General features: G+C 36.8%; 7 protein-coding genes across 12 annotated transcripts in view; 4 read left to right on the top strand and 3 right to left on the bottom strand.

Annotated features, from left to right (window-relative positions):
• Window positions 1-841, bottom strand: part of LOC104236316 (4-coumarate--CoA ligase 2-like) — an 18,326-nt gene extending 17,485 nt beyond the window's left edge. Inside the window, exon 1 of the mRNA XM_009790217.2 lies at window positions 1-841. This exon is cut by the window's left edge and continues 310 nt beyond it. Within this exon, the coding sequence (XP_009788519.1) occupies window positions 1-695 (695 nt within the window). The 5' untranslated portion in view covers window positions 696-841.
• A 31,453-nt stretch (window positions 842-32,294) lies between these two features.
• On the bottom strand, window positions 32,295-33,122 carry LOC138879092 (uncharacterized). Its single transcript, XM_070158668.1, has one exon. The coding sequence runs from the start codon at window positions 33,120-33,122 to the stop codon at window positions 32,295-32,297; it is 828 nt and encodes a 275-aa protein (XP_070014769.1).
• Window positions 33,123-34,938: 1,816 nt separating this feature from the next.
• Window positions 34,939-44,602, top strand: LOC104247145 (protein FRIGIDA-like). Of its 2 annotated transcripts, none has more exons than XM_009803104.2 (3): window positions 34,939-35,660; window positions 43,346-43,521; window positions 43,630-44,602. In XM_009803104.2, the coding sequence occupies exons 1-3, from the start codon at window positions 35,000-35,002 to the stop codon at window positions 44,443-44,445; spliced, it is 1,653 nt and encodes a 550-aa protein (XP_009801406.1). In that variant the 5' UTR covers window positions 34,939-34,999; the 3' UTR covers window positions 44,446-44,602. The 2 variants fall into 2 exon arrangements, with proteins under 2 accessions (XP_009801406.1, XP_009801404.1); XM_009803102.2 differs by having other exon boundaries at window positions 34,958-35,693.
• A 129-nt stretch (window positions 44,603-44,731) lies between these two features.
• On the bottom strand, window positions 44,732-48,539 carry LOC104247144 (inositol polyphosphate multikinase alpha-like). Of its 2 annotated transcripts, none has more exons than XM_009803100.1 (2): window positions 48,466-48,539; window positions 44,732-45,968 (listed from the first exon to the last, which is right to left on the bottom strand). In XM_009803100.1, exon 2 carries the CDS (start codon window positions 45,886-45,888, stop codon window positions 44,890-44,892), a length of 999 nt encoding a protein of 332 aa, XP_009801402.1. In that variant the 5' UTR covers window positions 45,889-45,968; window positions 48,466-48,539; the 3' UTR covers window positions 44,732-44,889. The 2 variants fall into 2 exon arrangements, with proteins under 2 accessions (XP_009801402.1, XP_009801403.1); XM_009803101.2 differs by having other exon boundaries at window positions 44,732-45,888; window positions 48,466-48,522.
• A 7,766-nt stretch (window positions 48,540-56,305) lies between these two features.
• LOC104247142 (ribonuclease TUDOR 1-like) lies at window positions 56,306-66,574 on the top strand. Of its 3 annotated transcripts, none has more exons than XM_070160091.1 (17): window positions 56,306-56,538; window positions 58,885-59,050; window positions 59,156-59,230; window positions 59,313-59,426; window positions 59,515-59,616; window positions 60,409-60,615; window positions 60,702-60,914; window positions 60,993-61,100; window positions 62,099-62,269; window positions 62,353-62,550; window positions 62,638-62,988; window positions 63,074-63,304; window positions 63,757-63,945; window positions 64,019-64,096; window positions 64,223-64,417; window positions 64,993-65,370; window positions 66,067-66,574. In XM_070160091.1, the coding sequence occupies exons 2-17, from the start codon at window positions 58,901-58,903 to the stop codon at window positions 66,253-66,255; spliced, it is 2,949 nt and encodes a 982-aa protein (XP_070016192.1). In that variant the 5' UTR covers window positions 56,306-56,538; window positions 58,885-58,900; the 3' UTR covers window positions 66,256-66,574. The 3 variants fall into 3 exon arrangements, with proteins under 3 accessions (XP_070016192.1, XP_009801399.1, XP_070016191.1); XM_009803097.2 differs by lacking the exon at window positions 56,306-56,538 and adding an exon at window positions 57,702-58,133; XM_070160090.1 differs by lacking the exon at window positions 56,306-56,538 and adding an exon at window positions 58,165-58,239.
• Window positions 66,575-66,673: 99 nt separating this feature from the next.
• On the top strand, window positions 66,674-70,100 carry LOC104247143 (uncharacterized). Of its 2 annotated transcripts, none has more exons than XM_070160092.1 (3): window positions 66,674-66,757; window positions 68,633-69,021; window positions 69,148-70,100. In XM_070160092.1, exons 2-3 carry the CDS (start codon window positions 68,647-68,649, stop codon window positions 69,895-69,897), a joined length of 1,125 nt encoding a protein of 374 aa, XP_070016193.1. In that variant the 5' UTR covers window positions 66,674-66,757; window positions 68,633-68,646; the 3' UTR covers window positions 69,898-70,100. The 2 variants fall into 2 exon arrangements, with proteins under 2 accessions (XP_070016193.1, XP_070016194.1); XM_070160093.1 differs by having other exon boundaries at window positions 66,675-66,757; window positions 68,642-69,021.
• LOC104247147 (protein ALP1-like) lies at window positions 66,880-68,348 on the top strand. The gene is made up of 4 exons (XM_070158667.1): window positions 66,880-66,886; window positions 67,449-67,489; window positions 67,599-67,824; window positions 67,912-68,348. Exons 1-4 carry the CDS (start codon window positions 66,880-66,882, stop codon window positions 68,346-68,348), a joined length of 711 nt encoding a protein of 236 aa, XP_070014768.1.
• Window positions 70,101-71,350: the final 1,250 nt, after the last annotated feature.

Here is a 71,350-nt window from a genome sequence, read left to right as displayed (position 1 = left end):
ACATCCTCACTATGAATATACAAAGTTGGATTTTCACCATCAACTTGTTGTGCCACACTAGTGACTAGTCCTTTGTGTGTCAACATGACCCCTTTTGGTAGCCCCGTGGTCCCGGACGAGTACGGCAATGCCAGTACATCGTCCGGTTGGATTTCCACCTCGGGCAAGTCATGTTCTATACCATAAGCGAATCCAGGATTTAAAATTAAGTCAGAGAAGTGCAAGCAGCGCTCTGACGACGAGTCAATGCAAATGACCTTCACATCATGCTCAGAAGCATAGCTTTTCACTTTGTCCAAATTGCACTCTTGTGTAACAATAAGCTTGGCATTTGAGGCCTTGGCTTGTTTTACTACCTCTACTTGGGTAAACAAAGGATTTGCCATAGTTGAAATAGCTCCAAGATATGATGCACCTAAAAAGGTGAATACAAATTCAGGAGAATTAGGCAAGAGGATCATTATAGTGTCCTTTTGTTTGATTCCTAGCTTGTTAAATCCAGCTGCAACTTTTCTTGAAATGAGCTCAACGTCAGCATACGTATAAATTTGGTCATTTGCTCCATTGATCAAACAAGGACGAGAACTGAATTCTGAGATTTTTTCAAAGCAATAAGAATGTAAAGGAGGATGATTAGGGATGTATATATCAGGGAGCTTTGATTTGAAAATTATGTCTCCTTGCTTTGTATCCATTTCTATTGGCGTCTTGGGTACTTAATTAATTCTTAAGATAGTGAAGAAGAAAAATTAGATACCGAAGAAATATTTCTGAAATGGATTGAGTTAAAAGGGTATAGACTTTTAGGTGTCTGAAGATGAATTCTTCATAGATTGAGTATATGTATGAGCATTTGATGTTGAAACCAGATCACGAGAGTTGGTGAACAAAGTTGATGGGCCGGAATTTTTTTTGTATGGGGAGCTTTGGAACAATGGTAAAGTTGTCTCTGTATGACATATAGGTCACGAGTTCGAGCCGTGGAAGCAACCATAATGCTTGCATTAGGGTTGGCAGTTTACATCACGCCCCGTGGGGTGCCGCCCTCCTCAGAGCCTACATGAACGCGGAATGCCTTGTGCACCAGACTGCCTTTCTTTAAACCTTTTTTGCACGGACGTTTAACTTTTATACACTGATAGTATAATAATATTTTATAATTAAGTACTTATTTATTATATGAAGACTAACTAGATATGAATAACTATCTATGATATAAATTGATAGTAAAAGATGATAACTTAATAGTAATTATTATAACCAGTTAAACTACATTATCTGTGTAAACTTACTTTGCATTGTGTGTACAAATATTTTAAATATCAGACTTTTTAACGTGGTATTTTCAAACTTCACCTACCTTGACTTGTGAATGATATGGATCGATCATACTCTATAGCACGAACACGTACAATATGAGATATCTTGAACAATTAACTTTATACTATATTTTATTTGACTCAATCAGTTACTACAAATTTCAGTACCGCAGGAACTGGCCAAAAAATTAAGAAAAACCTTGAGCATGAGCGCATGCATCGGAATTTGGAAACTTTCGCAGAAGATTGTAATTCATTACCAAAAACGTAAACGCATTTGTTCATTATTAGAAGGTTTACTTTGATTTTTCAACTGTTTGAATGGTAATTATAGAAAAGTGTAAACACATGATATGAGTAAACTTTTAACGGAATGGTACGTAATATCTTGTCAATTAAAGTTAAATACTGCAATTGTATTATCTTTATATTATTTTTATGTATAATATATTTTTTTTAGTCCGCACCAAAAAAATTCTATTAATAAAAATATGATAGTAATTGTTTCTTTCAACTCTTTTCTTTTAAATGATTTTGTGTTAGTGGAAACATCTTTATTGGATGACAGGCTCACTTCCATCAACATATATCACATATACATAATACATGCACGATTGACTAGCTAGCTTATTTTACTACTAATAATAGGCTAGATTCATGTAATTTGGCGACTGGTTATACCTCAACTTGACTATGTTATTGGAATTTGGACTTACGTCAATTGGTTATAGTTTGAAAGGTTAGTAACGTGGTCCAAGTGGTGGATAAATAAAAAGCCTAATATTAAATATTGTGTGTGGATAAGTGAGGTCCAATAACTATTAGCCTGTGATGGGTAGGTACTCTTTATAAATAGAGGCCAACCCCCCTTTACATAGCTATAAGAAAAGCCCTAGCGTATTCTGCCTCTTGAATATGTGGTAACGGTAGACGTCCCATTAGTCAAGTTCTCCAGGCTGTGAGAGCGCGTAGCTAGCGCGTAGCTAGTGGATCGTGGAAGTTGGTCTCAGGCTTAATCGCCGGTTGTTGTCCCTGCTGAATCCATGGAGTTTAACGGTACGCTTCCTTGAACTCTAACTCTAGATTAATTACATAATTGTATCTTAATCTCTGATATAGTTGCGATTTAATAATCTTACAGTTGGTATCAGAGCCACCATAGTTAGAGATTAAGATCAAATATTAATCTTGTGTTTCAAAAGGAAAAACCAGAATAATCGTCGTTTTTCCTATGTCGACGACGATGAAGCGATGAAACTTCGAACTTGTCTGATGTGTTGCGTTTCGTAGATTTCAAAACTTAATATTTAAATACTGTTTGCAATTGAATCAAACAAATAAAGATATTGATTTGCTTGCCATTAAATGCTCCCTGTGGTGACGACGCAGATTGTGTCAAAGTGGGTGTGAATTCTTTCTCTTAGTTATGGCAAGTAAGAATTAAAATAATAAATAAATATATTGAAGCACGTAATTGGGAAGGACTCCTGTCATTGTTGGATTATTAATGGTCTAGATTTGTGTATCTTATGGTAGTTAGTCATGCCTAAAGCAAAACCAGCATCTTTAAAGAAGAAGAGCAAGCGGAGTAGAAACTTTAGGTTTCTGCCGTTGATGTTTAGGGCTTTGGGGCCTAATTTACCAACAATTATTATTCTTTTCTTTAAAGATTTACTTAGCATGTAGTCCAACAGAGATATTAATTATATGTGTTTCCTTTACTACGCCTTTATATGGGGCATACCGAAATACTTATACTATCATAAATTTAGAATAATCATCATGCCTGTTAAATACTTTATCATTTTAGTCAGAGAATGAAATTAAAACAATTAACACACTACTAAAAGGATTGAAATTAAATGGGCTTTACTTTTATCACATGTATATTATATGTTTAAATAAGAATTTATGATTAATAAATATTTTCTACCAAAGTGGTCTATTTATTTGGAATCATTGGAAATTCTTAAAACTTTATACATGTGAAATAATATTATACATGGATTGAGGGTTATGATTAATGAATAGTTTCCATCAAAGTGGTCTATTTATTTGAGTCATTGTAATATTCTCAATGTACCATGTCTAAATTATCCTTGATAGAGTGTACGCTGGTGTCGGAGGTTTACCTTTTGATACTAGTGACACAAAATTAATTATGAGATGAGATATTATACTTCAACCCAAAGGATGAAGCTCAATATCTTGGATTCTCATGTTGTAAGAGGAGGTTTTGTATCTCTTACCTAAAGGAAGGATAAAATGTATGCCTTGTACTTTTGGATAATAGGGGGAGGCTTTGTATCTCTTGCCTAAAGGTGAGGATACAATGAATGCCTTGGACTCCTTGATTTTTTTAAAAAAGAAAGGGGAAACGGTTGCATCTTCTACCCAAAGGAGGGGTATAATGGATGTCTTTGACTCTTTTGATTTAATATATTCCTGCCCATAATCCTATCTAATTTTTTTGTGTATTGTTTGCTTATACATCTGTTAACAACATGACTACTCAATTGAATTTCATTGAAACTCTCACTAGTAGCAACTACAAGAAGTGGAAACAGGATGTTGAAATAGTATTAGGTCTGATGGACCAGGACTTTGCATTGATTGAACAGAAACTCGTTGACCCCACAGCCACTAGCACTGCTGATGAAAAAGCTAAGTATGAAAAATGAATGAAGGCTAACAAATTGAGTCTTATGATCATGAAGAGATCCATTTCTGATCACATAAAAGGTGCAATTAAGGATAATGAAAATGTAAAAGATTTCCTGAGTGCCATTGGACAGAAATTCCTAGAATCTAATAAAGCTGAGATAGGTAGCCTGATTGATTCCTTGTCCACCATAAAGTATGACCTTGTAGGTAGTGTCCGTGATCATATTATGAAATTGGTTAACATTGCTACCAAACTGAACAACTTAGGTGTAACCATTACCGATGATTTCTTGTTCACCAATCTCTAAGGTCCCTTCCTGAGCAGTTTAACCAACTTAAGATAACCTATAATGCACAAAAGGATAAGTGGAGTGTTGATGAGCTTATTACTGTTTGTGTGGTAGAGGAAGGGAGGATCCAAAAGGAGAAAGTTGAGGGTGTAGTGAACTTTGTTAGTTCGTCTAGAACAGCTGACTATCCCTCTTATAAAAGAAAAAGGTGGACCCAAATTTCACAAAAAGAAACATGGTCATTCTCATCATCCAGGTGGTAATAGTGGTCTTGCTAATAAGCCTGGTATTAACCAAGGTCAGTCTCATAATTCTCTTGGTCCTCAAGCTGTAATTAAGAAAGAAATCAAGTGCTGGGATTGCAAACAAGTAGGTCATAAGAAAGATGACTGTCCTCTGAAAAAGAAATCAGGTAATCTTTTGGCTTTTGTCTACTTTGAAACTAGTCTTGTTCATGTTCCTTTAAATTCATGGTGGTTGGATAGTGGTGCAACTGTTCATGTAACCAATGACTTGTAGGACCTAGTAAGCAGACGAAAGCCAAAAGAGGATGAAGCCAGTGTTGTTGTGGCCAATGGACTCAAAGCAAAAGTAGAGTTTATAGGAATATATATTTTACCTTTTAAGAATAATTCTAGTATTCATTTAGAAAATATTATTTTTGTACCGTCTATGAGATGGAAATTAGTTTCGGTTTCCCTTTTGGACAAAGCTGATTATTCATTTCAACAAAATAATGGTATTATTAAAATTTCCTATGATTCACATGTTGTTGCTGCTGCTTTTTAAAGTGATGGTCTATATCACTTGAATATAATGAATGAAACTTTTTCTGCAATGCATGTTGAAAATATTGCCCACAAAAAGTCTGCTATGAGTAAAACGTCTTACCTATTATGGCATAGGCGTCTTGGTCATATTTCTAAAGAAAGAATTGAACAATTGATAAAGGAAAATATTTTACCTGTTCTTGATCCAAAAGATTTTGAAACTTGTGTGGATTGTGTTAAGGTTAAGAGAAAGGGTTCCACTAGGAGCTCCAAACTCTTAGAAATAATTCATACTGATATTAGTGGACATTATGTACCTACTTTGACCAATCATAAGTATTTTATTACCTTTATTGATGAGTTTTCAAGGTACTGTTATATATATCTTTTAAAAGAAAAATCTGAAGCACTTGATAAGTTTAAAATTTACAAGACTGAAGTTGAAAAACAGCTTGGGAAGTCTATTAAGATAGTGAGGTCTGACTGTGGTGGTGAGTACTATGGAAAATATGATGAGTTTGGTTAATGTATGAGGCCTTTTGCTTTATTTTTACAAGAATGTGGGATAGTAGCACAATATACCATGCCAGGTACTCGTGAGCAGAATTGTGTGGCCGAAAGACGAAATCGTACTCTCATGGAAGTGGTGAGAAGTATTATGTCAAGAACTAGCCTACCTGAGTCTCTTTGGGGTGAAGCCTTAAAAACAGCTAGCTATATCCTGAATAGTGTTCCTACAAAATCTGTCTTGAAAACTCCCTTTGAACTATGGACAACCCGAAAACCTAGCTTGAACCATTTTCACATTTGGGGATGTCCAGTTGAAGTTCATATTTATTCACCCACAGAAAAGAAAATTGATCCTAAAACTACTAGTTGTTTCTTTATAGGCTATCCAGATCACTCTAAAGGTTTTAGGTTTTTCTGTCCTAGGCATGACACTAGAATCGTTGAGTCTATTAATGCAAAATTTCTTGAGCATGATGTTTGTGATTGTGATTGTTCATGTGGTAAGGAAATTGTATTGAAAGAGAAGGAAGTCATTGTCCTTGTACCTGTTATACATGAAAAGGTGGTAAACCAACCTATTCATGAGGGGGAGAATCAAGGGAACAATGACGTAGATCCCATAGTTCCTGAACAAAATGTATACAATGAACCACTCCGCAGGTCACAAAGAGAAAGAAGGTCTGCCATATCTGATGATTTTATCGTGTATGTGACTGAAAATCTTAGTGATACTGGAGAGCTGACTGATCCTTTATCATATGCTCAAGCTATTTCCTCTCCATTTGTTGATAAATGGCGTGCGGCAATGAAAGATGAAATGCTCTCCATGGAACACAATGGAGTGTGGGAGTTAGTTGAATTGCCTGAAGGTTTTAGACCTCTTAGTTGCAAATGGGTGTTTAAAACTAAAAGAGACTCTAAGGGAAACATAGACCGTTATAAAGCAAGGTTGGTTGCTAAGGGTTACACTCAGAAAGAAGGTATTGATTATAAAGAAACATTTTCTCCTGTTTCATCCAAAGATGCATTTACAATTGTGATGGCTCTTGTGGCTCATTTTGATTTAGAATTGCACCAGATTGATATTAAAACTGCTTTCCTGAATGGGAGTCTACTTGAAGAAGTTTATATGGTTCAACCTGAAAGATTTAAAGAAGCTGGTAAAGAACATCTAGTGTGCAAGCTTAACAAATCCATATATGGGCTTAAACAAGCCTCCAGGTAGTGGTACTTGAAATTTGATAAAATTATTACAAAATTTGGATTTGTGAAAAATAAGCTTGATGAATGTGTTTATCTCAAAATAGCTAATGGCAATTTTATTATTATGGTTCTCTATGTTGATGACATTTTGCTTGCCACAAATGATTTGGGGTTGATGAATGAGACCAAACAATTTTTGTCTAGGTCTTTTGATATGAAAGATCTTGGTGAAGCCTCTTATCACAACATTCCTACATTGAGAGTGTTCTTAAAACTTTCAATATGCAAGACTGTAGACCTGGAGTTGCACCTGTTGTAAAAGGAGACAAACTTAGCAAGGATAAATGTCCGAAAAATGAAGTTGAAATGAGAAATATGAAAGATGTGCCATATGCAAGTGTTGTTGGTTGTTTGATGTACATACAGGTTTGTACAAGGCCTGATATTGCATTTGTTGTTAACATGTTGGGAAGATTTTCTTCTAATCCTGGGTGGGCACATTGGGTGGCTGCAAAGAAAGTGATGAGATATCTACAACGCACCAAAGACTTCATGCTTGTATATAAAAAAGTTGATGATCTGGATCTTCTAGTATATTCAGATTCTGATTTTGCAGGTTGTCAAGACACTATGAAATCAACTTCTGGGTATATATTTTTGTTGGGTGGAGGTGCTATTTCTTGGAAAGTGAGAAGCAAAGTATCACTGCTACATCTACAATGGAAGCTGAGTTTATTGCTTATTTTGAGACTGCTTCACATGATGTTTGGATGAAGAATTTTCTTACTAAATTGCAAATTGTAGATTTTATATCTAAGCCGGTGACTATTTCCTGTGACAATACTGTAGTTGTGTTCTTCTCCAAGAATAACAAGAGAACAAGAAGCTCTAAGCATGTTAGCCTTAAGTTTCTTAAGGTTAGAGATATGATAAAAGAAGGTGATATATGTATTGAGCATATTAGCACAGATTCTATGTTGGCTGATCCTTTGACTAAAGGTCTTAGGCCTGTAGTGTTTAATGAACATGCTAAAAATATGGGTATTTTAGAGTCTTTTGATGTGCTTTAGTCAGTGGGAGTTACTTTATAATTGCTGACTGAGATATTGCTTTTGATAAATTCTATTTTTATGCAAGCTTGTGTTATTTGATACCTGTTATGCTTATGACTAACATGATAATTTATTTATTTTTATTTCCAATTGGACATTGCATAAACTCATGATATCTTTGAGTCTTGTGGCTTGTTGCCTTGATTATCCCGGGTAAGGCACAAGGGAATCCTCCTGAGGTGATATGATTTTGTATTACTTGGAGGCTCCTAAGGTGATATGGTTATAATATCACTTGAAGGATTATTTCTTTCTAACATAAACTGAAATAACATTGATATTTACTAACTTTAAATTAAATTACTCTGAACAACTTACAATTCCCAAAACCAGTAGTACAATCCACAAGCCTTTCTCAGAGTAGTTATACAAAATAAATACATCACTGCTCCGAAATAAAAGGAACTAATAGAAATAAGTACAAATGAAGGTGACTCCGAGGCCTGCGAATGCTGTAGCAGGTTTACCTTGAGTCTCCACCGCAACGACCCGCACAGCTACTACCGATCAAATACCTGGATCTGTACACAAAAATGTACAGAAGTGTAGTATGAGCACGCCACGGCGGTGCCCAGTAAGTATCAAGACTAACCTCGGTAGGGTAGTGACGAGGAACAGTCCAGACACCTACTGGTCAAATAAATTGAACAGGATTTGATAATAAACTATCAACCTAGAAATGACATAGTAATATCAACAACAGGGAAAGAACAAACTACAATCCGTAGGAACAATAAAGAGAAACACGGGTGGAAACGAAGATAACCAAATAATTTAACACCAACATAGCTGGGACACAGACGAGTAAAAATGTACTCAAACAAGGAAGGCTATGTCAGCTCAATAAATCATATCATTTCTGATGCACAATTCCCAGCCATCTCAAACTCGATGTCTCATATCATAACCTCAATTACCAAACTTTTAGCACACCTGGCACCTTGTGCCCACATATTTCCATCTCTCTTTACACAACAACATTCTCATGTTACTCAGTACATAGGGTCTATAATTAATGCAGTTAAGATGTTCAAGGAGCCTCTTTTACATAACATAAAGTAGAGTACAACTTCTAAGCTAGTTAGGAACTCAGCAAGAAAAGATAAAATAATTTTTAGAAATCATTTGAATAAAGAAAGTACTATTTTCAATTAAAATACAACATCGAAAGAATTATTACTTTTGTCATGAGAGTTAATAATTCAAAACTTAGTAGAAATTCCTTTTTAAGTAAAATACAACCTCAGACGGTTTAAGGGGATATAATTTAGAAACTATTTGAATTAAAAATGTAACAATTATTGAAGTTTGAAGTATTGGAATATGTGTATATATATATAAATACGGTGAGGTATTGAAAACACTATAGGTTCTAACACAAAGGATCACACCAATAAAGGAATTAAAACAGTTGAAACACTTGAATTGATAACAACAAATAAACACAGCAGCAGAAAGTGTACGGCCTCACCCTTCGTGCTTTTACTCTCGTTCTCACCATAAGAATCAACATTCACTTTTATTCTTTCTTGTTGTGGCGTGCAACGCGATCCCAATCATATAATACCGTTGTGGCGTGCAACCCGATCCAAATTATATAATGATGTTGCGGCGTGCAACCCGATCCAAATCATATAAGATTATTGCGGCGTGCAACCCGATCCAATATGATATTGTTGCGGCGTGCAACCCGATCCAATATGATATTGTTGCGGTGTGCAACCCGATCCAATATGATATTGTTGCGGCATGCAACCCGATCCCATATGATATTATTGCGGCGTGCAACCCGATCTCAATATACAAATTAACACCAATCATAAAAGAATCCCAGGCAATAATATCCCGTCAAGTGAACAATAGTATAACAATAATATCCCGGTAAGGGAAATAATATCGTAAGCAATAACATCCCGGAAAGGGAATCAACAAGTACATAATAAGGATCACGGAAAAACCAAGAAGCACGATAACTTCAACAAAATAACATGACATAATAAGCACGTGATAACTACACCGGTAACCACAACAATTGGACATGTAACCTATTTGCACGAAGTCATAGAGGAACTCACAATCAAGAAGTATCAAAATAATAAGGAAGACAATCACTTCAATTAAGGCAATTAAGGGTCAATGTAACCCGTAAGATTTAGAGGAAAGCTAACAACATCATATGGAGCATATAGAGGCAATTTAAGCAATTATTAAACCCAATCATAACGGGATACTTTCCACATAATGAATATAAGGACCTAAGAACCCTAGAGCAAATTTCCCACAAATAAGTTTGAGCACACACTCGTCACCTCGCATGCACAGACTACAATGAGCATAGAAGACTCAAATCCTAAAGGGAAGTCCCCCCCTCTCCCCCCCACAAGGTTAGGCAAGATACTTACCTCAATCCGGCCAATTCAATACTCAATTTAGCTTTTTCTTTACCAATTCATCAATGCTCGACTCAATCTAGCCAAAAACGACTTGAATACATCTAACAATGCAAGAGAAAATAATTCTAATTAACAAAACTATGATTCTTATATAATTTACAAAAAGTCAACTCCCCAGGCCCGCACCTCGAAAACCGACAAATTTACAAAAACCGAATACACATTCCGATACGAGTTCACCCATACAAAAATTATCCAATTTCGATACCATTTGGTCCTTCAAATCATCACTTTACATTTTTGAAAGATTTCACAATTTTCCCAAATTCCATCCCAAATAACGAATCAAATGATAAATTCAATGATAGATTCATGTATTCTAGCCAAATCCCAGTTAGAATCACTTACCCCGATGAATTTCTTGAAAACCCTTCGAAAAATCGCCAAGATCCGAGCTATCTAGGTAAAAATATAAAATAAAACCCTAAACCTCGTATTTATAGTGCACCTCCTAGATTTTCATCACTGCTGGCCGCGAAAAAACCCACTACTGACCGCGGTAAATCCACCGCTACCTTCGGAGAATGTTGACTGCAGTGACATGCTTTAGTATTTTGGCCATAACTTTCTTTGCAGATGTCCAAATTGTAATTTCTTTACCTTTCTGGAAACTAGACACGAAGGCCTACAACTTTTCTTTTTTGAATCATCTCAAAATTCCTTGTAGATCAAAATATATAGGCTTTCGAAGTCAGACCAGTGCACCTGCGGATTCTTCCTCACCGCGAACCATTTTCTGCTACCGCAAAAATTCCACTGCTGCAGCAAAATATCACTTCTAACCGCGGTCCTCCCACGATCCGTAACAAATTGAGTGCCGAAATATCCGAACTCGCTCAAAACTCACCCCGAAACTCATCCGAGGCCCCCGGAACCTCAACTAAATGTACCAACACATCTCGTAACATCATACGAACTTAGACCCCACTTTCAAATCACTTCAAACATCGCTAAGACCATGAATTAGATGCCCAAATGCATGAAAATCACTATGAACTTCAAGAACCTTTAGAATTGCAACCAAGCATCTGACCCATATCAAATCAACTCCAAACGACACCAAATTTTGCAGGCAAGTCCCAAATGATATAACGGAGTTGTTCCAACTTTTGGAATTGCATTTCGACCTCGATAATATAAAAGTTAACTATGGGTCAAACCTCTCCATTTTCCAAACTTCAACTTTTCCAACTTTCACCAAAATGCCTCAAATTACCCTACGGGCCTCCAAACCAAAATCCGAATACACGTCCAAGTCTAAAATCACCATACAAAGCTACTGACATCATTCAAAACTCATTCCGGAGCCGTTTACTCAAAAGTCAAATTCTCTTCGCTTAAGCTTCCAGGACTATATTCCTTCTTTCCAATTCGACTCTGATTCATCCAAAAACTGAATCCAACCTTGCACACAAGTCGATATACATAATGTGAAGCTGCCCTTGAACTCAAATTGCCGAACCGGATGCAATTGTTCAAAACGACCAGTCGGGTCGTTACAATTGGTAAGCTGATATATGCTGATGAGTGTACTACTAAGAAGATAAGGGTGTCCTTTGCTAGAATGCTCATTGAGTTTAATGTTACAAAACCTCTACCTAATGAGATTAGTGTTATGAATCCAAATGGGTAAGTAGTTGCACATGGTGTGTATTGTGATTAGAGGCTTGGTTTCTGTGAGTAGTGTCAAGTAGTTGGGCACAACTGCAAGGCTACCAAGAGGCCAAATAATCAAGTGGATAACCAGCAGGTGAAACAACTTATGCAGAAAAAAAAAGTCTAAGAAGGTGACTATGGAATGGAGAACTAAGGGACCTATACAACAAGAGATGCAGCAGACTATAGTAATGAAGCCAGCTGATCAGCAGACTACAACAATGAAGCCAGCTGATCAATAAACTATATATGTAGCCTCTACCAGCAATATTCCTAAGCCTATCTAAAGAAAAAATATGACTCCATCTCCTACTATTGCTAATGTGTCAAATGAGAATCATAGAAGGAAACAAGTGACAGGGAGTCATGAATTCAATATGATAAACTTCCTTCTATTGTCTGCTGTTACAGTGAAAACACTTTTGATGTGCTACCTTGTGGACCTTGTGATATATACAACTTGCCTCTGGATAGAGATGGAGGCCATTTTACATGCTAATTAACTGGTTGTTTCGGAATGTAAGGAGAGTCAATAAGAGATATAGGCAAAAAGAGCTGCACCAATATATTAAGGCTAAGAATATCAAATTAGCAGGACTGATTGAAACAAGAGTCAAGGAGCATAATTCATGCAGAATAAGCAAAGTTATTGCACTTGGATGGGATGTTAGGACTAACTACCCAACATGCTCAAAATGGTAAAATTTGGCTTATATGGGATCCAAGATGGTACACTATAAATGTATTAACAGGTGCACAATTCCTACACTGTCACATAAGAGATTACACTAGGAAGCTGAACTCCTGTTTGAAAGTGATTTATGGATACAATACTGCGGAACAGAAGAAAACTTATGGGCTGACATGCAAGGGCTAGCCACAACTATAACTACAACATGGCTAATCTATGGAGATTTCAATGTTGTTATATATCCTCAAGACAAGTTGTTGGGCAACCCAATCACATATGCTGAAACTCAGGATTTCACTAACTGTATTCAAGCTCTACAGATCAGTGAATTATCATGGAAATGTGATTATTATACCTGGTCCAATAAGCAACATGGATCAGATAGGGTAAGTAGCAGAGTTGATAGGGTCTTTGGTAATTTTAAATGGATGATGCAATGGGGACATGTACAGACTGAATATGACTTGCCACTTATCTCTGATCGTTCACCTATGATGATATCTATAATTGTTGCTGCTAAGGATGGCAAAATTCCATTAAGATTTCTCAATGTATGGGCAGAATATGCCAGTTTCTTCCAATAAGTGCAAGATGTACGGAGACTGCCACAAAAAGATTGGAAGATGAAGAGTATCTGGTTGAAACTTAAAACATTAAATCTTAAGCTTAAGGCATTGAATAATTAAGAGTTTAAATCTATTACTATGAATATTGAACAAGCCAGAAGTGAACTGCAAAATATACAGGAATAAATTGCTTCTTAATACTCTGAATTTTTATTGGGTCAAGAGAAAACTATGCTGAATCAGTTAGAGAAATAGTCCCTCACTGAGGAGAGTGTAATGAAGCAGAAGTCCAGGGTCAGGTGGATTAAACTTGGTGATTTAAACACCAATCTTTTTTTTGCTATAGTCAAAGAAAGAACTCAGAAGAAACAACTTAGGGAGCTTACTTCCCTTGATGGACAGGTATTAAAAGACCCTGAGGAGATAAAGCAAGAGATCATCAACTTTTATAAATCTCTAATGGGAGCTGCTGCACAGTTCCTTCCTGCCATTAACAGAGAATCCATGAAGCAAGGACATACCCTTACACAGCAACAAAAACTCCAGTTGTGTGTAGATGTTACAGACTAGGAAATTATTGAGGACTACATGTTATAGGTGATGACAAGGCCCCATGTGTAGATGGTTATAATTCATAATTCTTCGAAAAAAACTTGGCACATTATTAAGAAGGAGGTTTGTGGAATTGTGAAAGATTTTTTTACCTATGGTATGGTAGGATGTACAAAGATATTAATTGTACTACCATAATCTTAGTTCCTAAGGTTGACAAGCCTACTACAGTAAAAGAATTTAGGCCTATAACATGTTACATTTTACTGTATAAACTCATATTTAAAGTTTTAGCAGCAATATTACAGAAAATCATTGCAATAGTGATTAGTGAGAATCAGGTTGGATTTATACCTGGCAGAAGGATGGCTAGCTGATAATATTATTCTAGCTCATGAGTTAGTCAAGTCATACACAAGGAATCATATCTCTGATAGATGTATGATCAAGATTTATTTGTAGAAGGTTTATAATTTAGTAGAATGGATCTTTCTGGAGCAGGTAATAGAGACACTGAGATTCCCTACAAAATTCACAGGTCGGGTACTTGAATGTGTCAAAACTATCAATTATACCATCCTGGTGAATGGATAAACTACTATTCATTTTGATGCTGCTAAGGGACTTAGGAAAGGGGATCCAATCTCCCCATTTCTATTTGCAATTGTCATGGAATACCTCATTATAAGCTTAAATAGATTAAAAGGAGACAAAGCTTTCAAATATCATCCAAAGTGTGCTAAACTAGGCATCACTCATCTGAGTATTGCTGATGATCTACTTTTGTTTGCCAGAGGTGATTTACAATCAGTTATTGCCTTGTATAGATATTTCAATTATTTCTCTCAAACTTCAGGGCTTCAAGCTAATTTAGGCAAAAGTTCTGTTCACTCTGGAGGAGTTTCTCAGGCTGAGAGAACAAGGATCTTGCAACACTTGGGATATAGACAAGGAGAATTGCCTTTCAAGTACTTAGGCATACCACTATCGACAAAGAAGATTTCACTAATTCAATGGTAACCTCTTATTCAGAAAATAGTGACAAGAGTGTCTTTTTGGACAGCTAAGAATTTCTCAAATCCAGGGAGAGTGCAATTGGTGCAAAGTGTACACTTTGGCATCCAGGCTTACTCGGCTCAACTACTCTCTCTTCCTATTAAGGTCCTGAGACTTATTGATGCCTATTGTAAAAGCTATACTTTTTCTGTTGATAGTAATGTCACTAAGAAGTCACTGGTAGTATGAGAAAAGATATGCACTCGAAAGTCTGTAGGTGGTTTGAACTTAGTCAACCTCCAATTGTGGAACAAAGCTACAATTGCAAAAGTTTGTTGGGATCCTGCAAATAAACAAGACAGACTTTGGATCAAATGGATTCATACCTACTACATCAAAGGCCAACAACTTACACATATTGTTACATCTTGTGTTTTGTACGTTAAAGCTTCGTCTTCAGTTAATCGACGTAGACTTGGAGATGAGATTACCTTGAGGTTAATGTATTTATGCTATTTATAACAAACGATAAGTAAGCGCCATGAAGGATAAAGAGTACACGAATTAAAGAAAATGAGTTTCGTTGAAGGTGGCCGATTTGGGATAAAATACGGGTCGAACGATAATACCCGATAATTATGGACTAGTACCATGCAAGGTACCATATGACCACTGTAGTATGATGTATAAAGTATATTAAAAATAATTATAATCTTAAGTAATTTGAGATAATTATTAATTATGCGGGTAATTGGTTAATTATCGGATAACGGGACATTACCTAGTTAATTATTAAAATATAAGATAAGACTAACACACCTCCCCCCCCCCAAAAAAAACATGGTAGCAAATAAGCTAACCAAACATATGACTAAGGGCCATATTAGCTTAGGTGGTAAGACTTTAACGTATAAAAGAGTTACTTAGTCTCTTAGTCGTAAGATATAAATCTCTTAGTAATAGAAATCATATACTTTCTTTCAAATTCAAAAGCACTTCAAGAACAGAAGCTAAAACCCAAATCATGTATCACTTTAGCATTCTAATGAGTTGCCAAATACAAGGCCTTTCGTTAGCCACTATTATGATTTTCAACAATAACGTGAATTGTTGCAACTAAAGGAAATCCAACGAGAATTGTTAGCAACATAAAATTTTGCGGTTCTAAAGCAGTACGGTGTAACCTTTACGGATTTTTCCCTACCCATATATGTTAAGGTTGTCCCTTCTTTCTTTTTGGCATGATCCAAGTCATACAGAAGAAACGAACAACCGCACAGTTTTCATAAATGCCTCTATTTATAGAAATACTAGGGGGTCTATGTGTTCTTGATTCCTCATGTGACATATTATTATATCTTCTGTTCATGGGTCTCAAAATAATACGCAGTTGATAAAGTTTATCCGAAGGGAATGTTGAGATTATTAACATATTTTCATGCATCTCATTCATTTATACGTGTACATTGACCCATGACCAAATGACGTTATATACACGTATTTATATGTATATGTATATGGAATATGGGAAAATATTACGGCGTTATATACGCACCACCACCTGATCAGTTGGTATATGTTGTCCACAGTGGCTGAGATAATATGCTACGATGCCCTCAAAGGCTTGATGATATTATGTACACGTATACTTATACATGACACGACATTTATATGCACGTGCATGACATTATAAATATTTTAGAATTTACAAAGTTATTCAGATTTACAGATGAATTTCTTTATTCCATGTTTCATCTATGTCTTACATACTGATTTTCATGGCTTACATACTCAGTACATTTTTCGTACTAACGCCCTATTTCACGGCTGCGTTTCATGCCCGCAGGTACAGGTAGGCAAGCTGACAGTCCCCCTTCTTAGGATCCTTGATCAGCGAGAGTTGGCGTGCTCTACTTGATCCGGAGCTGCTTTTGATTTTGGTACGATATGCTTGTATGTATATATATGGGTATGACGTGGCTCAGTCCCGTCTTTGTATAGTTGTATTTCCATTAAAGGTCTATAGACAGTTATGTATAATTGGATAGTATATGGACTCATCGACTTTGAGTTTTGGGTATATAGTTGTCTATAGCGGCCTTGTCGGCTTGCCCACTGTAATCCTCACGTATATGTATTTATGTCTTTTGGACAGGTTTTCCTCACGCATGTTATTCTCGTAATTCAGCATATATTATTCATGTTTATATCTTAGTCACATGCTTAAGGGTGTTGGACAGGTAGGACTCGGGCACTCGTCGCAGCCCATCGGTTTGGGTCGTGACAAAAGTGGTATCAGAGCAATTCTATCCTACGATTGTCTACAGACCGTGTCTAGTAGAGTCATGTTTATGGGTGTGTTGTGCACCACACTTATAGACAGGAGGCTACAGGACATATAGGATGTTACCTTCTCTTTTTATCTTAGATTGTGCGATATAAGAATTCATGTTCCTAACAATATGTTATATTTTCAGCGATGCCTCCAATGACTACAGCCGCCCAAAAAGGAAAGTCCATGGCTGGTGAGACTACTAGTCGAGCGCCATGAGTTACCAGGGCTCGGGGAGAGTCTCATAGTGAGATTCCATCTCAGACTTCACATACCCCGCCCTTTCCAGAAGAGCTCCGAGGGGCACCAGCTCCAGCGCCCGCCCCTGTACGTTCACACCTCAGCCAGATGCACCGGGTCAGGAGATGAGAGATGCTATTCAGCTATTAACTCGATTAGTAGCCGCACAAGCTCGGCGTCAGGAAGTAGGTATTGGTCATGTAGATAGGTTTGTCAGTGCGATGGTTTGTGACTTCATTAGTTTAGACCCTCTGGTATTCACTAGGGCAGATCCAAACGAGGACCCTCAGGTATTTATTAATAGAATGCAGAGGACGTTAAGGGTAATGAAGGCCACTACGACTGAGTCAGTTGAGCTAGTTTCTTATAGACTCCGAGATGTTGCAGTTAATTGGTACGAGTCTTGGGAATTGTCCAAAGGTGAGATGCCCCTCCAGTAGTATGGCATGAGATTACAAAAGCTTTTTTTCGTCATTATCTGCCACCAGAGCTTAGACGGGCCAGAGTTGATAGGTTCTTGACCCTTCAGCAGGGTAACAGAGTGTTTGGGAGTACAGTCTTCAGATTGATTCGTTGGCTAGGTATCCTCACACTATTATATCTAAGATAGAGGATCGGGTTCACCAGTTCATGATGGGATTAGAGTCACACTTGCTTAACGATTGTATGTCGGTCTCGCTTCAGCCAAACATGGATATTTCTCATATTCAGGCATACGCTCAAGGTATAGAGGAGAGTAAGCAAAAATAGAGGGCCGATCGTGAGCATGATAGGGCCCAGAATAAGAGAGCGTGGTCTTTGAGTCCTTCTGGTGAGTTTCAAGGTGGTCAAAGGCAATAGTACCCGAGGTATCCAGCCCAACCATCGGCTAGCGCATCCCCTCAATTTGGCGGTAAGAGATTTGATCGTTCCATATATTTAGGGTCTAGTCAGAATTCCAGGGCCTCACGTTCTCAGTATAGGGGTAAGTCAATTCAGAAGAGGTTGCCCTTTCCATGATGTACTTAGTGTGGTAAGCAGCATGCCGAGCAGTGTCGCATAGGATTGGGTATTTGTTATACTTCTGGTTATTCGGGCCATGTTATGAGGGATTATCTAACGAGAGGCAATGCAAGCACAGCTCAGCTAACGGGATCTGTAGCTGGTTCGTCATCATCAAGGTTCACAAGCATAAATGAGTCATGGTAGAGGTAGAGCATCTAGCTCGAGCGGTCCTTAGAACTGCATTTATGCATTGGCAGGAGGATAAGATCAGGAGTCATCGCTTGATGTTGTTACAGGTATATTATCAGTCTCCTCATATGATGTATATGCACTGATTGACCCGGGCTCCACCTTATCATATGTTACTCCGTTGGTTGATAGTAAGTTTGGAATAAAACCTGAATCGGCTAAACCTTTTGAGGTGTCTACACTTGTTGGGGACTCAGTGATAGCTAAGCGAGTTTATAGGGGTTATATAATAGTAGTTCATAGTCGATCTACCGTAGTGGACCTAATCGAGTTATATATGGTAGAATTTGATGTTATAATGGGTATGGATTGGTTGGCTTCTTGTCATGCCAACGTTGATTGTAGATCAAAGATAGTCCGATTTCAATTTCCGGGGGAGCTTGTTTTGGAGTGGAAAGGTAATACGGCGTCGCCAAAAGGAACATTTATTTCCTATCTCAAGGCAAGGAAGATGAACAGAAAGGGCTCAGGATGTGGAAGTAGAGTCACCAACCATTCAGTCCATCCCTGTGGTTAATAAGTTTCCCGTGACCTACTACCAGATACACATCCAATATCTGTTCATCCCTATAGAATGGCCCCCGCAGAGCTGAAAGAGTTGAAGGAACAACTAAATGATTTTCTTGAAAAGGGATTTATCAGACCTAGCACATCACCATGGGGAGCACCTGTGTTATTTGTGAGGAAGAAAGATGATTCCTTACGGATGTGTATTGATTATAAACAGTTGAATAAGGTGATGATCAAGAATAAGAACCTGCTCCCAAGGATTGATGATTTATTTGATTAGTTGCAAGGTGCCAAGTATTTTTCAAAGATATACTTGAGGTCCGGGTATCATCAGGTAAGGGTTAAGGAGGAAGATATTCCGAAGACAGCATTTAGGACCAGATACGGGCACTTTGAGTTTTGTGTTATGTCGTTCGGTTTGACCAATGCCCTAGCAGTATTCATGGATTTGATGAACCAAGTGTTCAGGCCCTTTTTAGATCTCTTCGTAATTGTATTTATTGATGATATATTGGTATATTCTCGTTCAGAGGCTGAGCATGCAGATCACTTGCGTACTGTGCTCAGAGTTCTATAAAAAGGGAAGTTGTATGCAAAATTCTCTAAATGTGAATTCTGGTTGAACTCTGTAGCTTTCCTTGGGTATATCATTTCGGGTGAAGGCATCCGGGTGGATACACAAAAGATTGAGGTAGTGAAAACTTGGCCTAGACCCACAACACCGACGGAGGTTCGTAGCTTTCTCGGTTTGGAAGGTTATTACAGGAGATTTGTAGAGGGATTTTCTTCCCTTTCAGCACCTTTGACAAAGTTGACTCAAAAGGGAGCAAAATTTCAATAGACCGATGCTTGCGAATGGAGTTTCCAGACATTAAAGGACAGATTAACTTCAACACCGGTTCTAATGCTCCCAAAAGGGACCGATGGTTATGTGATCTATTGTAACACTTCAGGCGTTGGATTGGGTTGTGTGCTGATGCAACATGGTAAGGTTTTAGCTTATGCTTCTAGACAACTAAGAAAGCACGAGAAAAACTACCCGACCCACCATTTAGAGTTAGTCGTGGTGATTCATGCACTAAAAATGTGGAGGCACTTCTTGTATGGCATTCATGTTGATATTTATACGGATCATAAAATCCTCCAGTATATCTTCAAGCAAAAGGAATTGAATTTACATCAAATGAGATGGTTGGAGCTACTTAAAAACTATGAAATTGATATTTTATACCATCTGGGGAAGGCGAACATAGTAGACGACACCCTCAGCCATAGATCTATGGTAGCCTATCATATTTACAGCCAGAAAAGAAGGGAATAGCCCACGAAGTTCATCAGCTAGCTAGTCTTGGAGTTCGGTTACTAGACTCAGGTGATATTGGAATTACTATTCAGGATACGACAACATCCTCTTTAGTAACTGAAGTAAAAGAATGCTAGTACGAGGATCCTGTGTTAGTTCATTATAGGGTACCACCCCTCAGAAGGAGAAGACACCGTTTGAAATTACAGAAGATGGGATCCTCAGATATCGAGGGCGATTATGTGTCCTTAATGTTGCAGGGTTGCGTCGGCAGGTTATGGGAGAAACTCACTATTCTCGTTGTTTTATTCATCTAGGAGCAACCAAGATGTATCATGATATCAGGGATATATATTGGTAGGACAGAATGAAAAGGGATATAGCAGAGTTTGTTGCTTAGTGCCCTAACTGTCAGCAGGTCAAGATTGAGCACCAAAAACCTAGAGATTATTGCAGGCTATGGAGATTCCGACTTGGAAATGGGAAGTAATCAATATGGATTTCATCGTAGGCTTACTTTGTACCGAGCATAAGTTCGATTCAATATGGGTGATTGTTGATAGGCTTACAAAGTCAACTCATTTTCTATCTGTTAGGACTACATATTCCTCAGAGGATTATGCAAGGCTTTATATTAAAGAGATAGTACGACTGCATGGTGTCCCTGTATCTATTATCTCGAATAGAGGATCTCAATTTACAACTAACTTCTGGAGGTCCTTCCAAAAAGGATTGGGGACTCAAGTAAGTCTTAGTACAACATTTCATCCCATACAGACGGACAGGCTAAGTGTACTATTCAGACACTTGAGGATATGTTATGATCTGGTCTGATAGACTTCAAAGGTAGCTGGGATGATCATCTGCCGCTTATTGAGTTCGCATATAATAATAGCTACCATTCTAGCATTCAGATGGCTCTATACGAAGCTCTTTACGGATGGAAGTATAGGTCGCCTATAGGGTGGTTCGATGTTGGGGAAACTACGTTAGTAGGACCAGAATTGGTACAACAAGCAATCGGGAAAATTAAGCTTATACAAGAAAGGTTATTAGCAGCTCAAAGCCGTCAGAAGTTTTATGCAGATAATCGATGGCGAGACTTGGAATTTTAGGTTGAAGATTGGGTATTCCTAAAGGTATCACCGATGAAAAGCGTTATGATGTTTGGAAGAAGGTGAAAACTTATTCCTCGGTACATTGGACCATATAAGATCATACGCAAGGTAGGCCAGGTAGCATATGAGTTAGACTTGCCTTCTGATTTGGAATCTGTACATCCAGTTTTTCATGTGTTTATGCTCCGTAAATGTATCGGAGATCCTTCCAGAGTTGTGTCAGTTGACGACGTTCAGGTCACAGAGCAGCTATCATATGAAGAAACTCCCATTGCTATATTAGACAGATAGATTCAAAGATTGAGAACTAAAGACGCAGCTTAGGTGAAAGTACTTTGGAGAAACAACAATGTGGAAGAAATGACTTGGGAGGCCAAGGAGGACATGAAGTCTAGATATACCTACTTATTTCCTCCTCCAGAGAAGGGTCCGACTGAGACGTCATAACCTTAAGGTATGTGTATGGATTCTTGTGTTAGTTATTATCATTGGTCGTGTAAGGCCATTGTTGTTATTGATGACCATGATACTATGTGGCGTTGAATTATTGGGTTTCTACAGGAAGAGTTAGTGGTAGTGTTGTTACAAAAGTGACTCTGCCAAATTTATATAGATCCCGGGGAGTTGAACATTCGAGGATGAATGTTTCTAAGGGGGAAGGATGTTACATCTCGTGTTTCGTATGTTAAAGTTTTGTCTTCAGTTAATCGACGTAGACTCGGGGATGAGATTACCTTGAGGTTAACGTATTTATGATATTTATAACAAGCGATAAGTAAGTGTCATGAAGGATAAAGAGTACACGAATTAAAGAAAATGAGTTTTGTTGAAGGTGGCCGATTTGGGATAAAATACGGGTCGAGCGATAATACCCAATAATTATGGACTAATACCATGCAAGGTACCATATCACCACGGTAATATGATGTATAAATTATATTAAAAATAAGTAAAATCTTAAATAATTTGAGATAATTATTAATTATGCGGGTAATTGATTAATTATCGGATAATGGGACATTACCTAATTAATTATTAAAATATAAGATAAGACTAACAACCCCCAAACGTGGCAGCAAATAAGCTAACCAAACATATGAGGGTCATATTAGCTTAGGTGGTAAGACTTTAACGTGTAAAAGAGTCTACTTAGTCTCTTAGTCATAAGACATAAGTCTCTTAATAATAGAAATCATATACTTTCTTTCAAATTCAAAAGCATTTCAAGAACAAAAGCTAAAACCCAAACCATATATCACTTTAGCATTCTGATGAGTTGCCAAATACAAGGCCTTTCGGTAGCCACTCTTATGATTTTCAACAATAACGTGAATTATTGCATCTAAAGGAAATCCAACGACAATTGTTAGCAACGTAAAATTTTGCGGTTCTAAAGGAGTAGGTGCAACCTTTACGGATTTTCCCTACCCCAGGTATGTTAAGCCTATCCCTTCTTTTTTTTGGCTTGATCCAACTCATACAAAAGAAACGAGCAAGTGCACAATTTTCATAAACGACTCTATTCATAGAAATACTAGGGGGTCTCTGTGTTCTTGATTCCTCATGTACATATTATTATATCTTCTGTTCATGGGTCTCAGAATAATACACAGTTGATAAAGTTTATCCGAAGGGAATGTTGAGATTATTAACATATTTTCATGCATTTCATTCATTTATACATGTACATTGACCCATGAACAGATGGCGTTATATACGCGTATTTATATGTATATGGGATATGGGAAAAGGTTACGACGTCATATACGCACCACCTGATCAGTTGGTATATGTTGGTGATATTGCCCTCAGTGGCTGAGACAATATGATGGGATGCCCTCAGAGGCTTGATGATATTATGTACACTTATACCTATGCATGACATGACATTTATATGCACGTGCATGACATTTTAAATGTTTCAGAATTTACAAAGTTATTCAGATTTACAGATGGATTTCTTTATTCCATGTTTCATCTACGTCTTTTACGTACTGATTTTCATGACTTACATACTCAGTACATTTTTCGTACTGAAGCCCTATTTCACGGGGCCTGCGTTTCATGTCCGCAGGTGCAGGTAGGCAAGCTGACGGTCCCCCTTCTTAGCATCCTTGATCAGCGAGAGTTGGCGTGCTCCACTTGATCCAGAGCTGCTTTTGATTTTGGTACGATATGCTTGTATGTATATATGGGTATGAGATGGCCCAGTCCCGTCTTTGTACAGTTGTATTTTCATTAGAGGTCCGTAGACAGTTATGTATAGTTGGATAGTATGTGGCCTCGTCAATTTTGAGTTTTGGGTATATAGGTGTCTATAGCGGCCTTGCCGGCTCGCCCACCGTAATCCGCACGTATATGTATATATGTCTTTTGGACAGGTTTTCCTCGCACATATTATTCTCGTAATTCAGCAGATATTATTCATGTTTATATCTTAGTCACATGCTTAAGGGTGTTCCACATGTAGGATTCGGGCTCTTGTTGCGGCCCATCGGTTTGGGTCGTGACATATATGATAGTGCTTCAGCAAGCTTGTTGGATGATTTGACAAATATTCGATGCTAGAAGCACTTTGAGTCAAATACAAGGATTTAATGTTAGGAAGAGCATGATTAGGCACATATATCTACAACTCATGGGAGATAGACCTCGAGTTCCTCAGAAATGCTTAGTGTTTCAGAACACTGCTAGGCCTAAAGCTCCGTTTACTATGTGAATGCTGCTACAAGGTAGGCTCCTCACTATAGATAGGCTACAAAATGGGGAATGACTGTGAATTCACAATGCATATTATGCCATGGTCACGAGAAAAACAGGGAGCATTTGTTTGTCAAGTGTGCTTTTGCTCAAAATATCTAGAACAAGATTGGATACTGGATGCAACAGGACTATAGAATGGCAGCAACTTGGGAACAACATCTACAATGGACATTGCAGAATGCCAAAGGGAGATCTCAAATAGCAAAAGTCTTTCGGATGGTCTATGTAGAAATCTCACATGCCATCTGGATAGAAAGGAACTTGAGGATTTTTTAAAAGAAGAGTAGGGATTGGACTACCATTGCACGAGAGATAGTCTACACTTGCACCATTAGAGCCAGAGGCGAAGCCAGAAATTTAAGTGTATGGGTTCTGTCGTTTTGAATTTTAAGACAGGTCCGCGACCTCAAGCTAATATACATAATTACAATACTAAGAAACGAGTACTAATATTTAATTTTTATTTAAAAAGTAACGACCACTTAATATTATCGTTATAATTATACTTGACGACTTGTCAGATTTTGTAAAAAAAAATGATCACATCATTAGGCAGGTCTTTAAGTTTCAACATTTTATTCTCTATATAACAAACTAAACAATCATTCAAAAAGTTATCACCAGTGCAAACTTCATAAAACTAAAAGTTCTTTCTACAATTGCAGTAGCCAAAGAAAATATCAAATTTCAAGTAAATAATCAAGTCTTCATATCTCGTGAATATTTGGAATCAAAATTTTTAAAACCAAGTTAATATTTACTTAAAAAATCAAAAGATATCACCGGTGCAAAACTTCATAAAACTAAAAGTTCTTTCTACAATTGTAGTAGCCAAGGAAAATATCAAATTTAAGCAAATAAACAAATCTTCATATCTCGTGAATATTTGGAAACAAAATTTTTAAAACCAAGTTAATATTTACCTAAAAAAATCAAATGATAAAAGGAAGGCAAACAAATAAAAGTAGAAAAGAAGATGGAATAGCAGGGATGGACCTTGAAGAAAAATATGACAATTTGGTATTTTTGATTTTGATTTTAAACAATGACAAAACTTTCTAAAACCTTAACTCTTCTGTGGAGAATCGACCCCGTATGGTGCGCGCTCATAAACTGTTTCCGAACCAAGAACACTTACCACGGAACCCAGAGCCCTTTTGTTATTGGGTTTGCCGTTCTATAGTTATATCTTTTCGATAAATTTTTCAATGCAAATACAAGGTTCGAGAAAAAGTCACTCGGTTCGCCCGAACCTACACTCACTACACTCACTACTGTAGCTCCGCCCCTGATTCTATGTACATAGATTAGTGCAAAGTTTGTTTTTTGGGTAATTTGTATGCATGCATACGTAGGCTAAGTTTGGAGGCTGTAACAAAGCTACGGTTTTACTACTGGTGATCAATATAAAGAATGGTTAATTACCCCAAAAAAAAAGATATTATTTTTTTATTTGTCTTTCAAAAAGAGAATAATATCTTTTTTAATTTAATAATTTTAACTTAAACTTCTTATTTTACTCTTAATGACAAACTTTTAACCATACAAAAGGTTTTGCTGGTACTTGGCAATAGTGATATCATTATGTTTTATAGCTAGCTAGCCTATTGGAATATGTAAACTGTATAGCAAAATATTATTACTTTCTTATTAACTTTCTGAAAATTGAATTGTGATATATAATAAAGCAACAATACTAGTTATGTAGCATGTCAAATCACTTAACCAAATTATTACTGAAATTGCTTGATAAAGGCCTTAGTGCAATAAGGGTATTCATATTAACCAGTATTGTTCCTACATGTATTTAGTACCTTTTAAGTCATGCGAATTAAGTTATATAATTTAATAATGTATACCATGCACTAACTGGACATACGGTTTAGACATATTTTGGTATTATCTAATTTACGATTTTTGTCAAATTATTATGATATTTTTATATCATATTTATGCACCACTTAATTCATTTTATTCAAATTAGCGGACGTGATATTTGCTTTGGGTTATTGAGATGTCGATGTCCAATTTTTAATCAATACCACAATAATTAGTTATTTAGTGTAGAATAAATATTTTTATAGTGTTAGTTCATATGAACTTACAAATATGATATCACTAGAGCACTAATTGGTTTTATGCATGTAATCATTATAAATTGGCATTATTTTTAAAGCTTGGGGTAAGACATGGATTTGAATCCTGATAGAGTTTCAAGTCATTATCGTCAAACATGCCTTTACATGGGTAATACATTGGATTCGAGTCCCAATGCACCATATTGATGGTATAATGATGACTAAAGAAAAATAATATATTTTTCATTAAAGGCATGAAGATTGTCCCACTTGATTTGCTTCATTCTTGAAGTGAATGTGGTAGCAGTACATAATAAGTTTAAATGAAGACATGTGGTTGAACAATGAACGTGGGCTTTCCAAAGATCAAAATAATAATAATCATCACTATGATTTTAAAAGAAAACAATAAGGGCTCTCAAAATAGTCCTTCAAAATGTGAAGGCAATGCTTACCATAAAATTGGTATGAAAATAATAAAGCATGTCGCTGATTATGATCCATTCCTTGAAGAGAATGTGACTTGTGATAAGCATTGAGAATGCAAACTCATTCCTAAAAATGTGGCAATATGTGATAAAAGCAATGAATAAAGACATGCAGTTCATGATTATATGAATACCACACAACTCACCTCTAAGGGAGGTTTGAGTGAAATAAAGAGAATAAATATTATTGTGTGGTTACATAAATATGTCATTGGTCGCGTACATGTGATACGCCAAATATTATTTTGTCATGCCTTACAAAAGTTATTAAAGTCAAAATTAAAGCAATAAATGATTTTGCTTATGATGATTTTGACCATGACAATTTATTATAATATAAGTTTCTCCGTGAAGGAGACATTCATATGAATGGTTTGATAAAAGATCGTGTAGTACAAAATTTGTTAAGAGCTCCGGATGAATAAAATTATTCATGACATTGATATTGTAAAGTCTCAGAAGAAACTTTTTGAGTTTCAAATGTACAAGTCAAAATGATTATCATATTGAGACAATAAATGAAAGGAAGATTGAATATATTCATATTTCTATAATCATATCGGGTAAATATGAAAGGTTACCTTGTTTTATTTTTATTTGTACTACACAAATATAAGCATGATGCTTTAATCATATGCCACAAGTAAACTAGAGGTTTACTAAAACAAATATTAGTTGGCATAACCGGTTGACCATCCCGGTTCAATTATGATGCGAAAAAAAATTAATTGAGAATTACATTGGCATATATTGAAGAATAGAAGATTCTTCAAGAATTCTCTTATGCTGCTTATTCTCATGATATACCAGTTAAGGTAGGGATTGCATCCCTTGATTTATGGAACAAATAAAAGGTGATAAATATATGGGCTCAGTCACCTGACATGTGGACCGTTTACTATTATATGGTTTTAATAGATGCATCTATTATATGGTCACATGTGCATTTGTTATCAACTTGCAGTTTGGCTTTTGCAAGATTGCTTGCTCAAATTATTATAGCACAATTCCAGAATATAAATTATGATAATTTATCTTAATAATACTGGTTTAAATCCAAGTTGGTTTAGCAGAAATTGTATGCCTCCAGTTATAGCTAAATCATTGGTTATGAGAACAAAACTCTCAAAAAACGAAATTTTGTATGAGATGTATTATTTAATATACAACAGCACTTGTACGCATCTAGCCAAGTTATGAAAATTTCTTCCTATCACAATCGGTTCAGGGTCAGGAACCAAATAATTTCTATATAGAAATATGAATGTGTTATATGATTTAATTATTCCACCACAATGCACAAAGATGTGTTCCCAAAGAAAGTTGGGAAATGTGTTGGTGATCCCAACATTAGGGGGAGAAAATGGGCAGCTAAGAAAGTGATACGTGAAATGAATTATTATGAATACATATAGATCCCCGTACAAGAAAATATGAACTTGAAGTTCAAGTGATAATTCATTTACAAATTATTGCCAGACGTATTTGCTGACCCAAAGCTAAATGTCATATTTCAGCTGCTAATGCTCCAAATAGAATAAAGTCCATGGGGGACAGAGTGTATGCCACGCATAAAGCGTAACAGACCAATCGGTTCCAAAGATAAAACTCCTTGAAGAAGGAGAGGGACAAATATTCAAAATGGTCATAAAAAGGAGGCAAATGCTCTAGAAGAGCACCACGACATAATATTTCATAAGACCTCATGGGAGAGGCTCAGGTACCTGAAATAATGAGATAAAGAGATCTCAATAAGTTATGTCTTTATTAGATAATAATTGAACCGATATAAAATGATCGTCGGCGATATTGTTAACATAATGTAGCGCTCAATATTATTAATATTGACGAGGATCTTGAGCTCAAATCTGTCATGAAATTTGGACAGATAAATAATTGGCCAAATGAAAAATACGCAATGAAAGTTGACTTCACTTGAAAAATATAAAGTTGGACGGAGTCCCAACACCTGAAAGTATAAATTCAGTGGAGCTAAATGTGTTTTTGTGCGAAAAAGGTCAAGTCGATAGACATAAAGATGACTTGTGTCACAAGAATATTTGTAAATATCCTGGCATTGATTATATAGAGACATGTTCTCTTGTGGTGGATGTAGTCATTTAAGATTTTAATCTGGCAATACATGAAAAACTTGATATGCATATAATGGAAATCATTGAAGGATTTAAATTGTTCAGAAGCATATAAAAGTTTTCGAGAAACTTGTTCAATAAAGCTTCAGAAATCTTTATACAGATTGAAACAATCAGGTCGTATGTGGTACAATCGCCTGAGTGAATACCTGTTGAAAGAAGGTTACATTTATGATCCAATTTGTCCTTGTGTTTTTATAAAAAAGTCTAGATCTGAATTTGTTATAATCGCCGTGTATGTTGATGATTTAAATATCATTGGAACTCCTGGGGAGATTTCAAAAATAGTAGACTGTTTGAAGAAAGAATTTGAAATGAAAGATCTTGGAAAGACAAAATTTTATCTTGGTCTACAAATTGAGTATATGAAAGATGGAATATTTGTCCATCAATCAACATATACCGAAAAGTTTTTAAAGCGATTCTATATGGATAAAGCACATCCATTGAGTACCCCGATGGTTGTGAGATCACTTGATATAAAGAAAGATCCATTCTGACCTCATGAAAATGATGAAGAGCTTCTTGGTGTCGAAGTACCATATCTTAGTGCAATTGGGGCATTAATGTATCTTGCCAATAATTCCTGACCAGATATAACTTTCTCAGTAAGCTTATTGGTAAGATTTAGTTCTTCGCCAACACAAAGACATTAGAATGGTATTAAACATATATTCAGATACCTCCAAGGGACCATTGATATGGGTTTATTTTATTCAAATGAATCCAAGCCATCATTGATTGGTTATGTAGATGCAGGATGTTTCTCTGATCCACACAAAGGTCGATCTCAGACAGGCTATTTATTTACAAATGGAGGTACAACCATATCATGGCGTTCAACAAAACAAACTATGGTTGCTACTTCTTCAAATCATGTAGAGATAATAGCCATTCACGAAGCAAGTCAAGAATGCGTTTGGTTGGGATCGATAACTCAACACATTCAGCAAATGTGTGGTCTTTCTTCGAAAGAGAATATTCCAACAATATTACATGAAGACAATGCTGCATGCATAGCTCAATTGAAAGGAGGATATATCAAAGGAGATAGAACAAAGCTCATTTCACCGAATTTTTTTTCACTCATGATCTTCAGAAGAATGGTGAAATAGATGTACAACAAGTTCGTTCAAGTGATAATTTGGCTGATCTGTTCACTAAGGCATTACCAACATCAATATTTGAAAAGCTGATATATAAGATTGGAATGCATCGTCTTCGAGACATTAAGTGATTTTTCATCAGGGGGAGTAACTACACGCTGCACTCTTTTCCTTAACCAAGGTTTTGTCCCACTGGGTTTTCCTGGTAAGGTTTTTAATGAGGCAGCAAGCAATGCATATTATAAATAATTATGTACATCCCAATTTTTTTTTGTAAGTTCTTAATGAGGCACATTATCTTACATGGACATCCAAGGGGGAGTGTTATGAATAGTTTGTACATTGGATACTACATTGGATGCTACATTGGATTCCCATGTTGTGAATAACTTAAAGATTAAATCTCCTACTTTATGTCCATCATCTTTACTTTTTATGCCTATAAAAGGCTATGTAATTGCAATGGAAAGATACACACAATTGAAGAAGAAATCTCTTCCTTCTCTCTATCTCTATTTCTTGTTCATGTTTTACTAAATTGCTTTTATTTTCTTGTTTCATATTGTTACTTTGAGTTATATTTCATAACAGTTCTAAAGTTTTATAGCTATACAAATATGAAAACATATTTATACCACAAGTGTCAATAGTATTGATTATTTTCTTAAACTTATGAAAAGTCAAATTATACCTTATAAATTAAAATGATGGGACTAACAAACTATATCAATTTGAGAAGTTTGAAATTTGATAAAACTATGCAGACAAAGAGAGTTTTTAGCCAAAATTATCCCTTATCTTTAGGGGTAGGCTTAACTTTGTCCTCTTAATATAACCCTTAGCACTATTTGTCCTTTAAGTTTACAAAACTTGAGCACTTTTAGTTTCACTAACAGAAATTATAACTTCAGTTAAAAATTCGCACTAACAGAAACCTAAAATAACTTCAGTTAAAAAACTAACAGAATGTTATTTATAAAAAAAGGAAGAAAAGAAACAGATTCAGCAGAATTGGAGTATCTAACAGAAGAAAAATAATTCTTTGCAACAGCAAAAATAATCTTTATCATGGACAACATTTCAATGATAAAAATGCCTTCAAACAGCAACAGTATCAGTACTTCAGCAGCAAAATCAGCACTCCAACAACTAAAATCAGCATTCTATAAGTAAAAAAAAACATTCAAAGTTCAAAGCTATCAGCATTTCAGCACCCAAAATCAGCATTTCAGCTACAAAACCAGCATTCCAACAGTAAAAAAGTATTCAAAGTGCAAAGCTATCAGCATTTCAGCAGCCAAAATCAGCATTTCATCAACAAAAATCAGTATTTCAGCGGGAAAAATACAGCATTTCAACAGCAAAAATATTAGCATTTCAGCAGCGAAAAATAGCATTTCAACAGCGAAAATCAACATGTCACCAGCAAAAATTCGGCATTTCAGAGGCAAAAGTACTCATTCGAGCATTTCAACAGCAAAATATCACCATTTCAGCAACAAAATATCAATATTTCAGCAGCAACAATATCAGAACTTCAGTCATGTTAAGAATCAAATTCTTGAGCACATTGCATATGTTCATGCGCCACATGTCCTCTTCTTACCTGCAAACAAAATATATGGTACTATTACTTCATATTATAATAACGTAATAAACAGAATTCAATTGTAAGTTATTGATATCGGAAGCTTTGCACGAGTTGACGAGGCAAGAGCATAAGATGAAGCCTCATCAACTTGGGAATCTGGCTGAACAATATTAAATTTGCATGTTCTTTTATTGTGGCAAACATCATGACATAAGCTACAAAGCAAGGAATTCTGCTTTCTTTTCATTTTAGTTCTACTTGCTCCTACTTCATCTGGTTCTTTTCTCCTTAGTTTTTGCTTTCTTCCTTTTGTGCTTGTTCTTACTAGTTGTGGAGGCAAATGAGGCACGTTGATGGACTTAGGCCACATATGCTGACCATTCATAGGAAGAATAGCAAAGTCATAGACCCTTCTATATGTTTCCACCTTATAGCAATCATGAACATAGGAATTAATCTCATCTTTTTAGCCCAAATTGCAGCAATGACATGCTTGCAAGGAATTCCTGTCAGATCCCATTTCCTAAAACTGCATATTTTGTTTAGCAAGTCAACAACCCGCTTATCATGTATGCTTGCCCCTATAATATCGTAGTTCTACTCATTAGATTTTCTAGGAATGAACTCTGCAGCACCCGCTTGATTTTTATGCAATATATCCTTAATCCTAGGACATATATCACCAATATCCCACCTGGCAGCCTTATCTCTATTTGCCTGCATTCTAGCCATAAATAAATACCTTATCTTTTCCAATAGAGTGATTATTGGCTTGTCTCTAGCTTTGAGGATCATTCCATTAAAACTTTCACACATGTTATTACGTAGGATATCAGATTTTGCATTTTCAGAAAAGTGAGATTTAGACCATTCACTTGGTAATTTGTCTCGGAACCAATTAGCAGCTTCAGAGTCTAAATCAAAAATCTCAACCATGCAAGTATTAAACCACTTCTCTGTTGATGCCCTTGCGGCTTTCCAAAGTGCATTCTTCAACGAGATACCACTAAATCCCGCCCTCTTAAAGTTATTATGCAAGTGCCTCACACAAAATCTATGACTAACAAATGGCAACACCTCATTAAATGCTTCAATCAAACCTTTTTGTTTATCTGACATAAAAGTCCAAGTATAATCATCATCAATCTCTAAGTCACGCTTCAAATAATTCAGAAACCAAGCCCATGACTCCATTCTTTCCTTCTCCACAACTGCATATGCTATTGGAAAGATATTATTATTAGGATCAATTCCAATAGTTGTTGATAACTGAGTCCCATACATTGGACCTTTAAGCCAACAACCATCTACTCCAACTATCCTTCTACAACCACTCTTGAAACCTTCCTTACAACCTCCAAAGCAAATATAGATTCTCTTAAATCTATTAGGTTTGTTAGGAACCTCATTTTCAGCCAACTTCATATAGATAGAAGTATTTGGATTTGTCCTCCCAATTTCATTACAATAGTTTCACATTACCTTGTATTGAGCATTTAGATCTCTATCAATTATTTTGAGCGCCTTTTGCTTAGCTCTTCGACACTGATGTAATGTCACATGAGCTCTTAGCTCTACACTCACATGATCTCTAAATTCCTTGACATTCCAATCACTATGCCTGCTAATGTCATCAAGATATCTTCTTGCAATGTAGGAAGAAGTTATGGTGTTGTTCCTATGGTTCCATCCTTTACAACTATGATAATCATTGTATGTCTTGATCTGAAATGCCCTATCCCTATGCATTCTTGAAGCCATAATCTCCCATTCGCAACCTGAATGTCTACAAATTGCTCTCACTCGTGTGTTATCATTTTTTCGCCATTTTATGTATTTTTCTTGACTAACTTCATGAGTTATTACAGCATGTATGAACTCTCTCTTGTTTCCAAATGTTAACTCTAATGGTAGTTTTGGATTTTTTCCATCTGTTTTGGAGTTGAACTTTGGAAAGTTTAAACTTTCGGTATCCGAATCACTTTGTAAGCTCATCGTGTCATCAGAGTTGCAGCAGTCCGACTCCCCATCTTCAACATTCCACTTTCTCTGTAGCTCTTCACTAACCTCATATCTACGCTTCTCATTTCTAATTTTTTCTGATAAATCATTTTCATCTGACAAGTCATTTTCTGAATCTTCAAAATCTTCACTACTTGAAGAATTTTCACCTCCAACTTCTTTTTGATATTCTTCAACAGTAACATGATTATCATTCTTTGAATTGTTTTGCCCCTCATAGATAGCATCCTCAATACCCATTTCTATATACAAATCCAAATGTTCAAAATACACATCAACTAACCGATCAGTTGAAATATCTTTTGCAACAACGGCGACTTCCTTATCAGTTGAAACTAGCCTCATTTTGTCACCTAGCCTCTCGGGCTTGTGCCAAAAAGTTACCGAGTCATTCCCATAACCGCATAATTCAGCCATAGATTTGAATATCGACAACTTTAGTTCAGCCCCATTGACATAGTCAATAAAGTTCATTCTGCCCCCAACATAATGCCTTGTAGGCTTGAGTTTCATTAAACCACCATATGTTATTTTAATGGTAAAATAATCTGCCTCGTACAAAGGATCTGCATAAAAAAAATTAAAAGTTTATTTAGACATACTATATGAATTCGAGATAAGGGCCACATATTATAGAACTTCAAAGAAAGTAAAGTATTGTAAAAATGGTGGAGATTTCGAAAATAAATTAAAAAGGAATATTTACAAAATACAAGTAGCAAGAACACTTACCATAACTTGGGTTTATTTCACCATTGTTCCTAATAATCAGTGCTGGGATCACAAGTAGTAAAAACTTGAAATGTAATCAAGAATGCTAGAGTTTTTTTACCGAATGCAATAGAGATAAAAATGAGTGAATTGGAGAAGGGGCTCTTGAAAAAGGAGGGAAATTGACTGAATTGGGGGTGAAAGAGCGGGTATTTCTTACCCTTAAGCATCACGTGCAAATCACGTGTTATGTCTCTATTAGGTTTTTAACAGGAGTGAGTATTTTCCGTTAGTGAGACTAAAAGTGCTCAAGTTTTATAAACTTAAAGGACAAATAGTGCTAATGTTTATATGTAGAGGACAAAGTTAAGCCTACCGCTATAGATAAGGGATAATTTTGGCTAAAAATTCCAGACAAAGATATAAAAAGTTTTTATATACTATATTTAGTACTGTTAAATATTTTCTCTTGTATTTAACGTCTAAAATGGAAACATTGTACTACTAATATAAATTGAAAGGATGAAATAAAATGGCATTGGAGAGGCTTTTTGATTATCACATCTTCAATGGAGAATCCGGCTGGTCCAGCCGCGATCCCAACCTCCACCGCCGCCACGCCGCAGACGGCTGACACCACCAGCCCATCACCGGCGTCACCACCGGCAGCCGCCGAAGAAAAAGACTCAAAAAAACCACCTCCAAATCCACAGCTCGAAACCCTCTGCAAGACGATGTGCGGCAAGGGACTTCGAACTTATATAATATCGCAACTCCCACTCCCAGAGCAAGAAAACACACTGCGCGAACAACTCTCAGAGGCATTAAAGCTTGCACCTAACGCAGCGAAGCTTGTACTCAGCTGTGTGGGAGACTTTTATGCTAAAAGAGGCAAAGATCTTAATAAGGATACGCAGATGATTTCCTATAGGGAAGCGTCGGCATTGGTTTTGGAGTGCTTTTTGTTAATGGGTTTGGACGAAATTGATGAAGTGGTCTCAAAAGAAGCTGAACAAGCAGCGGTTATATGGAGGAGAAGGTTGGTTGATGAACGAGGTATAAAAAAGGCAAGTGAAAGGGATGCGCGGGGATTGCTATTGCTTATTGGGTGTTTTGGGATTCCACAAGTTTTTAGGAATGAGGATATTAGGGACTTGATTCGGAAGAGTAACATCAGGGAGATTAAAAGTGCACTTAGGAGATCAAATGTGCTCATCGATAAGATTCCAGGTCGGTCCTCCACTCTATCTGTTTATCTGCAAGGTACATTTGCATTTCATCATTTTGCAGTACATTTTTTAAAAGGATTTAAGTTTTATACACCGATAATGTTAAGATTTTTTTCCCATTATTTAGTGAATTTTAATCTGTGATAGCAGGTTTGTTACAATGTTTACTAGACTTCCAATTAATGCTTACAAAAAATTTACCTGTAATTACGTGATAACTGACACTGTCAATGCGTAGAACTTAAACTCTTTGCCAAATTATAGATGAGTCGTGCTAGATGCATCAATCAGTGTATGTGACAATTTGATGATTGAAGATAGTAAAAAGAGGCGAAGTAGAACTAAGACCACATGGAGAGAAGGTGTCTTAGAGTATCTAAAATCTCTTGAAACCAATGCAGAGTTAGCTAAACATGTAACATGATGGAGCTAAAACATAACACAATGGGAACAACTAGTTGGGATTAATCTAGTTGAATGTGTAGAGATAAGCGTGTGATTAGGGGATTCTTAAGTTTGCTTACAAAGATATTATTTAGTATTGGAATGAAATAAACCTGTATAGAACAAAATGGACATACAAGATTCATCAAGCTGACTGGAACTGATTGTATGAATATGAAGTGCATTTGAACTAATTGTACTTTCAATTAGTGAGGTGGGTGTTGCATACATCAGTTTGCTCTAAACGGCAAAACTAGAGCTGGGTCTCCTAGATGCAAGTGTAGAAAGGCCTGACGTGAAAAGAGAACATGTGAAGTAAGAAATTTGTTGTGGGAAAATAAGAAATTTTGATGGACCTCTTAGGTGGAAGGTTACTTATTCTGCTTCGAGATAATTGAGGATTTGTAGGAAAATCAACTGGTTTAGTCTTTTGAAGTACTGAGTTTATTTATACCACAATACAGTGCATGTAATAAAATTTGTGATGGTAAATTTTAGTCTTGGACTTCATTGTTATACCTTGCGACTATGTTGTTGCTAGAGTTCCAGTCTGGGGTATACAGAGAGCTCCTAAAATCCATAGTCTTCAAAGCAGTCTGACTATGGCAGTTTCTTGTGGAAGTGAGAGTTTTTACTGCAAAGGATTTAGTAAGATTGCAGCACATGGTGGGTGAGTAGTGAAAGAGTTGTTCCTTAACTTCTGGCAGTTCCTAGCAACATGTCTATAAGGTACCGGAGCATAGCTGTTCACTTTGTCCTCTACCCCCTTTCTCTTTCTTTCTTTTGCCTTGACGGCTTGACCTGTTGGGAAGTTTTGTTTCCCTTTACTAGTGGTAATGCGTGTCATTATGTCATAGTTGTTTACTTGTTGATATGTCACTCTATTTTCGTTTTTTTATGTGTCAATGTATGCAATGTCGCCTATTGAAGTTACATGTATTGCTATTATTAAACTTCTACCTTCTGTTAGGCCCTAAAGATTTCTATATTGAGTTTAGTAAAGTATTTTATTCATCACCACAAAATGGGTGATATATCTGTATATTGGAAGTTGTAAGGAACTTAAGAAGCAGACTGTGAACACTCAAAAAGAGTTGATGGGCCAGAGGGAAACCCCATATTTCCAATAAATACAGATAGGGATGGCAATGGGGCGGGGCGGGTGCGGGTTCTGTTTTAACCCACAAAATTTCAACCCGCCCCGCCCCGCATAGCATGTTCACCCGCATCCACCCGCCCCGCAACTGCACCCGCATTCACCCGCCCCGCCCCGCTCCAATTAATATTTTTATTTTTTTAGCTTTGAATTTTCTGCTCAAGCTTTTTAAGTTAGTTAATTATATTTACTTTCATTAAACTAATTCATTACTTTGGTAATGGTATATATCAAATGGAATGTTTCTTTTGGGATTTTAAATCTGGGTTACATTTATGATTAGAGCTATTTCAGTTGCTTCAGTTGTATCTTGCTGAAGAATATGCTTCAGCTATTAGGAGTTTAACCCATAAAAAACAGAAAATAATTAATGCAGATGAATTACAAAGCTGAAATTAATCAAAATAACTTTTTTTTAGAAGAAATATTTTTGGCGTTTCCTTGTTTCATTGTCAAAGTATACTTGTTAATTTATCTTTTGCTTTTTGTTTCTTCTGGGGGTGGGGGTGGGGGTGGGGGTGGGGTTGTGGTGTGTTCGAGGGGAGGGGGTTGGATTTTAAAATAGTCAGCAATAGAATTTGTGTAGAATAGATTCATCTCTTTCTTAATTTTGTGTCAGGATTTTAACCCGCCCCGCCCTGCAACCGCTCAGGCCCAAACCCGCCCCGCAACCGCATAGGTTCAAACCCTCCCCGCCCCATTGCCATCCCTAAATACAGACTAGTATCCCAGTAAGACTGCCATTCAACTTAAATTAGCTAGATACTTAGCTGTTTAAGCATAACTTTAGTTTTAGATTTGGCTAACCATAAAGAATAATCTCTTTCACTGCATTAACTGGTGTATATTGCTATTTCTACAACAGCTTCTATCCTGGTATATATTGTTGCTCGTCTCAATGTATTCAGAAGTGTTTTTGCTTTTTCTCCATAATGCCCCAGAGACGCTAAGAGCTTCCAACCCTGTTTGTTTTTTAATTAGTGAAACCCGATCTTTATTTGGTTGCTTCTACTGGGTAGCAACAAACAACAACAACAACAACAACCCAGTTTAATCCCACAAATGGGGTCTGGGCAGGGTATTGTGTACGCAGATCTTGCCCCTACTCCGGAGGAGTAGAGGGACTGCTTCTACTTGGTAGCCTTGTAAACAAATCTCGGAGCATCAATCTGACCAACTTATGGTACTTTATGGCCAACCTTGCGAAGCGCATCAGCTTCCATGTGCCTTCCACATCCACCTACAATTAGTTTACAAGCAATGGCAACAGATGTATGGTTTTTCTGACAAATTTCTCTAGTAGAAGCTCGTGCATAGGAGGTTTCTTTTGGAAAAACTAAATGGGTTAAGAAACTATACTAAACCTTTACCTCAAATGCAAATGACAATGTTGTGCATGCATATTAGTATATTACTTATATATTAAAAAAAAATGCACATTGCATATCTATACTAACTTGGGGAGTTATAGTTGACTAGAAATGCCATGCTCTACTTTTCTTGCCCCATAATGGCATACACTGTTCCTGTGTTCAGATGTAGGTTGTCAACTAAACGTCAGTAGGGTCCGATATTCATTCCTTTGTTCTACACAAACAACCAAAGATGCTACTGAAGAAGCTTTTCTTGTTATTGCTCTCAGTTGTCACTACCCACATTCAGCAGTTAACCCCCTAATTTCCTATCTATCTTTAGAAGTAGGGTCGGGTGAGTCTGTTGCTTTCCCATGAAGGAAGTGGGATATGTTAGGCTATGGACTTGATGACTAAATTGACTCGGTGCTTTCTTCATTTGCATATATTGTTTTGGTGGGAAGAATCAAAAGTCACTCTGTCACGACCCTAAACCCGGACCCGATCGTGATGGCGCCTCTCGTGAAGACAAGGCCAGCCTACACACCTCCAATTCATTTTTAAGCAATTAAAATAATAAGTATTAAGCCTTTAACATGATAAAATCCCAAAATAAGCAGTAAACAGTACAATTTGCGGAATTAAAACCAACACATCCCGACATCGGGGTGTCACCAATCATGAGCATCTATCAATATACTACAAGTCTGAAGAGTCTACTCAGCTATTACAGAATCACTAACAAGAGAAGAAATGAGATAGGGGGAGAAACACGGGGCTGCGAACGCCGAGCAGTTACCTCGTGAACTCCAAAATCTGCAAGGAGCTCTCAACCCTCGCAAGCAGGATCTGCAGCGCCTGAATCTGCACACGGGGTGCAGGGAGTAAAGTGAGTACTCCAACTCAGTGAGTAATAATAATAAATGAAAACTGAGAAATAAGAAATCACGTAAGGCATATTTCAGGTTATAAGGAAGTAGTGAAAACCAGTAAAAGTAATGAAACAGTGAAAATATGCAAAGTCACTTTAGTTCAGTTAAAACTTCTTTGGAATGCCTTTTAACAATTAAGCAAGTAAATGACAGACAATTAGGAAAGATAAACACATAAAGAACCGCCCCTCGGGCACAATACCACAGAATCAGCCCCTCGAGCAATACATGGAACAATACCAGCCCCTCGGGCTCTAACATATATCACAATGGGTACCCGCGCTCACTGGGGGTGTGCAGACTCTTGGAGGGGCCCCTTACGGCCCAAGCGCAATATCAAGCCATCTCGTGGCGTAGTCACATAGGCTCTCGGCCTCATATCAACAAGCCACATCGTGGCGTACAAATCTCAGGCCCTCGGCCTCATAATCATAATCAGTGTTTTCTCAAAACATAGACCCTCGGCCTTACTCAGTCAGAATCTCATAAGTCACTCGGGCAAACAGTAAAACATGATGCTCAGCCTCAAAATATCATTTAATATATCATATTAAGTGTTAAAACAGAGTAAACATGGCTGAGTTATGAAAACAGTAGAATATAGCATGACTGAGTACAAGTGTAAAGTCAAAACAGTGAGGAAATATCAGTAAAAATTCCCTAAGGGTTCAAATAGTTAGCACGAGGCCCAAATATGGCATTCAGCCCAAAACATGATGATAGCAAACAGTTTTCAGTCAAATACGCGGTAAAACAATCATTCAGGATGGATTAAGTCATAATCCTCAACAGTGCACGACCCCACGCTCGTCATCTAGCGTGTGCGTCACCTCAATATAGCACAACGATGTGCAATCCGGAGTTTCATACCCTCAGGACAATATTTACAATCATTACTCACTTCAATCCGGTTCAAACTCTAGCCCGCGACGCCTTTGCCCCTCGAATCGGCCTCAACTCGCGTCAAATCTATCCAAAATCAGAATCACGACGTCAAAATATGCTAAGGGAACGAAGCCGATGCGAAAATAATCAATTTACAACATAAATCCCGAAATTAGCTAAAACCCAACCTCGGGCCCACGTCTCAAAATTCGATAAAATTCACATCAATAGATTCTTTATCTCCCCACGAGTTCATACATATCAAAAGTACCAAAATCCGACCACAAATGGTCCCTCAAATCCTCAAGTCTAGGTCTCCAACACCAAACCCTAGTTTCCCCAATTTTAACCCTTATATTCCATTAATTACAGCTCTAATCCGTGAGATAATACCACAGGAACGAGTTTTAGGTTCAACAAAACGATATCCCTTGAATCCCTCTTCAAAATCTCCCAAAAAGCTCCAAAACCGACTTAGAAATGGTGGAATGGCTCAAAAATCGCGAAGGAAATAATTTATACCTTCTGTCCCAGGGATTTCGCATCTGCGGCCAAAATCCCGCTTTTGCGGTCCATGAACCGCTTCTGCGATTTTTCACTTAAGTCCTAAATACCGCATCTGCGATGCACGCTCCGCACCTTCGCCATCACAGGTGCGGTTACCCAACCGCTTCTGCCGTCACAGCCTTCCTAGCTTTTTTCCGCTTCTGTGACTTCTTTTCCGCGTCTGCGGGGGTCGCACTTGCGGCCTCCCAACCGCAGATGCGGTTATGACAGTAGACTTCAACTTCAGCTGCCATCTCAAATTTTCATTCTTTCCGTCAACCATCCGAAATCACCCCGAGGGCTCCGGGACCTCAACCAAAGGCACAAACAAGTCACATACGACCATCCAAACTTGTACCAATCTTCAAAACACCTCAAACAACGTCGAATCAACCAAAACACATCGGATTCAAGCCTAAGTTCCCAAAATCTTCCGAATTACGCTTTTGATCAAAAAGCATACCAAACCATGTCCGAATGACCTGAAATTTTGCACACACATCCAAAATGACCTAACGGAACTACTGCAACTTCCGGAATTCCATTCCGACCCGTATATCAAAATCTCACCTATCAACCGGAAAACGCCAAAAATCTACTTTTGCCAATTCAAGCCTAAATCTACTCCGGACTTCCAAAACATATTCCGATCACGCTCCTAAGTCCCAAATCACCTCCCGAAGCTATCTGAACCATCGAAACTCACATCCGAGCCCTCTAACACATAAGTCAATATTCAGTTGACTTTTCCAATTTAAGCTTCCTCAAAAGAGACTAAGTGTCTCAAACCTTCTCAAAACCTTTCCGAACCCGAGCCAACCAACCCGATCACATATAGAACCGATAAACAAAGCAATAGGAAGCAGAAATGGGAAAAAACAGAGCGGTAACTCACGAGACGACTGGCCGGGTCGTCACACACTCAATCAAGTAATTTGAAGTAGATGATTTCAGTAAAATAGAGAGGCTTTTATACCGGGAAAAAGGAGGCTTTTATACTGTTTAGGATGATGCTATTGTATTAGTTGCTAATTATTCCAACTAAGTTCTTATATGTGGAGAAGAAATGTTTAAGGTGATAATGCTAGAAAATCGCGAGAACTATATCTTTGGAGGTAAAATCAGCACCTTTGTTCTTGATGTGGTAAGTAACCATTTTTAAAGGCATCGAAATAAAGAGAATCTTGTGTTGCTTTCATGTCTGCGTTATGGTAATGGTGTTAAAATCGTAAAGCAGCTTAAAGATATTGAATTGGTAAAAACCACTTATATATCTCTTCTGGCACCTTTGCACTTCCCTTTTCATTTTCTTCCCTTGCTGTGGTGCTACATCCCTTTCATTTTCTCTCCTTGCTGTGGTGCTACAGTTTTTCTATATCGTGATATTCCATGTAAGATCTCATCAAAGGTCGCGATGTGACCTTTCATTACCTGTTACTCTACCTGAATTTGGTTCTCTAGTTTGCACCTTCATTCCACACCTCTTTTCCCTTCACTGTTCAAATACGTTTGCTGCAACTGCTACAGTTACTTGTTCCCTTCTTTCTTTGTTTTAGAGATATATTTCTTTTAAAGCTATTTTGCTTTTGTTCCTTTTTTGTTTTTATCTTTCAATTCCTTTTAACTTTTGTTTTATTATAAGAAATCAGCTTATAACTGTAAAGATTTGCTTATATATACATAGATTTTTGAGACTCTACTTTTTAGTCTTTAAATTGAAAGATTTGCTTTTATATATATATATATATATATATATATGTGTGTGTGTGTGTGTGTGTGTGTTGTGTGTGTGCGCGCACGCAAGGTATATTTTGGTACTTCTATAAAGATGTCGTTCATTTCTCGATTTAAGAGAAACAAGCCCTTGTCGCTTTTTTGCTCTTCTGGCTCTCAAAAACACTAGCGGCATTTGAAGCAGCTTGTGCGAGGCTCGACTATTCCACCGAGTAGCTGCTACTCCCCACCGGCACAAATATCAGAGTATTATATATTCTGCCCACCAAGGCTTAGGCAGTTGTGAAGAAATCACCTATTCACCTTTCGTTTTTATTGGCTCTAGTGGGATTTGCACCATGGTCTCCGATAATTTTCATCCACTTCATTAACCACTAGGTCGCGTACTTGGGTGCCCTTTTCTTTCATTTCTAGTTGGGGGAAATTTTTTGATAGGGGAAAACCTGCAGGTCAAGTCCAGGAGCGCATAATCCACCTCATATATTTTAACAAATAAGTGACTATGACTTAACTTATTTTATATGCTACCTTGGATACATGCTTTATTCTCCCCACTTGATACTTGGGCCCTTGGCCCGCATGAGGACCTACTAATTTATCTGACCCCCTAACTTTGATTTATGTAAATTTGCAACAGAAATAATAGAGGGCATGGTGAAGCATAAGATGGAAGTTGAGGCTGTTGATGTTGCTTATACTTTTGGCGTCGAGGAAAAAATTAGCCCTTGCACAATTTTGTCATCGTTTTTACATGTATTTAAAGAATCGCTGAAGAAAAGGAAATGGAAATCGCATGGTTCACATGATGTTGTGGTAATTCTTGAATTTCATCTCGAACACTAATACCCCACCCCAACCCCCCAACCCTTTTGTTCCTTCTCCTATGTCCTAAACATAACTGCTCTTTGTTACATCATACAGAATGAAGTAAACAAGAGGGAATTGTCTACTATGAAATCTGTCATCGAATGTTTGGAAGCCCATAACATTGATCCCTCAAAGCTTATTCCACGGTTTCGTATCAGTGACAGAATTGAGAGCTTGGAGAAAAAAATAGCTAGGAATGATCAAAGAAGGGAGAAGATGGTGCAAAACTGGAAATTTGATGAAACTGGGTTGTCTAGAAGGTTCGATGACAGACAAGCAAAGCGCACACGTATTCCAGGTTCAGAACAGCAAAGAGCTGTTAATCACGTCAGTAGCCAGAGACCCTTGCTAGAAGGTGGAACTGCCGGCCACTTTTATGATTATTCTTTGTCACCACGACCTATTGCTGGCTCGAAAGCTGATACTGTTCCTGGCTCACTAGCAGCAAGTAGGGGATGTGTGGTTATGGGTGGATTTGGTTCAGGTATAACAAGAAGCACAGATAATGTTCTACAAGCTGACTCATATGCTGGATTTCGTGGAAGGATGCCGGTTGTTGGTAGAGCCAGGCAAGCAAGAAATTATAACTATCAATTATATGGATGGCAAGGGGATGCATCCATGCACGAGAGGTCGGTCTCTCGCAACTATGGATACGGGTCACCACCACCGTGGCAAGGCTCTATGGGGTTGCCAAACAGTGTTCCCATTGGTGTCGGTCGCCTGAGCTCTGCTTCGGATCCTTATCAGTTGGCTAATACTGTTCCAAGAAGTGCACCATATCAGAGCAGTGGTTCATATGCAGTAGGTGCTGTTCCCTCTGTTAACCATCGTTCTTCCTACTTGTACTCAAGGACATATTATCCCTAAGGCATGCAGTAACTTCTAGAACTTTGGTAATCTCTTGTAGTATACAAAATTTTGTAATGTGATATGCTAATTGCATCAAAGATGCACAAGTGTGGGGAATGTTCTTATGTTTTACTAGCTTAAGTAAATGATCCTGCTCAATTTTCAAGGCCTGGTATACGAATCTCTCCGTTTCTACTCTCTTAACAAAATTCCATTTCCTCGAAAAAGTAAAATATTATGTTTGACAAGCTCTTGTATTGGGCACTTGAAATTTTCAAATATGCAAAAAGTATCACACAAAGAATGATCATAGAATTATGCTTGCAACATCAAATCAATTCAATCAAAAATGTTGTTGCTTGTCTTTACACTTCAAATAAATCTTAAAAAACGCGTGTAAGTGGACAATCATGGTGTGCTTGGAATCCATGCTCCTAAATGGTTCCAAAGTGTTGAAGTGGTTCAGCTAACACCATTAACAGCATTAGTAAGATTCTTCTGGTCAGCGACAACACCATTACCAGAGTTAATAAGGTTCTCCTGATCAGCTACAACACCATTATCAGTGTTAATAAGATTCTTCTGACCATCTTTTGCAGAGACTTCTGTTTTGTACTCATTAGGAGCAGTAAGAATTTCAGAAACGAACTTTATCAACGAGCAGAGACCACCCAAGAAGTTATGATCGATGACACCTCGTCCTTCGTTAACATGAGCAAAGTCAATCAGCTTGATTTGAGCATTTGGATTCCTTCCTTCCAATGCCAGCTCTTTTTCAAAGACCAGCAAAATTGAGCAAGCATAGAAGTGGTATATAGTTTGATCCTCAAACCAAGCTTTCAGCTCTAATAACTGAGATAAAATGCCGGCAGAGCCGCCATAGACAGTTGACGCGAGACCGCAGTCTGGTTCCAGATCCAAGTCATTTAATGTATTCGAAGAAACAAACCTTCTCAGGACTAACTTGACTTCCTCTGTAGAGAGTTTCTGAGCAGCTTTCTTTCCCGGCTTCCAGAAGCCTAATTCTTTGTTTCTAAAGATTTGCAACCCCGATATCCTGAACCCTAATGGAAGGCTTGATGATTCTCTATCCTTTTTTAAGCACTTCTCAACGTATTTCTGGGATGCTTCAGGTGCCCAGGTTCTTGAACCAATCTTTACATCCATAATTGACGGGTTGACTTGACCTCGAGCAAGATCTTCCAAGACCAAGTGAGGCTTCAAGCCAGATCCATCAGATGCCTCTATGAGTTGAGTGCCATAAAAGGTGGGGAAAAATCTTCGAATGTGTTCCGGGATCCCACTATTGGTAGACAATGAACTATAGAAAGCAACCTCATTGGACCCTCGTTCATCGTCTTGCAAAGGCTTGTAGAAGCGCCCTGATTCGTCCACGAGGGGACCCAGCTTTCCATCGACCGCTTCGTGTCCTGCAACTTGATGGGGAGGGACCTTAAGCATCTTCACAGAAAGTGAAGTACTTCAGAATAAAAAGAAGGGAAATATCTAGCAATCAAAGTCTCTGACACAAAAAGTCGTTCCTGTGAAATTGAGACCCAGTTACAGCTCATATCAGCCTCAAGGAAAAGCAAAAAGTGCAACAGAGTAAAAGGAATAGGAAAATCATTGAATTCTTGGTACTTGCAAAACCAAGATATTCAAGTAATAGATTGAATCGAACTCCAGTTTTGTTATTGGGATTGCAATAGCACATATAACTTAAATTAACTTTCACCATGATCATCACTACGGATCCAAGAACCAAAAGAGCCCAAAGATAAAAGAAAAAGTAAAAATCAAAAAATAGAAAAAGAAAATATATCAGTTGTCTCATACACGAAGACTTAGTTATGCTTTTATCTCTAGGATATCACTGGTGAGAAATTACATTTTTCCCATATAGTCCGAGTGGTCAAATATTTCATGGTCTCCTGGAAACACCTTTTATGACATTAATCAAATTTAAGTCACTTCATTACTATTATTTTCCCAAATCTTATGCTCAAACAAGCTAAAAGAAACTACCAGAGGAAACCAACTTACACAAGAGATGCACGAATTTAAGGATACACTACAAAGCCAATCAAGGTTGATCATCCAAGATATGATTACGAGCCCGTTTGGCTTAGCTAATTTAGAGTAGCTGATAAACATTAAGTGCTGAAAAGCACTTTTAAGTGCTGAAACTGATTTAAAAAATAAGCAGTTATGTGTTTGGATAAAAGTGCTGAAATTAATAAGGTGCAACTGAAGAACTGGGTATTCGAAGAGTTTTATTTTAAAAAGAAGTATTTTAGGGATAGAATAGTAAATATTTTGGTCAAACTTAAAGTGCTTATAAGCTGAAATTTGATAAGTTGGGGGAGACCAACTTATGGCTTTTGACTTATTTTTGGCTTATAAGCACTTAACTTATAAGCACTTTTAATTTTACCAAAAGCGTAGATAAGCCAAAAAGTGCTTATAAACCAGTTTGACCAGCTTATAAGCTTAGCCAAACACCCTCTAGTTTTCTTCTTTAGCTGGTCCTGTCTATCAGTACTCAAACTCTTTAAACAAGACGAGAAATATAAGACTATAACCCAAACTTCTTGTTTCAATTCATTTATTCCTGAGGTACCCTTTCCTGACTCCCATGCCGAAGCTTATGCAGGTACTTCTCTTCTTTGTTAGACTTTCTTTCACCCGGTCCATCACCAACAATGATTCCATTAACGGCTCAACCGCTGACGGATGGATTTAAAAATTACTATCCACCAGGACAACCACACGGTGTCATTCCCATTTTGGATAATGAATTTCCAGGACAAACAACACAAATTTGACCTCTAATACATTAACACACAAGTCACAAGACCAAAACGAAATAACACCTATAACAGAATCACTAAATTATGCAGAGAATAGTTGGTTAAGGGAAAAAAAAACAGGAAACAAGTTAGAAATACAAGATGCCCAGTTAGCTTGCACCACATTCTTGTAGAATTACACGAGTTATCTGCACAAACAAATTGTCTAGTACATTCCCTTTAATGAATAAGTTGGACATATATCAATCACGTAACCTGAATCCTAACTTAGTCGTATTCTACTATATGAATCATTTGTATCCATTCTCCTCCAATTAATAAGTCAACATTATCAATCAAGTAAGCATCAATCTAAAAAAAAGTTAAAATTAGCTATATGAAACCTCCGTGTCCAATTTGATCCAATGTACAAGTGGATTGAGAGAGAAAAAAGCGAAAGATAGTCATGTAATATTCTGGGCCGGGAAAAAACTTAAACCACTTCTATTTTAGTAAAGGTTGCACTAAGTTTCCCGTTCTGAACAGTCGCAGAGGCAGATCCAGCACGACCCAACGACCTCAAACTTGGACAATATATGTATATAGAGAAGTCAAAGAAAAATTTCAAAAAATATGTATATATATATTTAATGGTACATCCCTTGCCTTTAGATCTTGGATTGACCTCTAAAGAGTTGCATAGGTAGATCACAGGTAAAGTACAGATTTGCAGCATAACATAGACATGAATCACTGGGTTTTAGACAGATAAAGGAACAAAATATCGCTCTAAGATTAAGAAAATGCAAGAAACCTGGGAAAAAATCCCAACTTTGGCAGTACACTTAGAAAGAAAAATCAAATCAAATCTACAAAAAGGAATAGAAAAAGTGGTGTCAGATTAAGTTCTTTCACAATATAAAACATACAACTGAACTAGAAAATTAAACCAGCTTGGCCTATGTGATAGCAACAATAAGAAAAATACAAAAGCATATGAATAATAAACCATAGAAATCAGACCAAAGTTTGCAACTTTAAGTATTTATTTCTCTTTACATGCTAAAATAAAAGCAAAGCTGAAGTTTTCTTCCGCCTAAAAATCTGAATCACTGCCAAAGGATAAAACATTGTTGAAAAATAAAAAAGACGTTTTATAGGTATTAACAATCTTTACACATAAAGCAACATCAAAATTCGAGAAAAAAAAAATAAAGCAAGTTTTGAATTAGAAAATTCAAATAATTACCTCTCTTTCAACTCCTTCGAAGAAGCAGTCAATGATTTGAAAAGTGAGATTTTAGTTGTGAGAATTTTGGAAAGAACAAGGTTTAAATAGGAGGAGAATAAGATTGACTACTGCGGGTTCATTGAGCTCTGTAGTAAGGCGGTGATGTGGAAGATTTATAATCTGACACGTGTTATTTCTCTGTCTAGCTCCTACCAATTGTACTGATACTTGTTGTTGGAAGCTTGTAGAGAATAAAAACTGATTAAAAGTAGTATTCGTATCAGATCCGAACTTCAAAAGGAGTATTCGCTTTTCCGCATGCCTATTTTTTAATTTACTAAATTAATCTGTTCAAAAAAGATGTTCCTATAAATGTATGTATTCTTTTTTCCCTTTTTATGTTCTTGTTTTTTGACATTGCCAACGAAAGATCCCTCTCATGAAAATATTCTTTCATTTTGGCTACTTTTGATATAATCCAAAATTTGACTTTTTGTAGTACTTAATAAGCTGTATTAGTAATACATGATTTAATAATGCAAGCATTAATTATGTAAAAATTAATTCTTATCCACTGTTTGGTAATGTGTATTAAAAATTAAAATACATATTCTTTAGTTTTAAGAGACTTTAAGGATAATTTTGCTTTTAACCATACTAATGTATGCATTAATAGCCTTGATATTGCTAATATCATGGTTTACTATGTATTAGTTGTGTCGTTGTACATAGGATAATATCAAAATTAGTAATACATATGTTTAAAAAATATACCAAACAAGGGATTAATAATACCAAAAATTAATGCATGCATTATTTTCTCTAATGCATCCTACCAAACAATCTCTTCAACATATCATAATGTTAACCTTGAGGTAAGGTTTTGGAAATAAACATCATGAATCTCTGCAGACGAATTTTAAAGAACTTTTCACGAATTTTAACCTTGAGGATGTGAGCTCGAAAATGTAGATATAATTTATTTTTTAATAAAAGAAGAATGATATTTGGAGTCACAAACCACTGATTTATTATAGCTGGTATTAAAAGAAGCTGAATTTGCTCAAGGTCCTCATGGCTCAGTGATATCAGGATGGGGAGTAATCAACTCACTTCAAATGGTGCATATTCAGTGATAGAAGTTACCATGCTCTATTATGGGTACATGTAATTAAGATTACAAGAGGCCAGTCTAATATGGACCATAATGTTGCAGCCAAAACAAAGATTTATTATCTGGTTAGCTAACCAAGGCAGGTTGCTAACTAAGGAGAGGCTTACCAGATTGCAGATGAACACATGCAGCTTATGTGATTAAGGGTGATTAGAAACTTAACTATAGGAGCGGCTCAAGCACATGCGGGGCCTAAAGACATAATTTAATATGAGGCCTAAATTTTTAAAAGAAAGTTATAAGATATGTTTTATTCGAAGTCTGTTCTACTAACTTTTTGATATATAAAGTTGTTAATAATTTTTTTATAATTGATTTTCTCTAATAGTTCACTTTCCACTGATAATATAACCAACTCATTTAATCTTTCTTGTGATATTGTTGATCTTAGATAAGATTTTACAGAGCAATAGAAGTAAAGAACTATTTGAAAATCTAAAAGTATTGTTGAACATTGTTGGCAAGCGTGTCGGATTAAATGAAGGATGTAGTAATTTCAAAGAGAAAAATAATAAAAAGTCGTAAGACAATACAAAAATTTACGTGGTTCGGCAATTTTTGCCTACTTCATGGCCACACAAAGAATAGCTCTATATTGATGTTAAGAGAGAAAGAAGAATGTTGTGAGGGATGATTTCAACTGAAGAAGGGAATGCATATTTATAGGCAGAGGAATCAGCTGAAATCTTCAGCAAGATATGAACATACGGCAGGACGGCATCGCGATTGTAAACAAATTTAATGCATACAGATTTTGCAGTCTTTTTCATTCTGCCGGCCTTTCTTTCTTTGTCTTTTTCACATATCTTTTTCTCCTCTTTCTTTGAGATTTTTCACTTTTATTATGTCTTCTCTCTTTTCTTTCTTTTACAAATAATAGCAAGGTTTGCTCCCATCAATCTCCCCTTCAAACCTATGTTATATCAAGAAAGATATTTTTAAAAAAAGATTTTCTATTCTCTAATGGCGCCTTCACTCTATCAGTTTTGAAGGCTAACTGAGGCGATGCACGGCCTTAGTTTGTCAACACCGACAACTTTGGTCAACATATCTGATGAGTTCTTTGATCCCGGTATCTTCTGCAGGGAAAGAATTCCTTCACTTATCAACTCTCGGATAAGATGATACCTCAACTAGATGTGCTTTGATCTTGCATGAAATACTGGATTTTTGGCAAGATGAATTGCACTCTGGCTATCGCTGAAAAGCTCACAATTGTCCTGCTCTTTAAATAGCTCTTTAAGAAAATTCTTGAGCCAAATCATCTCTTTTCCAGCTTCTGAGATTACCATGTACTCTACTTCAGTGGTAGATAGAGCAACACTTTTCTGAAGTTTGGACATCCAACTAATAGCAGTACCACCCAAGGTGAACACATTGCCTATGGTACTTTTTCTACTATCCAGATCGCCGCCTAAATTTGTATTAGCAAAAGCTTGTAAGATAATATTGCTCCTTTTAAAACAAAGTGTCATACCTGAGGTTCCTCTGAGATATCGCAATATCCATTTTACATCTTCTCAATGCTCCTTTCCTGGATCTAACATGTCTTTACTGACAACTCCAACTGCATGGGCTATGTCAGATCTTGTGCAAACCATGAGATACATCAAACTTCCTACCGCTGAAGCATATGGAACTTTGGACATGTACTTTCTTTCTTCATCTATCTTAGGTGATTGGTCCTTCGATAGATTAAGATGGCTTTCGAGTGGAGTGATTCTGGTCTTTGCATCATGAAAACTAAACCTGCTTAGTACCTTCTGTATGTACTTTTGTTGAGATAATTTTAAGGTTGCTTCAAACCTGTTTCTGCTAATCCTCATTCCAAGCATTTGCTTAGCTGGTCCTAAGTCTTTCATTTTAAACTCCTCCGCTAGTTGTTGCTTAACTATATTGATCTCATTTGTGTTATATCCTGCAATTAGCATATCATCAATGTACAACAGTAAAATAATATAGGATTTATCAAGATTTTTGATATAACAGCAATAGTCCATCTCACATCGTGTGAAATTATTGTTATGCATGAATCCTTCAAATTTCTTGTACAATTATCGAGGAGCTTATTTCAAACCATACAAACTCTTCTTCAACTTATACACAAGGTTTTCTTTACCAGAAACTTGAAAACCTTCAGGTTGCTTCATGTAGATGTCTTCTTCAAGGTCACCATGCAAGAAAGTAATTTTAACATCTAACTGCTCCAAATGCAAATTTTCTACAGCTATGATACTTAGCACCAATCTGATAATAGTTAATTTGACTGCAGGAGAGGAAATCTTGGTGTAGTCAATCCTTTTCTTCTGCTAAAAGCTTTTTACTACTAACCGTGCTTTGTATCTCTTCTTACCATCATGCTCTTCCTTGACCCTGTACACCCACATGTTTTGCAGTGCCTTCTTTCCTTTTGGTAACTCTGTAAGTATCCATATTTTATTCTTTTGAAGAGAATTCATCCATTTTTTCATGGCTAGCTTCCACTTATCAGAGTTTATCACATTCATTGCTTCAACAAAATGCTCTAGTTCTCCAGCATCAGTCAGAAGTAAATAATGGAGAGAGAGATAGAGAGAGTTAACCTATTTGGAGCATTCGTGACTCTTTTAGATCTCCTTAATGTAGTTTCAGGATTAACTGATCCCGAATTTGATTCAAGTCCTAACTCCAGATCTGGTTCTCCATCTGATTCTATCTCTGGTTCTGGTTCTGGTTCTGGTTCTGGTTCTGATCTAGATTCAGCTTCTGGTTCGGCATCTTCAATTTCAGATCCAGTTGTAGTGTCTCTAGCCACTTCATTTCCTGAGATTTCTTCTAACTCAATTATTTCAGATGTCTGTCTGTTGTGGTGGTTGGTTCTACTTAAATCTTGTCCTTGTACATCACATATTCATTAAATATGACATTCATGTGTCTTAGGATCTTTTTATTCTAATCATCCCAAAATCGATAACCAAAATTATAATCACCATACCCAATAAAGAAACATTTCTTGGCTTTAGGATCAAGCTTATATCTATCATTAAAGTTTACATGCACATAAGCAACACAACCAAAAAATTTCAGATGTGAGAGAGTTACTTCCTTCCTGTCCATACCTCCTCAGGAATTTTAAAATTCAGCGGTATAGAGGGTTCCCTGCTTATGAGGTAAGTTTCCGTGTTAATAGCCTCCGCCCAAAAATACTTTAGCAACCCAGAATGTATTCTCATACTTCTGGCTTATTCATTCAGGATTCTATTAATCATCTCAGCAACGCCATTTTGTTCCGGTGTTCCAGGAACTGTCTTGATCATTCTGATCCCATTCTCAGAACAGAATGCTTTAAATTCTTGACTATCATACTATCCTCCATTGTCAAACTTTAGACATTTTAACTTTAGGCTTGTCTGATTTTCAACTTCACCTTTCCATCTTTTAAAGGTAACAAACACATCAGATTTATTTTTCAGAAAATAAACCCATACCTTTCTCGTGGAATCATCAATGAAGGTGACATAATAGCGTGAGCCTCCTAGAGAATCTACATGAGCTGGTCCCCACACATCCGTATGCACTAGTTCCAGCTTCTCTTTCTTTGGCGTCCGTCCTGCCTTTGAAAAACTAACTATCTTTTGTTTCCCGTAAATGCAATATTCGCACAAATCTAATTCAATATGCTTTATGATGTTTTTTCAATGTATTAGCCTTATGTTTTGATGATCTAACAAACTTATCATCAAGAACCAGATAGGGAACCTGACACACTTAGTATACATTGCTAATCAACGGACTCCAGCTAATGTGAACTGCTGCAACTATAGAAGACAGAGAACCAACACAGGGACCTGATCCCTTGTGTGTCCCTGCCAGCAGTATGAAAGTTAACTATGTACAACTGAAAAGTGATTGCCATAGAAATAGTGCACAGAGTGCAACACAGTTCTGCAGTCACTTGTCCTTTGACCAACCAAGTGCTTATATCATTCAAGTGATGTCATTAAAGGTGTATTAACAAGAGTATTACAACAAAACATCACTTGAACACTTGAGAATTCACTTTAAGCATTCAAGCCTTCTGAGACACTGAATTTAATTCTCAAGAGCCTCAAGAACAAAGTTTAATGCTAATACGGACCAGTTCCTAAATCTAGTATTTTGTTGTTCTTAGTTGAGTTGTAACTTTGTAATTGTTCTTCATTGTAATTCCTAAATTGCTTAGCTAGAAGCATTGCTTAGGAACCCCTTTTGTAAAACCATAAACCCTTTGTGTTTGTGTCGTGACTAGAGTTAGTCATGAGTTGAAGTATTTGTAATAGGTGTATTGTAAAGTGGCTTGTAATAGGTGTATTATGAGTTAATGAGGGATTACGAGTTTAATTCCTAGATTGCATAGATTGTAATCTAAAAGTTGTTCATAGTGAAGTTGAAATCCTATCAGTGTAGGTCATAGTTTTTTATCCCCTTGAGCAGGGATTTTTTCATGTAAAACTCCACGTCTTATTTACTTACTGTTTTATTAGTATCCTTAGTGGAAACTCATAGAGGACCTGGTACTCTATAATTTAGTGGACTCATATAAACTATCAATTGGTATCAGAGCGGGTTCCTCCTACCAAGCTAATACCTAGGAAGGATCCTTATGGCTGCTCCACCAAATTTTGAAGAAGGTCAATCTACGTATAGACCACCCAGGTTCAATGGGCAATACTATAGGTGGTGGAAGACAAGAATGCATGATTTTATCATGACTGAAGATTATGAGTTGTGGGATGTCATATGTGATAGTCCTTATATCCCAACGAAGAACGTCGGAGATCTTCCATTGACGATGCCAAAGACTAGAAAAGAATACACTGACGCAGACAGGAAAGCTGTGGAGAAAAATTTTCGTGCCAAGAAAATTTTGATGTATGGAATAGGACCTGATGAATACAATAAGATATATGCTTGTGAAACCGCCAAGGAGATATGAGAAGCTTTGCAAACAACACATGAGGGAACCACTCAAGTAAAGCAATCTAAGATTGATATGCTCATCACCGAGTATGAACTCTTTAGGATGAAGAACGATGAATCTATTCAAGATATGCACACAAGATTCACCTCCATCATAAATGAGTTACACTCACTTGGTGAAGTCATTCCCAGGAACAAGCTAGTGAGGAAGATTCTTAGTATCCTGCCCAGTTCATGGGAGAGATAAGTGAATGCTATTACTGAAGCAAAGGATTTGCAGGAGCTGACCATAGATGAGCTGGTTGGAAATCTGAAAATCTACGAGATGAAAAGGAAGATAGACAGTAAAAAAAATTAAATAATATTCTAATTTAATAATTTTGTGATTAAAACTACTTTAAAATATTTCCTTTAAGAGGTGTACTAAACTGTTAAAACAATAAGTAGATATAAATTGGATCTGAGCTGGTAATAATTACGTAAGTACCATTCCCGTTGTTCCAGTTTATGTGAACCTATTTTTTTTTTGGTCCGTTCCAAAAAGAAAGATCTCTTTCTAAATTTGGTAACAATATAACTTAAATTTACAATTCTACCCTTAGTGAGAAGCTTTTATAACTACACAAACACTCTGGCCCCTTTTTAACTTGTTTAGGACCACAAAAAATCCAAAAATCTTTATTTTTTCTTAACTCCGTACTCAGTCAAAATGGTTCACATAAATTGAAATAGAGGTACTACATTTGTGAAACTAAATTTTCTGCAAATCTGACTGCAGTCCTTATTTTTACGCAAGCGGACAAATTTAAAGGAGTAATTATTTTTCTTTCAAAAAATAGTAACTGCGGCTTTCAAAACTTACTCTTTGGATGAGACAGAGGCACAAATCGCGTAAAAATAATTACTGCTGTCTGCTGAGGTGAAATTCAAATTTACACTCCAGCCTATACTATGTTGCTGATTTGGCAAAAGTACCTCGCTCTTTCTGACATGTCATGTGTTCATTGGTTGAGTTTTCCTACCTGGTGTTTTGTTTTCGTCATAAATGCTCCGATGGTAAGCAACCCCCACTTCCAATCGAGAGGTTGTGAGTTCGAGTCTCCCAAGAGCAAGAGCAAGGGGGTCTATTTGGAGGTTGTTGTTGTTGTATAAATACGGCAAATCTACCCGTCCTCATCAAGTCCAAGTACAGTCAGCTTTTCAGCTCAACCAAATCACAAAAGCCTATTTGGCATTTAAAGTAATTTAACCGAAATGGAGATGTATTTTATTCCTTTACTGCCCTTACCTGAACAACTACTATGGTATTTAAAGCAATTTTACCAAAAAATGGGGGTGCAATTTTACCTTTCTTATTAGTACCTAAAAATAATGCGAGAAAATATTTATTCACGTTCAGTTCAGTGTTTAACTCAAATCGAAAGTGAATTTTAGCGTAACTGGTAAAGTTGTTGCAGTGTGACCAGAAGATCACGAGTTCGAACCGTAAAAATAGCCTCTTGCAGAAATACAACAAACTCTTGTGACAGCGGGAACAAATAATTATATTTTTCTCAATTACCATAATTTTTTTAGTGATTTTAACAAAATGGAGGTGTATTAATTTGGACCTTTACTGCCAATACCGGCCAAACTACCATGGCATTGAAGGTTATTTTACTAAATAAGGAGGTGTATTATACACCCCATTTCCCCTCTTTTACCCCCTACCCCAATTCGGATATAAACATTACACATACATCACGATACTCTCGCTAAGTATTCAATTAGAAGGAGGTGTATATTCATTCTCTCTGATCGGATCCGCCGTCAGCCTCCGGTCACCGCCTCTGTACTCTCGCTAAGTATTCAATTAGAATTTTTCCCATTAAAAAAATCGGAATTTTCATGATTTTGTAAGCCATTTGTTATAAGATCGATAAACTTCTCTTCCCTTTCTCCGCTTCCGGTCGATCGATCCATTTAGCTTGATCATTCAGGTATCGTAATTATCTGTGCTTTTGCATGCACTTATCAATTGAATTGAGCTGCTTTTATTTTTAACCCTTTTTTTTGTAATTATATTAATCCATGCATTTGCAGATCTCTGTATTATTATGTGCGTTTTATTGTTTAGTATACATGCATTCGTTGTTTTTGCTGCATAATTGTAGATTTAAAGATTCCATGGAATATCACTTTTTTTTTTTGTGTGTGTGCGCGCGCGTGCATGTATTTGTGCTGTAGTGGAATCTATACTTTTGATGAATCCAGTCCGGCAATCACTTTTTCCAGTCCGGCAATCAAAGAAGAATCCAGGATTTGAAGTCATTAGATGCCACATTGCTTTTGATGTGCACGTCACATTGTTATATAGTATGAGTAGAGCGTGTATTGGATAGATCCGATTCGATGATTCAGTTTAAATCCATATTTTCCTTCACACAGTTATCAATTTTAAGATTCATAATGCGAAGTAAAGGCATACATAAAACTCAATAATTATTCAATTAGAAATCCAAGCCTCAAGCTGAAATTGTTGTTTATTGCAAAATAAAGCGTGCGCCTTACCACTAAATTAATGAAGTTACTAGGCACAATTATGTAATTTAGAATATTTTACCGTAAATTAAACATAATCAACAAACTAAAAGAAGTGTATACATATTTTTAGCTTAACTTAAGTGCTGGATTTAATCGACAATATCTTGAACAATTAATTGAAAAGCAGCAGAATGAGAACATAATATTCGCATAACTAGTGCCCTATCTTAATTTTAAAATGCCATTTATGCAAATGATTATGATTCTATGAATAAAAAGAAGATCAAATTCAAGCAAAATAAATTATATCATGTATATGTAGAACAGGAAAACCAAAAATTCTAAAGGATAAAACTCAGAGAATTGGTTTTATCTCTATACTGACGCATAAATCATTCTCATCAAAATTTAAACATCAAAAAGTTCTACAGCGAATTAACACCATATATAATCTCAAATTTTCTAAATTCAAATCTAATAAAGAAAAGAAATAGACATTTAATTTTATTCTCAGTTTAGAGTTCCGAAAGAGAATCGAAGCTTTGCGAACTTGTAGAAAGCTCGGATTTGGTTAAGCGATAGTGCTTCGATTTAAGGATTTAAAATGTTTCGAGTTTTATTTTTGTCTATTATCGTCAACGGAAAAAGAAGAATAAAGAAAAAAAGAAAGGAAAAAACAAAGAACAACAAAGGCAAAGAAAAAGGAAAATTGGAGAAAAGGAAAGAAAAAAGATGAAGACCCGACAAACAAAATAGCTAAAAAAGGGTCGCCCGATGTTGATGCAGTGGGTCCAGGGAAGGGCACCACACGAACGTAGTTAGTGATGTAGGCAGCCTACCGACACAAGCGCCAATGGCTAATTCCATAGCTTGAACCCGGCTGTTCTTCAAAGAGAGAATAGCAAAGATAAAGAAAAAAATTGAGAGAAAACAAAGGAAGAGCCGAAGCCCTGGCAAAGACAGAATACACCGTAGATGCCAGAAGGACGCATACGGCAGTCATTAGCCACATTTTTGCAACATGTGCACTCCTATCTCTATTGTGAATGAGGTAAGTCAAGTAGTCTATATAGCTACTTTTTAATGAAATGTAACCATAAATATACACAGTTCTTGCAGATCATCGGGGTGCTAGTGTACCCCACTCCTAAACATAGGTCAGCTTTCGCCCCTCCCGGCAATTACAGCAAGACTGTATGCTCATGTTTGCTTGTAGTGTGCTATGCAATCCGATTTTCTGAATATGTTTATCTGTGTTTCCCTAAGATTTTGTTTAATGTGACTATTTTGCATTTATCTGCAAATTCTTAATGAGTATTGTCTGCTATTACAATGTCTTGGGCTTGGGATATGCATTAATCGCTACTACTAAGTGCCTCTTTGAGTCTTTTTTTTTTCTTTTTCTATTTACTAATTGCGCACATATTTTGCTTGAGGATTTTTTGCGGCGATCTATAACTAAATATCTTTTTTCTTATTTCCTCTATCCCACTTTTCTACCAATTTTCAGTATTTATTCGGTATTCCTCCTGCAAAGGTTCGAGCTTTTTGTGCCAAAAGGAAAAGATGTTTCTTTGAATGTGTAACGTCCATTTCAGCATTTTCTTTGCAAAAGTACACATGATTTTTACTTGTTTTGTGAGTGCATGTATGTTGAAGGGGAAAAGGCTTTTTTTGGTTTCAAGTTTCAACAGTATGATTTCCAACAATTTTGACTTAATAACAAAAACAAAAAAGAGAAAGAAAAAGAAAAAGATTTTATGTCCTCACAGTTATGCTTCATCACATGAGTGTTGCTGCAGGCGTGTAGCTGTTGTAATGGCAGCTCCAGCTGAAACCATAAGATGGTTGAAGGGAAGAGTGAAAGCCGTTCCCTCTGGAGACACTTTGGTGATAATTGGGAGCTCCAAGGCTGAAATTCCCCCTGAAAAAACAATAAATTTAGCGCATCTAGGTGCTCCACGATTGGTAATAATGAATTCTTCATTCTTTGTTGTACTATATCTTCATTGTAATACTTGTTTCTATCACTGTTTTCTGCTTTCATTGCTCATTCTGTATTCCCAATTGTAGGCCCGTCGTGGTGGGGTGGATGAGCCATTTGCATGGGAGAGCAAAGAGTTTTTAAGGAAGCTTTGTATTGGAAAGGTGTTTTTCAGTTATTATACTAGCTTTAATTTCTTTTATTTTCTTTTTTCATAAGACTAATTACATTCGGTTCCATATGCAGGAAGTCACATTCAGAGTGGAGTACACTGTGCCAGCTATAGGGCGAGAATTTGGCTCTGTTTTTCTCGGTGACAAGAATGTTGCCATGCTGGTTATTGCTGCAGGCTGGGCCAAGGTTGCATTACCTTTTATTTTCGTTTCTAATGTTTCTTCTTTATTTTAGGATCTAAAGCTCATGCACGAACTAATTTCGGTGGATTCAGATTAGGGATGGTCAACAGAAAGGTGAAGTTAGCTCGAGTTTACAAGTCCTGCTTGATCTTGAAGACCAAGCAAAGCAACAAGGTCTAGGCCGTTGGAGCAGGGTCTGTTCATATTATATTCTCATTCTCTTTGATTTCTGTTAAACCATTGGACAAATGCTGCTACCTTCACAAAGTTTCTCGCAAAACTTTATTTTTTCTTTGGAGGAGGGGGATGGGGTGTGAGGTGGCTGAGCACCGGAGGTTGTCCTTTACTCCTTTCTTGGTGGACACCACGTATAATACACATTTTTTCTTTGATAAGTCTTATGTCTCTTTTGCTTTTCTAGTCAGGCAGATGTGTTTTTTAGGATTTCTTTTTCATGATGAGATTTGGAGTATGTAGAATGGCTTCCATTTTGTGGTCTGTTTCTGTCTGCACTTTAAATTGGGCAACGTGTTAGCTCTGTACAGTATCAGTAACTCAATCTAATCCACTGTATACTGAGCTTTGGTGTTAGCTTTTAAGGATCTTTGATGAAATAGTGGGGTCTTCCCCTCCGGAATATATTTGTTTTATATGTTCTGACTTGTTATTGTTGCTAAGTAGAATATGCCGCCATGAAAACAAATTTTTAGTGGCCGTCTTGAGTCTTGACCCGCATAAGTTGTAACCTTCTGAGTGAACACCACTTGTGCTCCTGTCATTCTGGCTGGTGAATCTCTGCCATAGCTTGTTTGTGATTTCATTTTGTTTCTCATAATATGAATTCATGGAGCTTGGTATGAGTTATTGATTTGCTTCTCTCTAGGTATACTTCATTTTATCTTTTTCCATTGAATCGCATTCTTATGTTAAGTCCACCTAGATACCATTTTCTTGTATATTTAAATCTGGCTTACTGGTGGTTTCAGGCACCTGGTGCTTCTGAGGCATCGATCAGGAATCTTCCTCCCTCTGCCATGGGTGATCCTAGTAACTTAGATGCGATGGGTCTTTTGGCTTCAAATAAAGGTAAGCCTATGGAAGCAATTGTGGAGCAGGTTCGTGATGGAAGTACACTACGAGTATACTTGCTTCCAGACTTTCAATTTGTCCAAGTTTTCATTGCGGGAATACAGGTTGATACAGCAGAAATTTATGTTTTCCTTTGATGAGGTTTATCATGCATTTAGCTCTTCGGTTTACTTTTTACTTCTGTGAATAGGCACCAACAATGGGAAGAAGAGTTGCAGCAGAAACTGTTGTTAACAATGATATTACCTCTGATGAACCAAATGGAGAATCATCAAGCGAACCCCGTGCACTGACATCAGCTCAGAGACTTGCAGCTTCAAAAGCATCTATAGCAGAAGTTGCCCCTGATCCATATGGCAGAGAAGCAAAGCATTTTACTGAAACCCGCATATTAAGCAGAGATGTGAGATTCAAGTTATTACCGTTAAATTTTGGCTTGTGTATTCAAGGTTGCTCTCTTCTAAGACGGTTTAACTTACAGGTCCGAATTGTCCTTGAGGGCGTTGACAAATATAGCAATCTGATTGGCTCAGTGTATTATCCTGATGGAGAATCGGCAAAGGACCTGGGATTGGAGCTTGTTGAAAATGTATGTTATAAACATTATTGCACTTACTATGTCATAGACTCAGATTACAAGAATTTTTTTTGTGCGTGTGTGTGCGCATACTAATATTGGGCACTATCTTCTTTTCACTATGATGATTCAACAGCCTTTTTTTCTCCTGCAGTGGTGCTGTCATTTTTCTTCTGATACATTTGCTTTTACCTGTTCTTCTACGCGGAAATACAAGCTTTTAGCGAATTTCTGTAAATGGGTTTTTTTCTTGTTTTCACCAGTTGGTATTCAACTCTTCTCCAAGGAATGGGAGATTGTTATAGCTCAGATGTCCTTGTCTTGTTGGTTCTCCATTTGATGATATTTTGATTGATTTTATATGCTCAAGAGGAGATTTGGCTATCTCATGTTTATTGCTTAGACACATATCCCTAGTTTTCTGTTGGTTCTATAACAGTAAGAGTGATGATTTCTACGTAATTATGACTTGGTGTTCATCATATATAGTCTCCTTTCTGTATTTTGATCAATTTTATCTTTCAGTATTAACATTTTTAGATAGGTCGTTATTCCATATCTACCTCTTGATCAGATAAGTTTGCATTAGTTTGAAGTATCTGCCATATTTTGACGCATATTCTTTCTGAAATTGGAAACTTTTATCTCGCAATGCATGAGCATTAGGAATGAACTCCTTAAACAATGGTGAAGTGTCAATCACCATTCTTCTCAATATCTTGGTTTCTTCCTGGCACTGACGAAGAGATTCTCATGCAATGATATGTATTAACTGTTTCTTTCTTATTGTCATGTGAATCTCTTTGCACAAGGTATTGTATAGACTTGGTTTTGTTGAGAAAAGATAAAAAGACTTGGTTCGAGTCATTTATGCTGTTTCACTTCCTTAACTAATATTGATTGTCTACTAGTTGTTCTTTAGAAGAGAAAAAAGATTAAATTTTGTGGCTCTAGAACTTATAAGGCACTCTCAAAATTAAAGTTGACACCTTGCTCGTCTCTCATCAAAGGGCTTTGCTAAATATGTTGAATGGAGTGCAAACATGCTTGAGGATGATGCCAAGAGGCGTTTGAAAAATGCAGAGCTGCAAGCTAAGAAGACTCGCTTGAGGATCTGGACAAACTATGTACCCCCAGCAACAAATTCCAAGGCTATTCATGACCAAAATTTTGCAGGAAAGGTAGATATTATCAGATGGTCATGTAAATGGTCATTTATCTTTCTACTATTTAAGGTCATATGTATCTGCTTGGCTTTCTGTAGGTGGTTGAGGTTGTAAGCGGTGATTGCATTATTGTAGCTGATGATTCTCTGTCATTCGGAGATCCATCAGCTGAGCGAAGAGTCAATCTTTCAAGTATTAGAACACCTAAATTGGGGAATCCTCGTCGAGATGAAAAACCTGCTCCCTATGCTCGGGAAGCAAAGGAATTTTTAAGAAATCGCCTTATTGGAAGACAGGTATGGCTTTATTTTTTAATATCACTTTCCTATTCTCCTAGGATAGAATCAGAATGGGGAGGATTTACTTATCTTAGTTCCTTTTAGGTGCATGTTTCAATGGAGTACTCCCGGAAGGTCAGCTTGGCAGATGGACCTGTTCCCTCTGCTAGTGCAGATTCAAGGATCATGGATTTTGGTACTGTTTTCCTTGCGTCCAAGGATGGGGAGGATGTGTCACCTGCTCCATCTGCTGCAGGCAGTCAGCAGGCTGGTGTGAATGTTGCTGAGCTTTTGGTTGGCCGTGGCTTTGCAACAGTGGTTAGACATCGTGACTTTGAAGAACGATCAAACTATTATGATGCCCTTCTGGCTGCTGAATCGCGTGCTATTTCTGGGAAAAAGGGTATGCATTCGCCCAAGGAGCCTCCAGTGATGCACGTAACAGACCTACTAACGGTTAGTATCCTTGTCATATGATCTGGTTCTCTCCTTATGCAGTGACCATGGTAAACATCTAATATTTCTTTTTAATGTCCTTCAGGCCTCTGCAAAGAAATCCAAGGATTTCTTGCCTTTCCTGCAGCGCAACAGGAGGATGCCTGCTGTTGTGGAGTATGTCCTAAGTGGTCATCGATATAAGCTGTTCATTCCCAAGGAGACTTGCAGTATTGCTTTCTCCTTGTCTGGTGTGAGATGCCCGGGTCGTGATGAGCCTTACTCCAATGAAGCTATTGCTTTAATGAGGCGAAAAATAATGCAAAGGGACGTTGAGGTAATTTTTCCTCGTAGATTTATAAAGTTAAGGATCCCGCATTGGTGAGGGTATGGGCTGTGTTTCCTTATATGCTCTTGGGTAATTCTCACTTCATGAGCTAGCTTTTAGGGATCAGTTAGGCCTAAGGTCCTCTTTCTTAACTTGGTATCAAAACCAAGCCCATCCCTGTTTAGTTTACCCTATGTTATACCTCCATGTCATGTTATCCATGCTCCAAATATCTAGTTCTCGGTGTTTTTTTTGGGGGGTGGGGGTGGGGATGGGGGGGGGATATTAGTATTCCATATTGGTTGAGGGTGTGAGTTGTTCTCCTTGTGTGATCTTGACAATCCTTACCTCATGAGCTAAATTTTGGAGTTGAGTTAGGCCTGAGGTCCATTTTCTTATCATATAACTAGTTGCCTTGAAATTTTCTCTTATTTCGCATTTCCTACATGTTCTTCGCTCAGATTGAGGTAGAAAAAGTTGATAGAACTGGAACATTCTTGGGCACATTATGGGAGTCAAGATCCAATGTGGCAGTGATACTATTAGAAGCTGGATTGGCTAGAACGCAAACTTCCTTTGGTGCTGATAGATTGCAGGATGCTCACCTCCTCATGCAAGCTGAACAGGCTGCCAAAAGGCAGAAACTGAAGGTAAGTGACTTAGACAGTATATATCACACTTATTAGTCCCACATTCTTGTAATATTAACTTGCACAAGTGCAGATATGGGAGAACTATGTCGAGGGAGAGGTAGTTTCAAATGGTGCTGTTGCTGAAAGACGTCAAAAAGAAGAGGTGAAGGTAATGTAGTTACGTATGGTGCTTCTCAATTATTTGGACATAAGGTACTGCTGTTGAGCTGAAGGTGTATGCAGTTTGTGTTTTGATTACATGGCCTTCTATAATGTTATTCATTTATATTCTCAGGTCACGGTCACTGAAGTTTTGGGAGGGGGAAAATTTTATGTTCAGTCGGTCACAGATCAGAAAGTTGCCACCCTTCAGAGGCAGCTTGCCTCTCTCAACCTTCAGGAAGCTCCTGTAATTGGTGCCTTCAATCCAAAGAAAGGAGATCTTGTTCTTGCTCAATTCAGTGCAGATAATTCATGGAACCGAGCAATGGTGAAATTCCAACCATCCTCTTTCTTGTATTATATTTTGATACATGTAGTTTTCCAACGTGAAGGTTCATAGGTCACTGATCTCTTTTTGTTATGCTTCGATTTGAATAGATAGCAGCTGTTAATCAAATTACTCATAGGACCTAGCTTTGCATATTCTAACATGTCTATAGAAAGCAATATTATGGCATAGGAAAGCTCCAAAAACTATAGCAGAGACATCTATTGCATGTTATATCGTAGTGGTGTCAAGTGTGAGAGCATGCCTGGTGGATGAAAGCTTCAGTTGACATGATTTTTTTTATTATATATATATATATATATATATATATATATATATATATATATATAGAGAGAGAGAGAGAGAGAGAGAGAGAGAGAGATCATATATGTATATATATACACACATATTCATGATGGTTGGGTTATTTCTCTCTGTTGGTTTAGAAATATCACTTTATTTCTCTGAGTTACAGAGGTGATTGCATGTTTTATTCTTCTTGCTTGTCATACTTATTCCTCTTGCTTGTCATACTTTATTCCTCTTCCTAATTTTGTACTTTAAAATATGTGTAGATTGTAAATGCTCCTCGAGGTGCTGTACAGTCTTCTCAAGACAGGTTTGAAGTTTTCTACATCGACTACGGAAACCAAGAAGTGGTTCCTTACAGTCAGTTGCGACTCCTTGATGCTTCTGTGTCCTCTACACCTGGTCTTGCTCAGCTGTGCAGTTTTGCATATCTTAAAGTTCCTGGCCTGGAAGATGATTATGGCCAAGAGGTTGCTTATCGTCTAAGTGAGCTTGTATTAAGTGCCCCTAAAGAATTTAAGGCCATAATAGAGGAAAGAGACACTTCAGGTGGAAAAGTTAAAGGTCAAGGAACCGGGACAATCTTTTTGGCGACTTTGGTTGATCCAGAAACTGATGTCAGTGTAAATGCTACTTTGTTAAAGGTTTGAAATACTTAACCCTCCTCTTCCTTGGAAATTATTGAATTAAATTAGTAATGTTTACCCCCCAAACCCCCCCAAACCAAAAAGAACCCCACTCAAGCACCAACTCACAAAAAATTAAAGTTACCCGAGCACCAACTCACAAAAAATTAAGTTTCATTTTGGTAGAACCATATTATTGTGAAGGATGACTGATTTGAGTTTCAAAGAGTTATTTCTTTTTTTTTTCCTTACGATGGTAGTATCTGGGCTAGCTTGCGCGCACCTCGGCTATCCTCCAGGCACCCGTTACCTCCCACCAAAACAGGTACGGGGTAACTCTGGCCACTAAGGCATAGGCAGATGGGAAGAAATTATGTAGTATTTTTTGCCTCTGATAGGATTTGAACCTAAGACCTCGTGGTGTCCTCCCACTTCATTGAGCACTTTGCTACACCTGTGGGTGCCTCAGAGAGTTTTTTTGCTGGGACTTGTTATGAAGTATGTCCAGTGCATTCAATGTTTGACTACCATTCCTGTGATAATAATTGATGTAAACTAGGAGATCTATCAATAGAAACATATGGTCCTCATTTCAATCACTTTCTTTGCCTGTTTGAGCTTTTCTTTAGCCCTCTAAATAGTCTGTAGCAAGGATTATGTTTGTCGGGGGTTACAGCATTCTTGTTTACTGACAATGAGCTGTTCAAATATCAGGAAGGACTTGCTAGGTTGGAGAAAAGGAGGAGATTTGAGCCAAAGGATAGACAACAGGCTATGGATGAATTGGAAAAATACCAAAAAGAAGCAAAAGATAAAAGACTTGGAATGTGGGAATACGGAGATGTTGAGTCAGATGATGAGGATTCTGCTCCCTCTGCTAGAAAAGCCGCTGGGAAACGGTGAACGGAACTTTCTTGTACTAATTTAGATGAGCTCTTTCTGCCAGGAAAAGTCTACAAACTGCAGACAAGATAATTGCTGTTTACAAGAATAGAGAGGTGGAAAGTCCGGCTTAGCTTTAGGGGTCGTTTGGTATGGGGTATAAGTAAAAATAACGCTGATATAAAAATTTAATACCAGCTTATACCTTGTTTGGTTACCAAATCTGGTATAAGTTATTCCAGTATTAAAATTAATACCGGGATTACTTATACCTCTCAGGAGGTGGGATAATTAATGCTGCGATTATTATCCCCTGACGAAATAGCGAAATTCACCAAAATAGCCCTAAAGTCCTCAAACCTTTTTTCTACGTCACTTTTCCCATTCTTTACGCAACATTGGTAAAGCAACGCCGCTACAAATTTCTCTGCTCTCGGGGAAAACTTCTTCTCTTCTTTGAATGCAGAAGCTATGTTGTAGTGATTGAAGAAGACATTATCATCCATTTTGCTTTTCTCACAAGGTTAAAACTTCTATCAAAACCTATTTCTCTTATTCTTTCTTGTTATCATTTATAAGTTCTTTGTTGCATAATTTGGGTCCAGTCCTCTTCTCTACCAAAATAGTAAAATTCTGAACTCTTTTATGAATGGTACGTAATTGTTTTGCTGAATTTTATTTAGCAAATAATTGAGAAAAATCATAGCCTTTAAAACTCAATATGTAGTGCCGAAAGAGCTGAAATATATGAAAGAGTACCACAAATCATAGTTGTGGATTGTCTTCTGCCATTTATTAGCCCTTCTCTCTTTATGTTGATGATGAAATCTTAGTTTAGCTTCTTTCCAAATATTTGTTGGGTTCATTTGTTTCTCTTTATGTACTTGAAAATTATAAATTTTTACTCACAGATTTCTTTTTCTAATTGTAATTTTTTGTATATTAATTCTTTTCATATTTGTAATGGCAAAATTAGGTTTTCTTATGGATCATCAACTATTGTCCGATATTGAATGCGTTATTATCCTTGAGGAGATATTGTGCCAACAACTTGTTGTATTTATTTTTCTTTTAATGACTATTTATGGTTATTCTATAAGAATACAACATAGAAATAGGCGTGTGATTAGGTACCGTATGAGTGTTCGAATTCCTAAAATTATATCTCATTTGAATTGTATCATCTCCATTGTTACTTGTTAATCTCAAACCAGTGCTTGAAGATGAGGTTGAAGATCAATGGAGATGGTTTAAGGTATGTAAAATTTCTTTTGAGCATATATTAATTTATGTAAAACTAAAAAAATATATAATCATACGAAAAGAAATTAATAGTTTGAGATAATCTATAATTGATTTTATAGGGATGTCTAGGTGCACTTGATGGTACTTTCATTCAAATTAGAGTTCCATTCGAGTACAAACCAAGATACAAAACAAGAAAAGGAGAAATAACAACTAATGTATTGGGAGTTTGTGATAAAAATCTTAATTTTACTTATGTATTACCTGGTTGGGAAGGATCAGCTACCGATGGTCGTGTATTACGAGATGCTATAGTGCGAACGAATGGTTTGAAAATCCCTGAGGGTATATCATACATATGCTTATACACTCAAGTTGTATCACAAAAAGAATGCTACGTAAAAGTAACAAAATTTTATGTTTATATTATAGGAAATTATTATTTGTGCGATGGAGGATATACAAATGGAAACGGTTTTCTTTCACCTTACAGAGGGTATAGATATTGGTTAAGGGATTGGCAAGGTGACAATCCACCACCTCGATGTCGAGAAGAGCTTTTCAATATGAAGCATGCTAGGGCTCGTAATGTTATCGAAAGAGCATTTGGTCTCTTGAAAGAGCATTGGGGAATTCTTAGAAACTCTTCGTGGTACTCACTTAAGGTTCATAATAGGATCATTAGTGCTTGTTGTTTGATGCACAACTTTATTCGTAGAGAGATGGAAGTGGATCCCTTAAATATTGATATGGAAGAACAAGTGGAGTATCAACATGACAACATTAATGTTGTTGAATCATCTCAGGAGTGGACCACATGGAGGGATGAGTTGGCTCAATCAATGTGGAATGCAAGTCTAAACAATTGATCGTTTCAAAACGTTCCATGCTTGTATTATATTTTGTGGTGTTTGGGTATTTTGCTCTTTAGTTTTTTGTATGATTGTAAGGTGTATCAACTTTCAGTTTTTTTGTGATTATAAGAAATAGTTACTTACTTTAATTTTTGTGAAGATTACTTATATTTAGTTAGCGTTTCTTTTTTGATAGTTCTATACTTCCATACATATGCTTTTTGTGATGCTAAATAATATTGGAGATACTTATGCTTTTTGTGGAGATAACTAATACTTATGATGATTTATTTCACAAGATTATACAGATATAATGAATAGACAGGCAGAAAATTCAAAGCTATTGCCAATAAGATCAAGAAAATCAACACCTTCTTCCCGAAGGATCTGGACTCCAGTAGAAGAAAGTGCTCTTTTAGATGGTTTAAAAAAATTGCGTGCTGATGGTTGGCGAGCTGATAATGAAACCTTTAGGCGAGGATACTTGATGGAATTAGAGCACTATTTGCATGAATGTCATCCTAGTAGTCAATTGAAAGGTGAACCACATGTTAATAATAAAGTAAAAGCGTGGAAGAGATGTTATTCAAACATAAGTTTATTAAAGAGTCGAAGTGGTCTGGGATTTCAATATAGTGATGGAACCATAATTGTTGACGATCCAAAACAGTGGGATGACTTTATAAAGGTAATTTATACTTTGCTTAAGTTATTAGAATATTGTTACTTCATATAGGAATTTTCCTGAGTTCCCATCATAGTTTATAACTGACGCATATGCCATTACTTTTGTTTCTTTCCTTATTTTTTCTAGATGGATCCAAAAGCAAAAAGCATGAAAACTAAGAAATGGCCAATGTTTGAGGATTGGGAGGAAATTTTTGGCAAGGATAGAGCGACAGGAGAGTTCACAAAAGGGCCGCTAGATGTTGCCGAGGATATTCTAAGGAGTCAAGCTTCAGGAATTTCTAATGACATGAGCTTAGGATGGCCTATTGTTGTTGATGATGAAGGAGAAGATGATGCTGGTGATGGACCTAATATAGCTACTGGAGAAGCTGAAAATGAAAATACTTATGATGGACCTAGTTTTACTGGAGCATCTGAAAAGGAAGATGCTAGAGCATCTGAACAAGAATGTGCTGGAGCATTTGAAAATGAACATGCAGGATTCCAACAAAATCATAAACAAGGTGAACATGCTAATAGATCCTCTTCTAATTTCAATGAAAAAGAGAAAAGCAAGAAAAGAAAAAGGGTTGTGGAAGATTCTAGTGAGACATTTCTTAAGGGTATGACAGAAGTTATGAAAAACTTTATTGAAAGTCAAGATAAAAGAATGGGTGCCTTGATTGATAAGATTGACAATTGTGACCGATCCGATATTCGTAGTGAAATTTATTCCATCCTTGAGTCTCCCGCATTTGAGTTGTACTCTGTACAAGAATATATCAAAGCTACAATGATTCTCTGTGAAGATGTCAAAAAGATGAAATTATTTTTACGTATGGGTGAACTTGAGCACCAAACAATGATGTTCATGATTATCAATGGCAAACTTTGAAGTATGGTAAAGTTGTGTATATGTGGTGGTACTAGTTTGATAGTTTTTGCTCGACTAACAACTTTAAAGTTAAACTGTAGTGCTATTTTTGATACCTCGGGTTATGTCCATACTCTTTTGTTTATGACTGGTGGGCACGAGGATGCTATATTTTTTGTGTAACTAATATCTATTAAATAGCTTAACTCTAGTGTAAATGTTATGTGCATATGTAATTATATTACTACTATGACAATTCTTCAATTTCTCTTTTTAGCTTAACTATGTTTTTGATGCCTCTAAATTCTATAGTTTTGGTTATGTTCTAGCCAACTTGTGGATCTTGGTTTGAACCTCTGATGTGGAGTTTTTTTTTTTAAATCACAATACATTCCATGAAAATTGAGAAGACCAAGAAATCAGTATATTATACATGGCAATTAGCGATCTTACATCTGAAGAAAACATGGAATTAAGTTAGGAAGCAGATTTAGAAGAAGAAATCAGCAGATATATTTCAAACAAATGAAAACTAGAGCCTCAAAAAATTATTTAGTACTTGTTGATGTAAGAATTGGAAATTGACGTACGTCAATTGGATAAAGGAGTAAGAAGATGGAGGCTAAATAAGATGGAGGGTATTTTTGTAAACAAATAGCTTCTTCTTAGAAATTATGCAATGCATGTCATTTTTAATATAACATACCAAAACAATACCAGCATAACTAATCCCAGTGTAACTAATCCCAGCATAACTTATCCTAGCATAACTTATCCCAGAACAAGGGGTATTCAAACCAAACGACCCCTTAATGTGTTATTTATACACTTGTAACTTTTAGAAACTGACTTTTGGGAGGTGAGATAAATTTTGTTTTCCTTTTATTTATTTTTTAAAATTTGTATTGACTTGTAATGAAGCTGCCTCCCGTTGTCTGTCATGCCTTTGTGGGTGTGACGATTCTGCGTGAAGGCAAGGAATATTTTTCTAGCAACTAGTGTGATAATTCAGTTATTCTTGTTCTAACTTACTGATGAATTTTGAATGCTTGTATGTCTTCATCAAAGGTTTACGGATTTATCAATGACCAAGAAAAGTGGCTTCAACTATATTGATCTGATCTATTGCAAAATATCCTTAAGCCTCTCCTTTGAATACTGAAATTGCAAGTTGAGAAAGAGTTTACTCAGTACTTAGTAGTGTGCTTCCCTCCCACCACCACCTCCTTAAAATTATCAAAGAAACAATGCGTAGGGTGGTCTGAACTTGGCTTTTATGGACCATGACCACAGAGAAAGAGAAGGGAAACTAATAGCCCGTTTGGCCAAGCTGTAAAAATCAACTTATTTTGAGAAGTGTTTTTTCTCAAAAGTATTTTTGGTGAGAAACAATCTGTGTTTGGCTAATTAATTAAAAAAGCAATTTTGAGAAATCACTTTTAAGTGTGTTTTTTTCAAAAGTATTTTTCAAAAG

The sequence above is a fragment of the Nicotiana sylvestris genome, chromosome 10 (assembly GCF_000393655.2).
Source record: "Nicotiana sylvestris chromosome 10, ASM39365v2, whole genome shotgun sequence".
Classification (NCBI taxonomy): domain Eukaryota; kingdom Viridiplantae; phylum Streptophyta; class Magnoliopsida; order Solanales; family Solanaceae; genus Nicotiana; species Nicotiana sylvestris.
This window is presented reverse-complemented; position numbering and strand designations above follow the sequence as displayed.

Bases quoted from the DNA above. Each gene is read 5' to 3' on its own strand.
- LOC138879092 (XM_070158668.1), bottom strand. From the start codon at position 33,122: ATGAAGTTGGCTGAAAATGAGGTTCCTAACAAACCTAATAGATTTAAG.
- LOC104247147 (XM_070158667.1), top strand. The intron at 67,490-67,598 runs GTATGTAAAATT...TTGATTTTATAG, and splicing joins ATCAATGGAGATGGTTTAAG to GGATGTCTAGGTGCACTTGA. The intron at 67,825-67,911 runs GTATATCATACA...TTTATATTATAG, and splicing joins TGGTTTGAAAATCCCTGAGG to GAAATTATTATTTGTGCGAT.
- LOC104247144 (XM_009803100.1), bottom strand. From the start codon at position 45,888: ATGCTTAAGGTCCCTCCCCATCAAGTTGCAGGACACGAAGCGGTCGAT.
- LOC104247143 (XM_070160092.1), top strand. From the start codon at position 68,647: ATGAATAGACAGGCAGAAAATTCAAAGCTATTGCCAATAAGATCAAGA. The intron at 69,022-69,147 runs GTAATTTATACT...TATTTTTTCTAG, and splicing joins AGTGGGATGACTTTATAAAG to ATGGATCCAAAAGCAAAAAG.
- LOC104247145 (XM_009803102.2), top strand. From the start codon at position 35,000: ATGGAGAATCCGGCTGGTCCAGCCGCGATCCCAACCTCCACCGCCGCC. The intron at 35,694-43,345 runs GTACATTTGCAT...AATTTGCAACAG, and splicing joins TCTATCTGTTTATCTGCAAG to AAATAATAGAGGGCATGGTG. The intron at 43,522-43,629 runs GTAATTCTTGAA...TACATCATACAG, and splicing joins ATGGTTCACATGATGTTGTG to AATGAAGTAAACAAGAGGGA.
- LOC104247142 (XM_070160090.1), top strand. From the start codon at position 58,166: ATGAAATGTAACCATAAATATACACAGTTCTTGCAGATCATCGGGGTG. The intron at 58,240-58,884 runs GTCAGCTTTCGC...GTGTTGCTGCAG, and splicing joins TACCCCACTCCTAAACATAG to GCGTGTAGCTGTTGTAATGG. The intron at 62,989-63,073 runs GTTAGTATCCTT...AATGTCCTTCAG, and splicing joins ACGTAACAGACCTACTAACG to GCCTCTGCAAAGAAATCCAA.